This window comes from Hippoglossus stenolepis, chromosome 2, assembly GCF_022539355.2.
Source record: "Hippoglossus stenolepis isolate QCI-W04-F060 chromosome 2, HSTE1.2, whole genome shotgun sequence".
NCBI lineage: Eukaryota > Metazoa > Chordata > Actinopteri > Pleuronectiformes > Pleuronectidae > Hippoglossus > Hippoglossus stenolepis.
Genome location: NC_061484.1, coordinates 30159800 through 30231888, shown reverse-complemented (window position 1 = coordinate 30231888; position 72089 = coordinate 30159800). Strand labels below are relative to the sequence as shown.

At 42.4% G+C, this 72089-nt stretch overlaps 3 long non-coding RNA genes across 3 annotated transcripts; all 3 read right to left on the bottom strand.

Moving 5' to 3' along the window:
• Window positions 1-17192: 17192 nt before the first annotated feature.
• On the bottom strand, window positions 17193-18627 carry LOC118099734. The gene is made up of 4 exons (XR_004694357.2): window positions 18239-18627; window positions 17985-18063; window positions 17431-17535; window positions 17193-17314 (listed from the first exon to the last, which is right to left on the bottom strand). It is a non-coding gene; the product is annotated as an uncharacterized LOC118099734 (long non-coding RNA).
• Window positions 18628-48406: 29779 nt separating this feature from the next.
• On the bottom strand, window positions 48407-56558 carry LOC124852663. Its single transcript, XR_007033090.1, has 3 exons — window positions 56499-56558; window positions 56141-56362; window positions 48407-48517 (listed from the first exon to the last, which is right to left on the bottom strand). It is a non-coding gene; the product is annotated as an uncharacterized LOC124852663 (long non-coding RNA).
• A 5599-nt stretch (window positions 56559-62157) lies between these two features.
• On the bottom strand, window positions 62158-62932 carry LOC124852684. The gene is made up of 3 exons (XR_007033111.1): window positions 62893-62932; window positions 62330-62414; window positions 62158-62198 (listed from the first exon to the last, which is right to left on the bottom strand). It is a non-coding gene; the product is annotated as an uncharacterized LOC124852684 (long non-coding RNA).
• Between the last annotated feature and the right edge of the window lie 9157 nt (window positions 62933-72089).

Below are 72089 nucleotides of genomic sequence, written 5' to 3'. Positions count from 1 at the left end.
GGCCGCTAACACCCGCATCCCCAACCACAGAGCCACCGGGCACCGGGCCGCTAACATCCACATCCCGACCACAGAGCCACCTGGCACCGGGCCGCTAACACCCACATCCCCGACCACAATAGAACCTTTAACACCCGTGACCACAACTATATTCTCAGTGCTCACTTCCCCTGCTGTGCTCACCTTAGACACCGAGCCGCCGACAGCAGCGGACCGGACCACCGGGCCCCAGGCAGCACCTCCAGCCGGCGCGGAGCCGCCTGCCTCGCTGAGCTCCGGGGGAACAGCCTCCTTTCCCCCGGCAGCCACAGCAGCCACAGCGGGCCCCGCTGCGTGCTGTCTGCGGGGACAGGAGATCCGCTTGTGACCCACATCCCCACACTCAAAACACTTGATGTTCCCCGAGCTCGCATAGACCATGTAGAACCCGTCCTCATGTTTGACCCGGAATGAGACATCCAGAGTCTGGGTGGTAGAGCTCAGGAACATGAACACCTGTCTCCGCAGAGATTGAACATGCCTCAGTTTGTGATCTTTACATCCCAGAGTCACTGGCCTGAACCCACTCGCCATCTTCCCGAGCGCTTCAGCTCCTGCTCCAGCGCCTGGTTGGAGATAAGGGGACCCCGGACACAGTGACCGGGTGGAAGGCACCGCCAGCGGGGACACCTGGACGAGCTGGTCCTGGATCACCAGGCCGCTCTCTACGAGCTGCGCCACAAACTTCTGCTCCTTCAGAAACACGACCACCGCCTTGTTCATGCGAGAGGCGTAGGAGATGTCCCGTGTCCCACCTGCTCTCCTACCGCCAACAACACCTGCTCCACCGGGCTGTCCTGCTGCGGCACCAGCCTCACTCCGTGTCTCAGAGACAGGGACAGCGGCCCAGAGGACGCCATCCCGCCGAGGAAACACGGCTCACCCACCGCCAAACAATCACAGACACACTAACAATACAACAACTAACAACTACACAATCATACAAAAACACAGTTTAGAATATCACTATAGCAATTCTTGAAAATACCACAAACTCCCAGCATGCACTGAGAGAGAGAGAGAGACAGAGCAAGAGAGAGCGAGAGAGAGAGAGAGAGGAAGAAAATAATTAATAATAATCCATAAATGGAATATTAATCGAAGGATTTACAAATATAATATAGTTAATCAGTACATTTTAGAATTCAGTAAATAATTATGGAATAAATTTCATTTCATTTTCAATATTTGTTTAAAAAACCTTTATAAATTATGGATTCACAAATTACATTAAGAACACAGATTTTAATCGGATATTTAAAATGAGAATTACCTTTCTTGTTTACGTTTACATCTGAATGCTGAGATAGTGAAGATTATAATTATAATAATGACGATGTCAGAAATAAACTAACGATAAAAGAAATTTAGAAATAATATTGTCAGAAAAATACTGTAACAGTAAATGAGTGAATGAGACTCAAACAAAACAAATTAAATAAAAAGGAAAAGAGTTTATGAAAACTGTTTTGAAGAATCTATTTAAAGTCATGTTTATTTGTGCAGTGCTCATATAACTCTACAATAATATAGAGTTACAGACATACTGACAATGCAAGTATATGAATAATAACGACAACAACGACAGTCAGAATAAAAAAGATTGAGTAATAATAGAACCAATGATTATAAAATATATCTGTTGATATTTTTATGAATTAAATCGACTGCGTCCCCTCAGACGTGGACATTTCTTTTCATGTCTAGAGATAATAGAAAAACTGTTACCGTCTGTTGCTCGTTCCGAAGTCTGTTATCTGCTTCTGAATTTCTGATATATATACGCACGGCGTTGGACTGAAGCATTGTGGGAAACCTTGAAACTTGAACCGATCTCGTTAAACATTGTTCAATATTTCTGTTTGAGTCCAAGTGACCTTAGATCACATTCAACTTAATCTGCTTTATCGTCATCGTGGTGCACAGACGGAATATCCTCCTCCGTGTTTATTACATTGCAGAGTGCATATTATTATTATACATATGATTGTATAAAGTCATTATAAGAACTTCTTGTTGTGTTCATCTATATTTTGTAGTCGAGTGTCAACAAACACGTTCTCAGAAATGTTGTAATATCACAGACGACCGAGGGTCAGACGATTAAACAAATAAGAGACAGTTCCAGTCAGTGGAAAAAACTAAGAAGAAAACAAACGAAAACTCATGTGTTTTTATATTGGATTGGATTATATTACAATTACAGTAGGTAGTTAGTTAGTTAGTTAGTTAGTTAGGTAGGTAGGTGTGTATGTCGTCCAGTCACAAGTAATAACAGGTTGCACTGGTTGGCCTACATAATAAAAAACTTAAACAGATTATAAAGACAATATTCAACACACACACACACACACACACACACACACACACACACACACTGTAAAGAATTGACTGTAGAATTTACAAAAAGTTGCCAATAAAGTACTGTAAAGTTACTGTTAATTACTGTAAAAACAATTACAGTAAATTACAGGAAACCCTTTACAGGTTTTTGTTGTATATAAATTACAGCAATTTAATTTTTTTACAGAAAACAGAAAATAATTGTAATCTTCAGTTTTATTTGAAGCTTCAAGCTAAGCTACTCTTACCAGCGTCAGTAATTCAGACCATCATTGAAGAAGTTCATGATGTTGCTCAGTTGCATCTGTTTTCAAAACTCAAGAGAAATTGTCTGTGCTAGGGTTGCCTGACATGACTATAACAAATGTAATTGACGAGCTCACAAAAGATGATCTATTAAAAAGGGCAACAACATTTTACGTACAGATCAGGGTTAGGGTTAGCATTTACATCCATGAGAAACAACGACTCAGCCAGGCCCACCACACCACTCTGGTATGGCACGGGCTACGGGTCTCAGACCAGGTCCCCAGGTCCAGTCAGGAGTCTTTGGACGAACTGGAGCCTGAAGGCGGCCCCCTGCTTGCCAAGTGGACAAGTCCATGTCCCCCTCCTCCTTAGGCAGAAAGAGGACACTCTGTGGAACCAGTGCAGACGGTCCCAGAAGAAGTCCACCATCACAGCCTGTATTCTGGCCAGCAGACGTGCTGGGGTCCACACATGCCAGTCGGTGCCATAGCATGGAGGACACCAGGTTGTTAATGATAAGGGTGCAGCCTTTAAAAGACGTGTGTGGGCGAAGCCACTTCCATTTTGTGAGACGTCTTCTACCTTCTCTAAAACATTGTCCCAATTTTTGCTCATGAAGGTTTCATCCCCAAGATAAATGCCCAGATATCTCAGACCTTCTTTATTCCAGGTCAACCCCCCCGGTAACACAAGTTCTCTGCTCAGCTCAGCTCCCACTGCTAAAGCTTCACTTTTGTCCCAGTTAATTTTTGCCGATGATATTTTGCCGAACTGCTCAACAGTTTCAGCCAGTACATCGATGTCATTTTGTTCTTTAACAAGGACCATGACATCGTCAGCATAAGCAGAGACTTTCAAAACTTGTGGACACCCTGGGAGATTCACACCTGACAGCTATACCCTCAGTCTGTGCAGGAGCGGCTCTATGGCTAGAGAGTACAGCATGCCAGAGAGGAGCAGCCCTGTCTGATTCCCCTCTGGACTTTAAAAGGAGAGCTTCAACCACCATTAATCTTAAAACACTCTCAATGTCACTGTACAATGTCCGGATCATGGCTATGAGACCAGGGCTGAACCCAAACACCTGCAGCGTCTGCCACAAGTATCTGTGCTCCAACCGGTCAAAACTTTTCTTGATCTATAGAAATAAGACCAAGTTCACAGCCCGATGAACCAGAGAGGTCCAAAATATCACGAATCAGAGTAATGTTATCAGATATCAGCCTGCTGGGCACACAATAGGTCTGGTCTACATGAATGACATGCTCCATCACTTTCCTCAGCCTCGTGGCCAACACTTTGGACAACATCTTCATCTCCTGGAGATCTCCTTTTTGGGGAGAAGGGTGAGGACCGCTCTCCTGCAGCTCAAAGGTAGCTGTCCTTTGTTAAAACTGTCTCTGAGGACCAACAGCAGATCTCCTCCAATCACCGGCCAGAAAACCTTGTAGAAATCCAGGGAAGTCCGTCGATGCCTGGAGCCTTCCCGTTCTTTATCCTCTGCAGCGCAGCATGTAGTTCTGTAGTTGTGTAGCTCTGCACTGACCTCTGCAGGAACCTTGGGTAGACCCTCAAAGAATGTCTGTGCCACCTCTGGTCTCTCTTGGAACTCCATCTTGAAGAGTTCCTCATAGAAACTGACAGCATATCTGCGAATCTCTGCAGACTCCTGCAGCAGCTGCCCTGTGTTGGACCGCAGGGAGTTCATGAGTCTCTTTGTCCTTTCTACGTTCGAGGCCAAAGAAGAAGTGAGAGGAGCATCCATCTTGGCAACGTGCTGGAACCTTGAGCAGAAAAACCCAACAGGTCTGACAGAGCTGACTTTTTGTTTTGAGAACTTTAATGTGTTCTCCGTCTCGGTGGATTCTGCTAGATCTTGCAGATCCACTATTTCTGTCTCCAGAGCTTTCATAGACCTGGTCATGTCCCTTGTGACATTGAGAGTGTACTGTAGGCACAGATGCTTCATTTGACCCTTTCCTATATCCCACCACTGCTGTAATGAGGTGTAGTCAGATTTAGTTTTTGAATAGTTGTTCCAAAACAAACTGAAAGCATTTTCGAAAACATTATCTGAAAGCAGGGCTACATTGAAATGCCAGTAACTACTGCTGCATTTTATATTTTTAATAGAAACTGAAACCTGAACAAGTGAATGGTCTGAAATGCCAACTGGGTGTATGGAGCAACTCTGAAGAGCATTGGCCTGATGTTTGAAGCAGTAGAATCTGTCCAGCCGAGCCATAGATAGAGTGTTGTCTCTAGTATACAAGTGTACTGACGCTGAGTGTGATGAAGGAGCCTCCAGGTGTCACATAGATCATTTTGTTCAATCAGTTTGATAAGACACCTCCTGGAGGCTCCATGAGGTTCTGCATGGTTCCTGTCCAGAGTTGCATCAGCTGTGCAGTTAAAGTCACCACCCATGAACATGTGCCCTTCACCACTACACAAGTTAACAACAGAGTTTAGAGTGTTTAGCAGAGTTACTCTTTCTGTGCCTACAGTCGGAGCATAAACATTAATGAAGGTCATCTTTACGTTTTCAAACACAGCCTGTATTTTTAACAAGCGACCTTCTACAATTTCCTCTGTAGTAGAGGAAACAGGAAGAAAGTCTCTGGAAAATAAAATGGCCACTCCACCACTGTTGCTGCTCTTATGGCTGAAGAACACCTCCCCATCCCACTCCTTCCTCCAGGCAGCTTCACTCTCAGCTGTGCTGTGTGTTTCCTGGAGAAAGACAACATTTAGCTTCCTGATCCTACACAGGCTGAACAGAGCAGCTCTCTTCACATCTCCTCTGGCACCATTTATGTTTAAAGAGCCCAGCTTTATGTCACACATGTTTATAGATAAGGTTGAAATTAAAACAAACGTAGAGGATCACACAGACGGAGGAGAACAGACAGGGTTTAACCATCAAATGGCCATTTGGGCTCAGACTTTGGACATTAGTTTCTTGAGGCGGAAAACTTCCTGATCAGTGAAGGTCGCTTTGTCGGTACCGTCAATGTTTCTCATGAAAACTCTCACCGAGTTGAGGAACAGTTTTAGATCTGGGAAGAAGTCCTCTACTCTAACCAGTCTTGTGCCCTTAGTGTTGTGTAGAAAGGTCCGGATTCTGGTGAAGGAGTAAAGACTCTCTTCGTCCACCTGCAGGTTCTCCTGTGTGTTTATTAAACTGTCCTCTGACTGAGAGGAAGAACACGGTGGGTTTATCTTTGACACTTTTTGCTTTGTTCGCTGTTTGTTTTGTTTTCTGGGTTTTTCTTTTGGTTGACAGTTTGAGAAGATCTTCCTCCATCAAAAATCTTCTTCATCAGTGAGCACTGACTCCGCCTCTCTAGTGGCTGTGTGATTATCTCTCACCTCGTTCTCCTGATGGTTGTCCTCACTGTTCTCCTCCTGTGAACCTTGTGTGTCGCTCTGTGGCTCCATCGGAACAGAGGCCTCAGCACCACCCGAGGCAGGCGGGCCCTCCCGGAGGCAGCCGACCGGCTCTCACCGGCTCTTTCTGGGCACAAGTGGATCAGATGTCCCTCTTTCCCACAGCCAAAACACTTCATTTTACCTGATGTAACATGCACCGTGTAATTAAATTCCTCAATTTTAAACCTGAAGACCAAGTTTAATTCTTCCTCACTCTTTTTAGCACCATGAACACGTGTCTCCTGAAAGACACGACATGTTTGAGATGTGGAGATTTGCAGTAGATGGGGATCATCTTTATCGGGGACATTAACTGTCCATGTCTCCCCAGCTCTTTCTCTAAGAGCTCATTCTTCAGAAACGGGGGCACATTAGAGATGAGGACCTTTTTGACAGGATTAGCCAGGGACCACACAGGTGTGAAGGAGCCCTGAATCACAACTCCACTCTCCAGGAGCTGGTTAGCTTCGTCTGTACTGTCTAGAAAAACCACCACAGCGCTGTTCATTCGTGAGGCAGACTTCACACTATCATATCCAACAACCTCACCTACAGCCAGACTGACCTCTTCGACCGAGCAGTCCACAGCCGGACACAGTTTGATGCCGTGTCGGAGCGTCAGTTTGTGGAGGCCGAAGCCTCCACCTGCAGCAGCCATGCTGCACAAACACACCGGCAGCTACCAACTAAACTGCTGCTACACACACTACGACTCACACAGAAACACACTTCTACTATGAGTAAGAAGAGCGCAAAGAAAAGGTAGAAAAATCAAACAGACTGAACACACTTTCCAGGTCACTCACCACACTCACTCCCAGCATGCACTCTGACAGAGAGGGAGAGGAAGAGAGAGAGAGAGAGAGAGAAGAGAGAGAGAGAGAGAGAGAAGAGAGAGAGAGAGAGAGAGAGACAGAGAGAGAGAGAGAGAGAGAGAAGAGAGAGAGAGAGAGAGAGAGAAGAGAGAGAGAGAGAAGAGAGAGAAGAGAGAGAGAGAGAGAGAGAGAGACAGAGAGAGACAGAGAGAGAGAGAGAGAGAAGAGAGAGAAGAGAGAGAGAGAGAGAGAGAGAGAGAGAAGAGAGAGAGAGAGAGAGAGAGAGAGAGAGAGACAGAGAGACAGAGAGACAGAAGAGAGAGAGAGAAGAGAGAGAGAGAGAGAGAGAGAGACAGAGAGAGAGAGAGAAGAGAGAGAGAGAGAGAGAGAGAGAGAGAGAGAGAGAGAGAGAGAGAGAGAGAGAGAGAGAAGAGAGAGAGAGAGAGAGAGAGACAGAGAGAGAGAGAGAAGAGAGAAGAGGAGAGAGAGAGAAGAGAGAGAGAGAGAGAGAGAGAGAGACAGAGAGAGAGAGAGAGAGAGAGAGAGAGAGAAGAGAGAGAGAGAGAGAGAGAAGAGAGAGAGAGAGAGAGAGAGAGAGAGAAGAGAGAGAGAGAGAGAGAGAGAAGAGAGAGAGAGAGAGAGAGAGAGAGAAGAGAGAGAGAGAGAGAGAGAAGAGAGAGAGAGAGAGAGAGGAGAGAGAGAAGAGAGAGAGAGAGAGAGAGAGAGAGAGAGAGAGAGAGAGAGAGAGAGAGAGAGAGAAGAGAGAGAGAGAGAAGAGAGAGAGAGAGAGAGAGAGAGAGAAGAGAGAAGAGAGAGAGAGAGAGAGAGAGAGAGAGAAGAGAGAGAGAGAGAGAGAGAGAGGCAGAATCACACATTAGGTCATAGTTCAAGTAGCAATAACAACTCAAATACGCAGAATAACACGACTTCCATCATCACCACAGCCTAAATAAGAGTTTGGATGTGGACATCTCGACTTCCTTCCACTATCGAGAAATGAATGCAAAGTATCTTGGATATTGATAATGCTGCCATCTTGTGGGGAGGACATCATGGAGCAGCTATCCTGCTGCAGATGCTCGACCAATCACGAGTCAGTCTCAGCTGTCAATCATGACGTCTCAGCCCCTTTTCATATCATCAAATAACGAATTCAAACCAAACTGATCAGAAACATGAACACTTGAACATCAGTGTGATTATTCCAGTAGAGAAATACTTTTATTATGTATTAGTATTAGGAGTAGCAGTAGTATTATTAGTATTATTACAATATAATACACATATAATGCTAAAATAATATAGAATTACAGACACAGTGAAAATACCCTTAATACTACCCAAGATGATGACCATTGTATCAATAATATAAATCACAGAAACAGCAATAATCTTTCATGATAAAATACATTTATAATAAAAAAAGAATTAAGTAATATAGAAGAAAATATAAATTCCAGTTCGTGAGGATATTTTTACAAACTGAAGTAAATCTACTGCGTCACATGTCGAACATTCCATCACGTTAAGTTTATACAACAGCAGATTCACCTTCTACAATTAAAATGATCCAGTATGTGAATTCTAACACTGTCGGAGAAATGGTTTATTTTACTAAAGAATAAATCTGCATTAGTACATTCAATAGTTTCTGATTTTAATAGAAAAACATCACTTACAGTCAGTTGCCTGTTGTGAAGTCTGTAGATTTTGCTGCTGACGTCCTGATATATATACAGTGTCTCAAAGCCTTGGACTGAAGCATTGTGGGAAACCTTGGACCGTCTGCCCTCGTCAAACACTGGTCAATGTCTCTGTTTGATTCATTTAACTTCACTGTCATGTGAACCAGGTCTTCACTGTGCAAAGCAATGAAGCTTTTAACAGAAAATAAATAGAATTTAATTAAACCCTTGATCACTGACAGTAATAATAACATGAGTAAGTTCTGCAGTTTCTGCTATTTACACAGAGTCAAAGATGTTTATTGTTGAACTCCCCTGAAAGATACAGAGTCTTACACACACATTTAGATATGCATCTATATGTAGACTGTATATGACTATTGACAGGGACGTGATATTATAATTTAAAAACAGTTATATTCCATGTTCATGTGTAAACAGACAGAACGTGCACAGCTACAAGCTTTGGGCTGCAGATGTTTTCACGTGCACATCACTGCTGACCCCGTTTCTGAGTCTGATCAGAGAGCAGAGGCCAAATTCCATATTTGATCAGCGACTCTTCCCGTCAGCCTGAGCTCGATATTCAGCTGTAAATCATCCAACAAGCACACAGGTAGTTTTTAAATCAGTTGTGAGGCATATTATAGTTACTGCATTATTTCATTTAACAGAGGAAAATAAATCAGGTTTATTAACATGGTATCTGAACTCAGATCAGGTTTATTAAAAGTATCTGAACTCAGATCAGGACTTTTCGTAGATTTCAACTTAAATTTCTTCTAATTTATGGATTCAGATGATAAATAATCATATTCAGTGGACGGATCTTTCCAATAACTGATATTTGTAAGTTAGAGCAGATCCACATGTGGTTTCAATGGAGACACTTTGATGCATCGTGTAAATAGTTTTCACCTAAAAAAATCTCAAAACCTAATTGTGGTTTGTGTGAAACTATAGATTTGTCTTGTTATAAAGAAAGTGTGTTATAGAGAATAATACAGTACGTACAGTTTGTATATACGATGTATGGAACTGGAATAGCTCAATGGTTTCTCCACATCAGAGTAAGATGGACGATCTCTGACTACAACTGCAGCTCCACCCATTCACCCATTAGCCAATAAGAGTCTTCAGACGTATTCCTCCTTTATGTCGCCGATATGAAAACGTACTTTACACAATAAACAATAAGCATCTTATCTGAAAGGGTTTTTCTTAATTCAAGTTCTATATATTTGGTTGTATATGTGTTTTCTTTTTATTTAGTTATTTTTTATTTAAGTTAATTGTTAAACTGTAAAAAATAAATAATCAAACCTCAGTTACATATATTTGTCACAAAGGCTCGATAACGACATCTCAGGAATCACTGACGATATATTTTTGATCATCAGAATTTTTTTTACTCCCTAATATCGGCATCAGCCCCAAACATCGTGTGATCAGGGCTGTATAGAATAAATACAGTTCATAGTAATTGTAGCTTTGGCTGCTCTTTGCTTCCATACTTCAGACCTGGCTTCTGAAAAAACATTCATCAAAATCAAACCTTTGACAATGTGTCAGATAAGAGACGCCACTCAAGGCTCAATATAACTGAAGTTTCCTTTAGAGTGAAATGAGCTGAAGTGTATTTACCTCCTTTGTTGGAGAAGCTGTCAGACGTTGCTGTTGAGTTCTCTTCAGACGGACGAGTCAGTGAACGATGTCAGAAGGAGAGAAGATTGTTAGACCTCGACCAGGAGTCGCCCTCAGATCGGTGCTGTGACCTTATTTGAACATATTCCTCACAAATAAGGAAGAAGATCACAAACATTTAGCAGTTTGAAATCAGGAACTTCAGATACTATGGGAGGTCTTTTCTTGTCTTTCACACGTCTCTTGTTTTGTGTTGTCACTTCATGAAGCTGTGAACGATTTCAGATACAAAGGTATTTACAAGATGAGCGAGAGAAGGAAGGAGAGCAGCTGAGCACTGAGGGGCCTCGTCCCATTACTGAATCAATTAGAAGAATTAACCCTGGAGCTGAAATGAACAGTTCATTAATGACAGAAGCAACTGAGAAAACCAAATGTTCTTTTATAGTCAAATCGGTTTCAGGTCAATCAAATTGAAACAAATCGACTTTGCTGAAGTGATGAGAACATGAGAAGGAAAAGAAAAACAAGTCTGTTGAAACCAGTTTTGGACCAAGTTCAAATCTGAATGCTGAGAATTATGTTTCTGTGGTAAACAGATCGATCAAAGCTTCCCCTTTCTTCTGTCTCCATCGAGGATCTGCACGTCAGAGTGAGACGACGGTTTCAACACGATGAACGCTCTGATGTGCAGATTGAAGATGGAGATAAAGAAAAGGAGAAGGAACCTCGACACTTCTGCTGTGAGAACCAGAGCAGAGACGTGTTCACAGCACAAACATTCACTTTGACGTTTTCTGGTTAAAACATGAGCCGTGGAAGAAAGAAGTTAGTTTAGAAAATAAAGAGTCAGAAAGTGATGCTTAGATTCCAGCTTTGAGTCGAGCTGCAGGTTTATACTTTCGTCAAGTCAACGTCGGAGTTGGTTGCTCCTTCCAGGTTGGTTCTCCCACGCCTCAACGCTGTGAACTCTGGGTAATTCCCTTTGCAAAGTCTTACGGAAACTGTGCATCAAGTCCACAATGTCCCAGCAGGACAAACCTGAGGCCTCACTGACGGACGAGTTCTTCAGGGCGGACGTTGGAACTGAGAACATCCAGGATACAGGCGCAGGAGTCAGGGTCAGCTGTCAATCATCACGTCTCAGCCCGTTCTTATATCATCAAATAACTGATGAAAACCAAACTGATCAGAAACACTTGAACAAACATCAGTGAGATAAGAACGACCTGAAATGACAGAAACATCTTCACAAACATTTATTAAACAGCTACTTTGATTTCTTTTTAGTTCCATGTCCCATCTGCTAACATGGAGGAGGGTTTGACCTACACTGCAGCTGGCCACCAGGGGGCGATCAGCTGTCATGTCCATCTTTACACATTTATCTATTATCTAAATTCATCTATTTACATTCAATGAACCGTAATAAAATTCTAAATAAGGTAATAAATTGAATTGCTCATTTGTTAGCTACACAGCTAACATGCTAATGGTGAACAGAGTAGACCTCATGTCATTGTCATGTGATGATGTCAGAATGTTCATGTGGTTAAACTCACAGCTTAAACAGACGGAGCCTGTCGGTCAGTAAAGTTCATTTGTTTGCTTCTCAAAACTCTGTTTCCCAACCTGGGCTTCACTATCGGGAGCCGACATCACGTCAAAGTGTCAGAAAACAATTCAAACGTTACTTACACTCTCAGGTCTTACGATCATTTCTCTTCCTGTTCGTCTCCGCTGCAGAAACCAACCTGAAAGAATCCACTTCAACACAGGAAAGAAAAAGCCTCACAGCTCCAGACGAGTTTCAGGTCACAATTCTTCTTATTAAAACCGTTTTATTAATTTATTCTCTATTAAAATAAAATCAGGAGAATCAGAACACAGCAGAAGAAGCCAAAATAAACAATAGATTATGGAATGTACTTCAGTAAAGAAAATAAAAACTCCAGCTGGTCCAACATGGCGGCTTTATTTCAACCACAGTCAAATAAAGCACCGCTTTTATATACTCATATATATATAAAGATATATATCCTCTGAGAGGGGCGGAGCCAAGCTGCTGCTGGTCTTGGCGGCCATCTCTTTCTCCTCCTTCACTTCCTCTGAGGGATTGGGGGAGGAGTCCAGGTTTCCAGGGGCAGGGTCAGGGGAGGGCGGGTCCTGCTCAGTACCCGGGTCGATCAGCGAGGAGGAGTCTCGGGTCTCCGTGTCCGAGGTGCTGGTTTATAGAGACTAGTCTAATCTCCCCACCTGATATTTAGATGTTTTATTATATTTCAATATCTTTGTTTGACAGGGAAGCTGTGCGCAAACAGGAATATAATATTCATGTATTTAAAAAAGGGCACTTTCTCTGGAGGAAGGAAAAGGGCAGTGGCTCATGCCCCCTTTGGTGTCTATGTGTGCACATGCCAGCCTCCATCAATTCAATCTCCCTCAATTCAATCGAGCTGCAGCAGAGTTCAATCACTCATAGAAACCAGTCCTCTAAATAATCCTGACTGTTTTCATCAGTCTCACAATTATAAAGAAAGTGATACAAACAGGCTCCTGGCTCCGCCCCTTTATCAGGATTCATGCCCAAATTCAATGAGTTAATGGAAAAATCTGTTTTTAGTTTTCTGGTGTAATTCTGCTGAAAAACAAACAAACAAATAGATAAGGAGTGAAAACAAAAGACCAAAAACCTTTATTTAAGAAAGAATCATAAAATCACGATACATAATAATTCATTATCCATGTAATAACCACATTAATATCATGTATAAGACACGAGATGAGTCACGTGGTGTTACCACAGCCTCAAAGGCTCATCACCAAGACGTCCAACATAGTTCAGAGGGTAACAGCAAAAAGAAAATCTATTTATTGCAGAAAAGACAACAACTTCAACAACAGGCCGGCAAAATGGACAAAAGAAGGAAACCCCAACACACCAACCCACAAAGGGTCGTAGGACCTGAGAATCTTCCTTCAACCTAAACCAACATCAGAACTAAAGCTCACAGAAATAAAGCTGCGGAAACTGGACGACTGGACCCATCAGAAAAGAAAAAGAAAAGAAACAACACAACAATACTCTTGCTCTAAAGGTCATGCTGCACAAACTGCTGCTGCTGCAACCGGGGATGGAAAGATAGATACTTCCTGTTTCCTCTCACATACTTTCATCAACCAATCACAGTGCACCTGAGGAGATAAGAAAACATGAAACCATGAGTAGAAAGGAAATGTACGGGTGTTTTCCTCTTTATTCAAAAGCATGGTCTTTTAGTTTGAGAGCTGGACTTGCACGTTCAGATTTCGTGGGTGTTTTACTCAAAACCCTGCGCTTGCACTCACACAGCTCCTGCTGGTGCTTAGATTTGCTCTGCTTGTGCTCAAACTCTGCGCTTGCACTCAGATATTTTGTTGCTTGGACAGATTTCCTGTATTTAATAACTACACACTATGGTTTCTGTAAAACTCTCTTGTACGGATGTACTCTGAAGTCGTCCATCTTGGTTGTGTTTGTCACAGTGGCTCTGACCTGAGGCTTCACACCAGGTCTTCCTGCTCTTCTGTGTCTTCTGTCTGTGCTGCAGCAGACGCGTTTGTCATACTCAGGACAGTTGTGTGACTGATGGGGGAGAGATGAGAAAATATTAAACCTCACTGGACTTTATTCATGAAACCTGCATATAATCACAGTTCATTCAAAATAGTTTGAACGTTGTTGCGCCCCCTGTCCATTCGTTTGTTTGTTCATCAGCAGGATTACACAAAAACTGATAAACTGATTTACACAAACTTTCATGGAAGGATGGGACATGGGCCAAGAAAGAAGTGTCAACGTGACGTCACCCATTGGTTTGTGAGCTGCCATTTTGAATCCTCCATTTTTGACATGTTGTCCAGCGCCATCTTGGTTTTTTGAAACCAGAAGTAACCATATTTGGAGGAGAGGGGGTGGAGCCTGACTCAGGGCCCAAGGACACTGCCCGCCCACCTAAACCTGCGACCTGCACCCAGTACTAGCTGTCAATCACACGGTATCCATGCCCCAATGCCTGCGGTGCTTTATGGTCTGTTTGACTCTAAGTGGATCATTCACTTCACTTTCTAGACCCAGAGTCTACGTCCATTTTAATATACGGTCAATGGAAAGAACCTTTTACATTTTGGGGCAGATTCAGACAAAGTAGCTGATCCAAGAAATGTTTTATCTCTTTCTCTCACATTGTGAGATGAAAACAGTGATATGGAGTCATTCTTTTGGCCTCACTGTCTCTCACCTCTATCATCTCCACAGCTTCATTCGCTTCTGATTTCAAGCTCAGAGTTTTCTTCATCCTGGATCGAAAACAACAACAAACACAACATTTGACAAAATGAACTTCATAACACTGAAACTAGTGTTTGAAGACATTTGAAGAAGACAGTAAAAGAGCAGAGGGTGAACTGATGGATTTGTATTGTTTTACCTCGTCCACAGAGTCCAGACCAGCACTGGAACCAGCACGACCAGCAGAGTGTACCTGAGGATATTCATGATTATCACTGACTTCCCTAGACAACAGACAGGAGACATTAGCAGTGTGGTTAGACTGATGACTCAGTTTGCCAGGTGATGCTGTTGGTCAGTCAGTATTGTTCATGTGCAATATGATGGGCTTGATATGAGTATTGATGGTTTAAGGTTCTGGAGCAATGAAAAGGAGGGGGGGGGTGTAGGCTGTAAAAGTCAGAGTGCTAAAATCACCTGCTGCAACAGTCAGATGTAAGGTGGCGTTACTACGTCCTCGTGTGTTCTGGACCTCACACTGATATTTTCCACCATGTTCAGCTGTGATATTAGTGATGGTGAAGATTTGTCCTGATGCTTTTGGTGAGTCCTCGTCCTCCTTGTACCAGGTGTAGATAGCTGCTGGGTTAGCATCACTGCTGCAGGTCAGAGTCACCGAGCTGCCCTCCATGATCTCACCAGAGGGACTCACTGACACAGAGGAGGCTTGGAGCGTCTGGTGTAAAACATGCAAGATCATGAAATCAACTCAGAAATATTCATTAACCAAAGTGAAGAACTTTTCAATCTCTGGTTTTCTTAAGTGCTTAAGAAAAGTGCTTAAGTGCTTCTTAAATATAGATGATCATTATTAACCGGGCGCCAGCACAGACAGAAGCAGGTACTGAGGGTTTTGTTTTCAGCCCGTGTGTGTGAATGTACAAAATAACTCAACACATGAACCAAACCTACTGAATATTATAGTGAATATTAACTTTTGCAGCTGATCGGTCAAAGGTCAGAGGTCAAGATGAGCAAAGATTTGACCCAAAAGACACATTTTCCAAGATATTTCCACAAATAGCAGAGAGACTAAATCATATACTGATCAGAACATTATTCCCCATCGTATAATGGAAAGATGAGTTATAAGTAATGTCACAAAGAAGTTAGAGATTTACATCATGCATCCTTAAAACTGCCAATCTGCTGTATTCCTGCCTCTAATAGGACTATAGAGACGACCTGAAGCTTATAGACACTGAAAAATAATCTATGATCATATGGTGGGAATGTCGTCACTATGAGTTTAGAGAATGACGTCATATAGTGTAGCTATGCAACAACAGATGTTTTCACCCAAGTCCGTTTATTTGTTGCTTGTTGATTTTAAGCAAGATTACACAAAAACTACTGAGTCGATTAGCATGAAACTTGAAGGTAGGATGAGGTACGGGTCAGGGAAGAACTCAGGAAAGTTTGGTGTGAATCCAGATAAGGGGGCGGACCCAGGAACTTTCTATAAGATTGCGAGACAGTGCTGGGTTTCATGGATATGTGGATGTTTTCTACTCACACTGGACGTCTAAGTGTAGAGACGTGGAGTTGATCCGTCCGTACTGATTCTCAGACTTGCAGGAGTAGACCCCGCTGTCCCCAGAGCTGATGGAGGAGAGACGATAAACGCCCTCTGGTCCTTGAAGCAGAGTTCGGTTCTCCTTGTACCAGGTGTAATTAGCTGCTGGGTTAGCATCACTGCTGCAGGTCAGAGTCACCGAGCTGCCCTCCATGATCTCACCAGAGGGACTCACTGACACAGAGGGAGGCTTTGGAGCGTCTGTATGTGTGAAAACAGAATGATGATAACAGATGACAGACATTGTGTTTAACATTTGGGGACATATATGATATGATGTGTTAAAGTCAAAGGTTCTCAGGTGAGTGGAGGCACTGAGTTACAACAGCAAGGTTGTTAAACTGACACAGGTAAATTCTCCTTGTTGTTAAGTGAGAGGTTTTTCTCAATGATTTCCTGTTGCACTACTGTTTCCAGACTCCCCTGAATGTCCACAGATTTCCAAACCAGAGTCCAGTTTGTAACGTGGACTTAAACGTGACATATTATGACCCTTTTCCACAATTAGACAGAGTTTCTTCCTAATGAAACGTGTGAAGAGCCCTGTTCAGAGTGGCCTGTTTGTGGGCGTGTCTCTTAAAATGTTTCTGAGCCACTGCTCCCCCTGCTGGGAGGTGTATGTGTGACGTGTGCACAGGAGCAGGGTTTTGTTTTCACCACTGTCTGTCTGCTGAGAGCTGTTTGCTCGTCACGTGAATGTGCACAGTGAAGGAAATATCTTTCAAGTTTACTGAGGATGGTGAAAGCTTTATGGATGTTTTAACAGACGCTGGGTGGATTCCTCTTTGTGCTGCTGATGGTCTGACTGTGAATATTTATGGGGCAGAAGTCAAACGACCCATATCTGCACATTTAAAATGTAAAGGACAAAGAATGGGACAGATTCAATATCTCTTCACTTAATAACCTGTGTTTCACTCACATGTCACAGTAATAACGATGTTTGCTGAACTCCTTCCCAGCTCATTCTCAGCTGTGCAGTAATACTCTCCAGAGTCTGACGACCGGATGGAGCTGAGGACAAATTGTGTCTCTTCACTGGGAGGTTGAACTCTTTTATCTCCACTTCTCTTGTACCAGGTGTATTTAGCTGCTGGGTTAGCATCACTGCTGCAGGTCAGAGTCACTGAGCTGCCCTCCATGATCTCACCAGAGGGACTCACTGACACAGTGGGAACCTTTGGAGCATCTGAAGGATAGTCTATATTAACACACAGGATGAGAATACAATCAAAACACTGTCTGTATTATTTGTTAAAAGTTTAAATTTAAATTATTTCCAGATTATTGTAGCTTCATGAGGAGGCGTAAACTCACACAATGTAGGAGAAGTGAAACGCTCATGTCCTTCTGACACTTCTGGCTTAATGTCTGCCATATGTGTGAAGCCACGATCCAACACTTCATTCTCACACTGTACCACTGTAACACAGAGAATCAGATTCATAACGACACCAGAGAACACTTAGTTTACTTTTTACTTTCTGTAGAAAAGAAACACATTTCCATGAGCAGCATTCCATAGCATTTCAACTGATGACTCCACACACTGATGACAATTCCTGCATCGAGAGGAGAGGAACTCAGTCATGATGATGATAATAATAATAATAATAATAATAATAATAATAACATGTTTCAGCCTCTGTAATATTTTGAGCTCTAGACGATAGAAACTTCTAAAAAAAGATACAAATTAATACTGATGATAATTCATTCATATATTTTCTTTCTGCATCACTTTACAGGTGGTGATCTGAAAATGAATGAATGGTTCATTTATATTTTTACTTTCTTTCTCAAACTGACTTCAGGTGAATCAGAAGTCTGAGTGTAAAATAGAGTGAAACATGAATGTAGACGTACAGTACCTGTCACAGTGAGAAGAAGGACAACAAATCCACTGGCTGCTGCAGTTACACTCATAGTAGCTGCTGCTCTCGTCTGTGACTTCAAACAATAAAAACATCCACAGATAAATAATGTGCACAAGATGAAACTCAGTCACATCACAGACACGTCTACCTCCAACACAGAAGAGTCTGAGAATAAAGACAGATTCTGTAAGAGAAAGATCAATTTAAACTGATAAACACCCCCCCCCTTCCTTCCTCTTTACACTTACATGCTTGCTGAGCCCGATGGTGTTAGATTAAACTGTGGTTTGTACAAACTGTGAATTTCTTCATTTAACAGAGTGTTAGAAACGACTTTAGTGGCTGTTCACACCAAACCTGAATCATCCTCAACTGAAGCTGTAAGCAGCGTTGAACAGGCCTGCCCCCCCTCGATCCAGCCAGTGGACGCAGCGGTTTACTTTTCTCAACCGTCCGACACTGCACGATTGAGAAAGATGCTAATTCCGGCGTGGAGTGTGCAGCTGTGTACATGCTTCCTGTGTCCGAAGGGTAATTAACACAAGGGTTACTTCCAGTGACCAGTAGGTGGCACAATGACTGTGACTGAATATGAATGATTTAAAAAAATGAACACTTGACGATGCACCAAGAGTGACAGGCACCATCTTTGAGACAAAGGTATTTGATTTGTATACAGAGATTTTTTTGTTTGGTCAATGTCCCATCCACTGACATGGAAGAGGCCGGGTATATGACAAATACTGCAGCCAGCCACCAGGGGGTGACAGATATCATTTGGCTTCACTTTGGGGGTAGCTGTCATGTTGTCCATCTTTATATTCAGTATCAAACGTGAAGTTTAGTGAAGATTAGACGTTGTAAATTTCAGTTAAAACAATTTCCTGTTTCATGGTGAAACATCAAAGTTCGACATGTCACCATGGAAACGTGAATATATAACATGAAGCTTTTTTGTGTTCCTGGATGAGCGGGTGTCACTTCTGCAACAATCTCCTGTTAAATCTTCAAAATGTACTGATGTACTTTAATCGTCCAGAAACATTATTAGCAATAAACTTGTTGACCTAGTTTTTATGTCAAGTGCTTCATGATTCTCAGCTGACGACCTCAATAGTCCTTTAAATATTATTATGGAACAATTCTTCATTAGATTTATAAATAGGACAAGACCTATATATTTGTTGACTTGTGTACTTACATTATCCAAAATATTGTTGTTGAAACCCCTCCAGAAAATGATTATTGGTCACTCCCATTGATTGATATAAAATCTTTTAGCTGTTCTAATATTAGTTACAACTAATTACAATTTGTAATATTTAGAAGTTAATATTATTGTTATTTGTAACATTTTGACAGTAACATACATTACGGTTAGCGTTAGCCTAACCTGAGGCTAACTCTACACCTGGTTGAGTCTGGGAAATTTTTCAATTGTGGGAGAAGAAGAACAACTTTCTGACCTTTACCTTCGTGGCTTCCAAAGTGAGAAGTGAGAGAATTTGTAATCTGGGTTAACCAACCCATCAAGAAAGAAAACAAACCTTTACAAACACTGCACATGTCTATATGTTTTATTTCTTCTGGTTCCGTGAGGCTGTAAAATCCATAAACAACAGATTCATGTTGTGTTTCTTCAGTGTTTGGTGACTGTGCTGTACACTGCAGATGAATCGTCCCCCTCTTCTTCACGTCTTGTTCTGTGAAGGGCAGAATAAACCACTCACACCCACAGTTTTTAACCTCAATAAGTGTAGTGATGAAAATGTTCACGTGTGGAGCTGCTCACCCTGTTGCACTGTCAAATCGAACAGCGCTGTATTCAGCCTCCTCCTCGTCTTCCTCAGTATTTCTCTGGGGTTGAACTCAAGCTATGTTGGAGTAGATGGCATCTGCCCGGTTCTGGGTGAAGCAGACGCTGGCGTAGTGGACGTCATGGAGAGAGAGAGAGAGAGAGAGACTAACCCTAACACTATCATGATCGAGAGGCCAAAAACATGTTTTGTGAGGCCACTGCGACCTTGACCTTCAACCACCAAAAGCTCATCAGTTCATCTTTGAGTCCAAGTGATGAACATTTGTACCAAATTTGAAGAAACTCCCTCAAAGGGATCTTGAGATATTGCGTTCACAAGAATCAGACAACGAGACAACCTGAAAACAAGATGCCTGAGGTCACTGGGTGTCACCGGCACTGAGGCATAACAATATCTAGAAACTCAGAATAACATCACCTCTACGCAGAGCAGAGACTAAAGTGACACCTTCACAATAACTGTTTTGTCCAATCAATGATCCAAACTTCACAATTACTCAAAGTAATTTAAGAGAAATGCAGGAAAACCCCAAACATTAAGAAGCTGGAACCACGAGAAAGACTGGAACAATTATTCAAACACTTTTCATCCAAACACGATATAACACAAAGTGCTTTCCTGTAAATGTAGATGTACCTGACACAGAAAGAAGGAAGATGACAAAGCAACTCGCTGCTTCTCTCAAACCCATCGTTGCTTCACACGTCTCTGTGGTGCAGCCACATCAGCAGCTAGATTCCACCCTTGAGAAACGATGTTTGTCAGCCAGTCACGATGACAGATAGAAATCATAGATCAGTTAAGACCTTGGCTTCCTTCCTCTTTACATCATTAACATGCACGAACGGACAAACACCAGTAAATCCCCTCGTTAAAATGAAGAAATGTTCTTTTGTTTTGGAAATGATGCATGAACTTATTAAAATATATTTCATGCAAATAACAGTGAGAGTAGTTTTGCAGCCTGACAGTGAATCTAACACTTTCTTTACTTTCTTGAGACTGGACTTAAAAATCATGTTGAATTATTCTTTCTTTTAACCTCATGTTAGAAGTCAGTTCCTGTTTATTTACACCTCCAGTCCATATGAAGACTGGGTCATAACAATACATTGTAAAAGGTCATAATTATGTAAACTTACATTACTTTAGTGTTCTTTACTCATTTCTCACGAGGATTCAACTCATGTGAGTCAAACTTGTTTTGTCTGATACACGTGTAAAACTGTTCACTTGTGTAGACTGGACTTCATGAGCTCATGCACAGGTGCACGTGAGCAGTAGAGCGACACAGGAACCATCGACTGTTGGGTTAGATGGGCGGAGCCTCCCACTGTGCTCTGGTTGTGCGTTAACGTGGAGTCGGAATAATCAGAAGAATTAGTTCTGGGATTAGTAGACTGGGAAATTCACATGAACTCCACCTCAACTCTGGACCTCCCAAGACATTCATGGTCTGACCCTTCTCATCAAATCACAATGATGCAGAACTCCACCGGTTAATGAGGCAGCCTTGAAGAGTGGAGATCAAGTGCTTTGAAATGAAACTCTTCATTTACCTGCGCTCTGTCTTCTGGTCTCTCACCGCACTCACGCTGTTGTGTGAAGGACTTGTTTCTTCTAGATGGGAGGAAAGAAATAAACAGTTGGATGAACTAGAAAACTCCTCCAGAGAACTTTGAGAGAGAGAGAGGGGGAGAGAGAAAATTAGAATTTTGAAAACTTTTTGTGTATTTACGTCATGTGTTCATGTGTTCAACCCGGTCAAAAGCCTTTTCCTGGTCTATGGAAATAAGACCAGTCTCTATTGCCAATGAACTGGAGAGGTCCAAAACATCTGGAATCAAAGTGACATTGTCACTTATGAGCCTGCCGGGCACACAGTAAGTCTGGTCAGGGGTGGATGACGGACGCCATTACCTCCCTCAGTCTGAGGGCCAGAGCTTTGGACAGGATTTTGTAATCTGTGCACAAAGAGAGACCGGCCTCAGTTCTTCAACTCTTGTAGGTCTCCCTTCTTCGGCAGCAGGGTGATGACGGCCCTCCTGCAGCTCAGAGGTAGCCTTCCATTCTGCAGACTGTCATTGACTACCTCGAGCAGATCCTGTCCTAAGATGTTCCAGAAGGACTTAAAGAAATCAGCAGGAAGGCCGTCTATCCCTGGAGCTTTGCTGCTCTGCAGGCTCATGGTGGCTCTGTGCAGCTCTTCCTTTGTAATGTCTGCGGCTAGCTCCGTGTTGTTGCTCCTGCTTACCTGAGGAGACCATCCAGAAAGCTGCTGTGCACATCTAGATTACTTGACCACTCACTCTTAAAGAGGTCTCTATAGAAACCGGTAGCACACTTCCTGATCTCAGCGAGTCGGAGACTTCAGAGCCGCTACCTGTTCGTAAACAGTGAATGGTCTTCCTTTGTCCATGTTTCTGCTCCAACCCAAAGAAGAACTGGGAGGGGCATCCATCTGTGAGATGTTCATAAACCTGACCAGAGCTCCTCTGTGCTGAGACGCCCAGCAGGTTGGCTATAGCCGACTGTTTGGACTTGAGGAGTCTAAATGCCCTGGATTTCCTGTAGAAGCTGCTAAAGACTGCAATTCTTCTACCTGTCTCTCCAGATCCCTCATTGTCCAGGTTAAATCTCTGCTGACATTGCGAGTGAACTGCTGGCAAAGTTGTTTGATTTGTGTTTTTCCGATATCCCACCAATCACGAGTCAGTCTCAGCTGTCAATCATGAACGGGATCTTTCATTTCAGCTCTGTGCTGCAGAGAGAGCGAGAGACGAGAGAGAGAGAGAGAGAGAGAGAGAGAGAGAGAGAGACAGAGACAGACAGAAAAGAGAGAGAGACAGAAAGAGAGAGAGAGAGAACAGAGAGAGAGAGAGAGAGAGAGAGAGAGAGAGAGAGAGAGAGAGAGAGAGAGAGAGAGAGAGAGAGAGAGAGAGAGAGAGAGAGAGAGAGAGGCAGAATCACACATTAGGTCATAGTTCAAGTAGCAATAACAACTCAAATACGCAGAATAACACGACTTCCATCATCACCACAGCCTAAATAAGAGTTTGGATGTGGACATCTCGACTTCCTTCCACTATCGAGAAATGAATGCAAAGTATCTTGGATATTGATAATGCTGCCATCTTGTGGGGAGGACGTCATGGAGCAGCTATCCTGCTGCAGACGCTCGACCAATCACGAGTCAGTCTCAGCTGTCAATCATGACGTCTCTGCCCCTTTTCATATCATCAAATAACGAATTCAAACCAAACTGATCAGAAACATGAACACTTGAACATCAGTGTGATTATTCCAGTAGAGAAATACTTTTATTATGTATTAGTATTAGGATTAGCAGTAGTATTATTAGTATTATTACAATATAATACACATATAATGCTAAAATAATATAGAATTACAGACACAGTGAAAATACCCTTAATACTACCCAAGATGATGACCATTGTATCAAAAATATAAATCACAGAAACAGCAATAATCACTCATGACAAAATACATTTATAATAAAAAAAAGAATTAAAGTAATATAGAAGAAAATATAAATTCCAGTTCGTGAGATATTTTACACAAACTGAAGTAAATCTACTGCGTCACATATGAACATTCCATCACATTAAGTTTATACAACAGCAGAGTCACCTTCTGCAATTAAAATGATCCAGTATGCTTAATTCCCTAACACACTGGCGGCGGAGAAATGGTTTATTTTTACTAAAAAGAATAAATCTGCATTAGTACATTCAATAGTTTCTGATTTTAATAAAGCGTCACTTACAGTCAATTCAAGTGTTGTATTACGAAGTCTACCATGGAATTTTGCTGCTGACGTCCTGATATATATACAGTGTCTCAAGGCACTTGGACTGAGAAGCAGTGGCAGGAAACCTTGGACCGTCTGCCCTGCGTCAAACACTGGTCCCAATGTCTCTGTTTGATTCATTTAACTTCTGTCATGTGAACCAGGTCTTCACTGTGCAAAGCAATGAAGCTTTTAACAGAAAATAAATAGAATTTAATTAAACCCTTGATCACTGACAGTAATAATAGCATGATAAGTTCTGCGTTTCTGCTATTTACACAGAGTCAAAAGATGTTTATTGTTGAACTCCCCTGAAAGATACAGAGTCTTACACACACACATTTGGAGAAGTATGCATCTATGTAGACTGTATATGACTATTGACAGGGGCGTGATATTATAATTTAAAAACAGTTATATTCCATTCAAGTGACCTTAGATCACATTCAACTTAATCTGCTTTATCTCGTCATCATGAATTGCACAGACAAGATATATTCCTCCGTGTTTATTACATTGCATTATATTCCAACTAAAAAAACCACCGCGATATCGTCTCAGGATGTTCCGATGCCAAACAATGAGAGGAGGGGATATGTATTTCTATTTACTTTCTTATTTTTACATAGCCAATGATTAGAGTAAATCAGTCCCAACATCTTTAGTGACAATTCTTTTCAGTACCTAAAAAGGAGTAATGTTTTATGTCCCTTTTATTTCCATGTGAATATGTTGTATGTCAGTATTCCGGTCTGTGAACCCCCTGTCGCTGTGGTACGTGCCGCTCAGGAACCTGTCTCTGTCTGGGAGCTGGAAGAGAGACAGGTATGTTCCACAGACTGTTATTCCTTCTAGTGTCAGTCAACGTTTTAGTGCATGTTGCTGTGACTGCTTTCTGAAGAGCAACAACAGACAGCTGTAATTAATGTAAAGCCCAAGTCTGTCCTGTGAGTGTTCAGAGTTATTTCAAAGTTAGCGCTGCATTGTTTTCTGCTGTTTTCGCTTTGAAGTGCCGCCGACTCGCGCCGCAGCACCCGCGGCATTATGGGAGATGTAGTTTTCTCATTAGGGATTTGTATAGGAGCATTGTGAAGTGCATTGTTTCTTTTCAATGTTGTTTGTGAACCCCACATTAAGTCATTGTGTTTACTCTGTGATGGAGTTGAGACATGTGAGGCAGGGCATATTTATGTTTATTTTGTCCTTTGGTTTCATTATTATTTCATGCATCCTTTACAGTAGTCTAAAGAAGAGGATGTGAACTGACGCCAGTCCCTGTCACATGTTCTATCATCACAGTAAAAAGAATCAAAGAGAGCTGTGGTGTCGGAGTGATTTTGTGGTGTGTCGCAGACTCGCTACATTTAGTTGAGAAAACTTTTTAGTTTGCAGTGATCTTTGTTTTCAGGGAGATACACAAGTTCTCACAGTTTGCGACAGCTGGTTTCCAGACCTGCCCTGGTGGAGGCAGTATTCCAGCGCGGTTATCACCACTACAGACTCTGTAAATCTTATTATATATTATTATTATACATATGATTGTATAAAGTCATTATAAGAACTTCTTGTCGTGTTCATCTATATTTTGTGATGAGTGACAACAAATACGTTCTCGGAAATGTTGTAATATCACAGGCGACCGAGATCAGCGGAAGCGATTAAACAGATAAAGAGACAGTTCCAGTCAGTGGAAAAAAACTAAGAAAACAAACCAAAACTCATGTGTTTTTTATATTGGATTGGATTATATTACAATTACAGTAGGTAGGTAGAGTGTATGTCGTCCAGTAACAAGTAATAACAGGTTGCACTGGTTGGCCAACATAATAAAACCCAAGCAGATTATAAAGACAATATTCAACACACACACACACACACACACACAGAAGAGACCAGAGTGGATTCTGAGCAAAGCTTTAATAAGAAAAACAGAACATCATGAAATCAGTGATGCATTTGCATAGATTTGATTATATGATTACATAAGTAGGTTGTCGTGGATTTTGGTTCATCACTGCTGACCCCGTTTCTGAGTCTGATCAGGGGCAGAGGCCAAATTCTATATTTGATCAGCGACTCTTCCCGTCAGCCTGAGCTCGATATTCAGCTGTAAATCATCAACAAGCACACAGAGTAGTTTTTAAATCAGTTGTGAGCATATTATAGTTACTGCATTATTTCATTTAACAGAGGAAAATAAACATCAGACTCATTATCAGCACTAAAGCAAAAAAACACATTATAAGACTCCTCCACTCGAATCTGTGGAAAGCTCTTTGTGAACATTGCTTAGCGTTTCCAGTCAGAGATTCTTTGAAGATGTTAGTCGCAGCTGTAAAAGTACACAACATCCTCATTGGCTTGTGCTGTTTTTCTGTCGGGCCAATTACCGTGGATATGAAACATGTTTCATGTCAGGAATGACCTGCGATGGTCAAAGGTGAAAACTGGGTCTGAAGTGTGTATGGCCTTAGCGAGCTTGCTTGCGATCGAAGGGGCAGAGAGAACATCACTTGTTTATGCAGGAGACACAGGAGGTTCAGGAGTGAAGTGACCGGAAATATGACAGCATGTGAGTTCCAAAATAAACGAGGCAACATGCAGAATAAAAAATTCGTTAAATAGCGGAGATGTGACATTGATTTGTTTTGATGTAGAACACTTGTGTCAATCAGTAGAGAACTACACAACCGCCGCAGTGAGCGCGAGAGGTCGGCCCGATGAAGCCAACAGAACCTTCATCCATAGAAAGCACTAAGAGAAGACAAATAATAAAAACTCATTCTCTAGAAGTTGGCGATTATTGATAAAGACTGATTGAAAACCGATTAAGACACAACGTTTGCTAACTGAGAGAGCTTCACTCCTCATTCTGCCTCTGACATGAGGCAGTTAACGTGTGCGCTGTCACAATCATCAGCTACACACGTTTGAGTGACCTTAATATTTACGTCGTTTTAACACGTCTGGTTGTTGCTTGTGGAGGTGGATGCTTCCTGAGCTTCAACACCACACTGACCTGGCGCTGTAAACTCCCTGAAGAGCCCAAACGCATGTATTCAGCTGACGTGTCATCAGGAACTATGATATGTGCCACAGTGGTGCTTCCTCCAGGCCGTGTTGTCCGTTGAGCTGGATTGCAGGTTGTAACACAACTGATCGTTCTGTTGCACTGTCCTGGTTCTCCAATGTGAAGATTGCTCCGACCTAATCAAAGTGGACCTGGACTGGTCAGTCAAGCGCTGGTTGTTCCATCGGTTAATTAATTCTAAAAAGGAAGCCCCGTTGCGTAACTTTTTGTTGGTTTGAGCGATGGTAGAATCTCCTTCTTCTGTGAAACGTGGTCACTCTCTGGTGTTGTCTTCTTCCGTGGTAGATACTCTTGGATTATTGGGTTGTCGTTTGGCGCGGGATGTCTGGGGAAAACACACACTCTCCAGGACCGATCACTCCACAGTAATCCCAGTCGTTGTCGAATGTTGTGTAGCACCAGAGTGTAGCTCTTACCATAGCTTCGCACTTGTGATCTGGGCGACAAGGCTCATTCTTGTAGGTGTGGTCTTGTAGAGGTGAGCAGTACTTTCTTAGCAATGTCCATCATGGCACCTGAAGTAATCCATTAAAATAAGAATCATAATACTGACAGCTGTCAACATTGTCTATGATACCTGGTGTGATAAATCATTGCCTGGCCAACATAATAAAAAACTTAAGCAGATTATAAAAGACAATGGTAACCACACCTTGCCTTGCGTGCATATGGAATACATAAGTAGGTTGTATCGTGGATTTTTGGTTCATCACTGCTGACCCAGTTTCTGAGTCTGATCAGAGAGCAGAGGCCAAATTCAATATTTGATAAAAGCGACTCTTCCGTCAGCCTGAGCTCGATATTCAGCTGTAAATCATCCAACAAGCACACAGGTAGTTAATTAGACGAGACTTCAGAAGGAAAAACAAACATGGGTGTTCTGTTTTGCAGCAAAAAACAGAAAGAGAGAGAGAGAGAGAGACTTTTGACTTTTTGACTTTTAAGATAACTTTTATTTAGATCATTTCATGATCTCTCCAATAATAGCATCAGCAAATTATAAATAACACTTCAATCAGATCATATTTTACAAAAGAAAAAACTACATGTCACACACACACACACACGGAGTTTAAATGAGACCAGTGAACCGTCCTCCTCTGCTGAACATAGAACCTGTCTGATCCCCACTGAGGCGTGAAAGCTTCCAGGTTACTGGTCGGGCTGTAGAAGGCGTGTTCTGCTCTCAGGGCGAGTTGCTGCAAACCTTGAAGCACTTCTCCACATCTGTCAACCCCCCACCCAACATCTGGTTCTTCCTGCTCTTCCAGTGTTGGGGATCGGGTCCAGACAAAGAATGCTGAGGCCACACGAGGGCCTTTCCAGAGCCTGCCTCGAGTTGTTTCCTGTGAGGCAGGAGGCCCCCAAGTCCTTTTGGGGCATCCATGTTTACGACCGCCGCCGAGTCAAACTCGGGCCTTCCATTGGCTGAGCCAACAGACCCCACGGCCCCCTGGAGGAGAGGAGGCCGGACACTTCTCAGGTAATAAATACATTATCCCTTCAATTCATTGCTTTTTCCACGTCACGCTGAAGATAAAACCACAACCTCTCCCGGTTCCTCCAGATGATCAGACACTTAAAAGGAGCAACCAATCCAAACGTTTGTATTTTTATTTTTAACTTAAGTTCATTCTTTTATTTTGTGAACTTCCCTTTTTTATCTGAGCTTTATTTTGGAAAGCGACCGCGGCAAAGTCTTCCACTCTGGGCCGAGTCCACCAACTTTCTGGATCCACAACTACAGCTGCTCCTCAGCTGTTCCTTGCCTGCAGAAGGGCAAGAACCATTGCCACAAAGGGCGAACACATTACGCCATGAAGGGCAGAACCATTAAGCCACGAAGGAGCAGAACACGTCGCCACGAAGGGCAGGACACATTCTCGCCAAGGAGGAAGCGAGGCGAATTCTCTCTATCGGCTCAGCTCAATCCCGCTGCCACCGCGCGCGAATCAGCTGTTCTGGGGCCACCGAACACAATTCACTTGTCTTCCCGGAGCATGCTCGCACATCCAGCCGAACCGTGGACCAGCAGCTTGGTAAAGAGGCTTATGTCTGGGCAGAGATTAGTTTAAACATTAGCGTGTTATTACTTGAGTGTATATTTCTCTAGGACACATGACTCCCTTTGTTTCTGCCAGCGTGTCGTGACGAATCTGCATTTCGGCCACGCTGCCGTACTGTGTGATCGTCCAGACCTATTTTAACTGAGAGATTTTAACCCACTAAAAAGATCGGTACACAGCTGGACGGATCTTAGTTACGTCCGCTTAGGTACCAGAGTGGTATAGTCTTACATAAAGGAAACTGTCTCTGGCAGTGTTTTGAGATCTCCTCTGATCACTCTTTGCATGTTCCCTTTTCTCTCTCTCTCTCTCTTTTCTCTAAACCACGCCTGCACACACGTTCCGACCTGCATCACATATTCGCGTGTTATACCGTTCGGGGGACTTAGAGAGAGGATAAGCAAATCTCGACGCCATTCGGCGCTTTGAACCACGAGATAGACCAAAGCCTCCCTTTGTTCTCCATTTCCTGTTGGTCAAACACGAGTTTATACCGACATCTTGAATTGTGAACCTACGTCAAATCCGTGGATTGCTAGACCGCCATCTTGAATTCAGTAACCACGACACCGCAGCAGTTTGACGCCATCTTGAATTCAGTAACCGCGATACCGCAGCGGTTAGACCATCTTGAATTCAATGTCTGACATCATCCCCACGTGACTTCGTACGCCATGCGGCTCCCTCTCTCTCTCTCACACACACACACACACACACACACACACACACACACACACACACAGAGACCAGAGTGGATGCTGAGCAAAAGCTTTAATAAGAAAAAACAGAACATCATGAAAATCAGTGATGCATTTTACATAGATTTGATTGTTGTTGGGACATGGTTTTGTGAGACCAAGTTAAGCCTATATATGTCAAAAGCCTGAAACACTTATGTCCCTTTGTTCGGAGAAAACCAGACCCTCCGAACTCCGTCTCAGGGGCCGTAGCGTCACACAAGTGTAGAAGCCCCAGGGACACAAGTTTTCAACTCATATTGGTCACTCTGGAGAAGCACATGACCTGTGAGTCACCGGGCCAATATAAGGCCTGTTCCCCTATCTTCTATCTCTTTCTGCAATCCTTCGAGAGGACGCAAGCTTCTCAGCTCACATATCTCTTTCCTGCAGCTTCATGGAGAGAGTTGCAGCTTCCAGCTCATCTCACCAAGGAAACCTCCTCGCAATCAAGCTCTACCAGCCTCCTAGCAGCGGCGCGATGTCCCCTGCAGGAAAACTTCAACCAGCAGCTGAGCTGCACAGCTCAACAGAACCCCACGAGCAGGAGCCACACAACCAGCCAGACGAGCGTCACAGAACTGCGAACTTCTTTTTCCCTTTTCACGGAATGGAGGTAACACAGCTGGGCTTAATAATTATGCTAGGCTAAGGCAAGACTGTTTATTCGATTCTGTGTGATGTTTATAAGTTTGATTTGTGGTGTTGTGATATTTTTGGTTATAAGTTATTTGAAAGTAATGTTAGTTTGTTATGCTCTTCACAGTCTTTCTTTGCATTTCACTCTCCACTCTTTCTCTAACTTAGCGCTAACACACAGACACATAACTCTTCACCTAATTAGCTCTGACCGCTACAGGTCGTAAGCAATTTCCAATAAGGAGTTGAAGGGTTATCTTCAAGTGTGTATGCATTTTGGAAGCACGCTGACTCACAGACACACACACACATATGCCCATGCCTATCTTTGTTTAGTAAGTACACCGTTAGTAATTTGTATTTTTTATATGCTTTTTATTATGTTAATAATAAATGTTTTTCTTTCACAACTGTTTTCATTAATGTTGCTAAGTGCATTTTGCCAACCTCTACACTGTCCAAGAACTCCCATATCCTTCAACAGCTAACTATCTATATGGTAATTTTGATTATAGTTATTAATTTAATTGTTAATCAGAGTTCCAAATTTGTAGTTATTAATACCTTTATGAACTTAATCAATAAATTGTGGCTATCTTTCCGCTTCCTTTGAAGGGTGGTACCCCGAGTAACGTTAATCGAAATTAAAGTTATGATTTCATATTAATATTTTTCAATATTAAGATTCAATATTTTATTTGATAATGATTTATTGAATGCCGAAAGGCACACCCATTTATGTCATGTTTAATGCATTATTGCAAACATTATATAGATTACATAAGTAGGTTGTCGTGCAGATTTTGGTTCAGGCAGATCGACTGTAATAAAGATTAACTTGACGCAGCTTCACTTCCTGCCTCTGTCCACAAAATGAAGCCCAAATATCGTGGACGTCTCGTTTTATATCAAATAACTAATTCAAACCAAACTGATCAGGAAAACTTGAACCAACATCAGTGAGATAAGAACGACCGCAAATGACTGAAATCTTTAAGAACATTTGTTAATATTTTATTCAGTTTTTTTATCTGCTAACATGGAGGAGGAGAGGAGTTTGTGACCTATGCAGCCAGCCTCAGGAAGGCGATCAAGGCGCGTTAGTTTCACTTTTGGTGGCTGTCATGTATAGTCCATCTTTATACATTTGTATCTTTTAATATTATCGAAGTTTATCTATTAACAGACAATCAGGAACCGTAATACAATTCTAAAGTAATACATTTAATTCCTTCAAAGCTCAAAGCCTCATTGGTTAGCTGCACAGCTAATAACTAATCGTACATTATCGTGTGATCATGTGAAAAGCTAATTGCGTTAAACTCAGACTCAGTCCTGTCATTCCAGAAAAGGTTCATTTGTTTACTTCTCTCAAAAAATCTGTGACAAAAATCCACTCTGGTCCAAACCCGTCTTCTGCTCCTCCCCCTAGCCTGCTCCCTTTCCCTTTCCCTCCTTTCCCTCTTCTCCCCTTTCCTTTCTCTTCCCTCTTCTCCCTTTTCCTTTCCCTCCTTTCCCTCTTCTCCCCTTTCCTTTCCCTCCTTTCCCTCTTCTCCCTTTTCCTTTCCCTCCCCTTTCCCACTTCTCCTTTTCCTTTCCTCCGCCTCCCTCTTCTCCCTTTTCCTTTCCCTCCTTTCCCTCTTCCTCCCTTTTCCTTTCCCTCCTTTCCCTTCTCCCTTTTCCTTTCCCTCCTTTCCCTCTTCTCCCTTTCCTTTCCCTCCTTTCTCTTCTCCCTTTTCCTTTCCTCCCTTTCCCTCTTCTCCCTTTTCCTTTACCTCCCTTTACCCTTACTCACTTTTCCTTTGCCTCTGCTCACTTTTCCATTTCCATCTCCAGAATCAACCCGATTTGTGGGGGCAATCACGTCCTCTGCTGTCCTTAAATCACGCTTCCATTGCCATCATCAGAACCCGTTGGTGACAGAGAGACACTTTCACCTGTGGTGGATGGCGGCAACTTCACCAATCACAACATCACTTCCATTCCATCAGCTGAGGCGTCTCAACCCTTGTTTGCTCTAGAGATATCTTGAGAAGCTGTCACCTGTGTTTGACTGTGTCCTTCTTACCTCTGACCTGTAAATCCCGAGTAGCAATGCGCCCAATCAGATTCACCCTGAGCACCCCCTGTGAGGAAGGCCACCTCTACCTAGCTGAGACAGAAATGTTTGTGGAAGCAGAGGCGGATCGTCCCTGACACACATTCCTGTGCCCACATGGCCGTTACTACTTGAGGCAGCTGACACACTGCATCTGTTGTTTTTTCATCTTTTCTGTCACAGCGGAAGATGTTTTCTAGACCAATTGGACCTCGTCCACCCTCATACGTCTGAGACCCGTGCCTTCGCCGAGTCGCTTAAGGGCTTCAATGCGCTCTTTGTGTGTGTTCCCGGACCGTTTCTTTCAGGCTTGAATATTTTAGAAAACACAACTGCGTAACTTTTCCAACGCAGTCGATTTATCTTCTCAAGGATGTTTTTCTTTTTGTGATCATAACTTGTAAATTTTTTCCAACACATGGGGAGGCATAAACATAGAAAAAGCAACCAATCGCCGTTATTGACGACCAATTGGTCAATTTGTCACACAACGCGTGACTGCCATGATCAGCACCATTTTTCCGCTTCAGAACCGTAGCTGCAACCATCCTGCTGCCAGCATTACCCACTTCACCCATGTTGATCTTGTTCTTCCGCGTTTCTAGCAGGGTCACTATTGAGACTTCCTGGATGATTTGGTCAGCGTCCTGGTTCTGGTTCTTTGTGTTGGTTCTGGTTCTGGTCCTGGATTTCTGGTTCGGCGGGATACTCACAGCCAAGCTGAACATATCTTTACCGTACCTGCAAAAAGGGGTCAAATGAGGTCAGCAGGTTAAACATGTATGTTACCATGTACACAACACAGTGACCTGTAGGTCGTGTCCCAACTTAATGACCATCGACTGTAAATAAAAAGATGGGCGACATGTCAGCCCATGCTAAAGCTCTTTATGCGCCCCTGGTGACTGCCTGTACTATAGGTCATAAACATCATTGTCATGTAAACATCGTCGGGTCAGGTTTCAGAAGTTGACTCACGCCCTCAAAACAAATTCAAATCAGTATAAAACACACCTGAACACACGCACACATGAACTAAACACACCAGACACACACGCACACACACACAGCGCACACGCAGACACACCTGCCTTGCCCTTTCACACACACACGCACCCACACACACCACCTTACCCACACACTCACTCACACAAACAAAAACCCCAACAGAACAAAACCTTTTTTTTGCCCTTTGAAATCAATGTGCTATAGCTTGAACGGCTTTTCTTCTTTTTGTCAACGAGGGCTCGGCTGCGAAGTGGGACGTTAGCGGAGCGGGCGAGAGGAGGAGCCACTGAAGCTGGAAAAAACCCGCGACTGAACATCAGCTGAAGGCAACGAACAGCAGCACACAAACAGCAGAAGAAGAAGAAAGAAACAGAAAAACAGGAAAAGGTTGTTTCTCCTCGGAGATAATTCAGATTTTTTTTTAAAGAGAGAAAAAGAAGAAGTTTTCGTTCAGATCTCATGGCGGCTGTGAGTTAGTGATGTCATGAAAGAGAGGGCCTTCACGGACAGTTTGGTAACTATGGCGATGTCGTGGCTACCACGTCCTATACAGCATGTCCCAGCATGTCGGGTGGGGGGCCGAGCGCTTAGGGGAAACACCTGGGGTGTGGCCACTGCAGCCCTCTGACCCTCCCCCACCAACCCAGAGGCAGATGGGAAGGTGGCGTCCTCTGAGGCCAAGCTGCTCTGGTCTTGGCGGCCATCTCTTTCTCCTCCTTCACTTCCTCTGAGATAGGCGTCCATCAACTCACCCCTTCCCCTCCTCCCGCGGCCCCTCCCCATCGCCACACATGCAGCGGCTCAGGTTCTTCTCCTGAACAAACGCCTCCTGCAGCAGGGAGGAGGAGGAGGAGGCTGAGGAGGAGGATGACGATGAAAAGCCTCCATCTTCTCCTCCTTGGGGGAGAGAGTCCAGGAGTCTCCAGGGGCAGGGTCAGGGACGGCGGGTCCTGCTCAGTACCGGGTCGATCAGCGAGGAGTCTCGGGTCTCCGTGTCCCGAGGTGCTGGTGAGGTAACAGGCTTGTTTATAGAGACTAGTTCACCTGATATTTAGATTTTTATTATGTTTCCAATATATTTGTTTGACAGGAAGCTGTGCAAACAGGGAATATAATATTCATGTCTTTAAAAAGGGGCACTTTCTCTGGAGGAAAAAGGGCAGTGGCTCAAGCTGTTGTCTGTGTGTGCTGTGCAGCCTCCATCAATTCAATCCTCAATTCAATCGAGCTTGCAGCAGGATTCAATCACTCATAGAAACCAGTCCTCCTAAATAGTCTGGCTGTTTTCATCAGTCTCACAATTATAAAAGAAAGTGACACAAACAGGCTCCTGGCTCCACTCCCTTTATCAAGGATTCTGCCCCAAATTCAATGAGTTAATGGAAAAATCTGTTTTAGTTTTCTGGTGTAATTCTGCTGAAAAACAAACAACCAAATAAATAAGGAGTGAAAACAAAAGACCAAAAAACCTTTATTTAAAGAAAGAATCATAAAATCACGATACATAATAATTCATTATCCATACTTAATAACCACATTAATATCATGTATAAGACATGAGATGAGTCACGTGGTGTTACCACCACAGCCTCAAAGGCTCATCACCAAGACGTCCAACATAGTTCAGAGGTAACAGCAAAAAGAAAAAAGTCAATTTATTGCGAAGAACCAACTTCAACAACAGGCGGCAAAATGGACAAAAAGAAGAAACCCCAACACACCCTACAAAGGAGTCATTAGGACCTGAGAATCTTCCTTCAACTAAACCAGCATCAGAACTAAAGCTAAATAAACTTACGGAAACTGGACATTTGGACCCATCAGAAAAGAAAAGAAAAACAACACAACAATATCTTGCTCTAAAGGTCATGCTGTACAAGCTGCTGCTGCAACAAGGATGGAAAGGAATACTTCCTGTTTCACTCTCACATGCTTTCGTAAACCAATCACAGTGCCTGGGAAATAAAGCAGAGCCATAAGGTAGAAAGGAAGTGTGGGTGTTTTCCTCTTTATTCAAAAGCATGGTCTTTTAGTTTGAGAGCTGGACTTGCACGTTCAGATTTCGTGGTGTTTTTACTCAAGGCATCCCTGTAACCTCACCACAGCTCCTGCTGGTGCCGGAATTTGCTCTGCTTGTTATCCAAACTCTGCGCTTGCACTCAGATATTTTGTTGCTTGGACAGTTTCTGTATTTATCAACTACACACTATGGTTCTGTAAAACTCGCATGCGGATGTACTCTGAAGTGATCACTCTTGGTTGTGTTTGTCACAGTGGCTCTGACCTGAGGCTTCACGCAGGTCTTCCCTGCTCCTCTGTGTCTTCTGTCTGTGCTGCGGCAGCGCGTCGTCATACTCAGGACAGTTGTGTGACCTTTGTTTGGGGGAGAGATGAGAAAATATTAAGCCTCACTGGACTTTATTCATAAGAAACCTGCATATAATCACAGTTCATTCCAAAATAGTTTGAGCCGTTATTTCGCCCCCTGTCCATTCGTTTGTTTGTTCATCAGCAAGTTTACACAAAACTGATAAACTGATTTCCACAAAACTTGGTGGAAGGATAGGACATGGGTAGAAATTAATCGCGTGACGTCACCCATTGGTTTGTGAGCTGCCATTTGAATCCTCCATTTTTACATGTTGTCCAGCGCCATCTTGGTTTTGAAACCAGAAGTAACCATATTTGGAGGAGAGGGTGGAGGCCTGACTCAGGGCCCAAGGACACTGCCCGCCCCACCTAGGCCTGCGACCTGCCCAGTACTGGCTGTCAATCTGCGGTATCCATGCCCCAATGCCCTGCGGTGCTTTATGGTCTGTTTGACTCTAAGTGGATCATTCCTTCACTTTCTAGACAGTCTCACGTCCATTTTTAATATACGGTCAATGGAAAGAACCTTTTACATTTTGGGGCAGATTCAGACAAAAGTAGCTGATCCAGAAATGTTTATCTCTTTTCTCTGACATTGTGAGATGAAAACAGTGATATGGAGTCATTCTTTTGGCCTCTGTCTCTCCTCTATCATCTCACAGCTTCATTTTACTTCTGATTTCAAGCTCAGAGTTTTCTTCATCCTGGATCGAAAACCACAACAAACACAACATTTGACAAATGAACTTCCATAACACCACTAAACAGTGTTTAGACATTTAAGAAAGAACAATAAGCAGAGAGTGAACTGATGGATTTGTATTGTTTTACCTCGTCCACAGAGTCCAGACCAGCACTGGAACCAGCCTTGCGACCACCGGAAGTCAGCCTGAGGATATTCGATCGCTACTGACACCTGAACCCAACAGACGGGAGACATTAGCAGTGTGGTTAGACTGATGACTCAATTTGCCAGAGTGATACTGTTAGTGGTCAGTATTGTTCATATGCAATATGATGAAGCATTGTATTTCTTAATGACACATCTGGAAATCAAGTATTGATTTAAGGTTCTGGTGCAATGAAAGGAGAAATTGTAGGCTCTAAAAGTCAGAGAGCTAAAATCTTTCTTAACAGTCAGATGTAGGTGGCCTTACTGTCCTGCGTGTGTTCTGGACCTCACACTGATACTTTCCACCATGTTCAGCTGTGATATTAGTGATGAGTGAAAGATTTGTCTGATGCTTTTGGTGAGTCCTCGTCCTCCTTGGACCAGGTGTAGATAGCTGCTGGGTTAGCATCACTGCTGCAGGTCAGAGTCACCCGAGCTGCCTCCATGATCTCACCAGAGGACTCACCAGCCTGAGGAGGCGCCCGGAGCGTCTGTATGTGAAACAGAATGATTAACAGATGACAGACATTGTGTTTTAACATTTGGGGACATATGTGATATGATGTGTGCAAGTCGAAGGTTCTCAGGTGAGTGGGAGGCACTGAGTTACAACAGCAAGGTTGTTAAACTGACACAGGTAAATTCTTCTTGTTATTAGAGAGTGAGAGGGTTTTTCTCAATGATTTCCTGTTGCACTACTGCATTTCCAGACTCCCCTGAATGTCACAGATTTACAAACCAGAGTCCCGGTTTGTAGCATGTAAGACTTAAATATGTGTGACCACTTTTCCCATGAATTAGACAGAGAGTTTCTTCCTAATGAAGCGTGTAGAGAGCCTGTTCAGAGTGGCTGTTTGTGGGCGTGTCTTAAAATGTGGCTGTGAGCCCATATCCCCTGCTGCAGGAGGTGTGTGTGACGTGTGCACAGGAGCAGAGGTTTGTTTTCACCACTGTCTGTCTAGTGTGAGAGCTGTTTGCTTTCTGCGTCACGTGAATAATGCACAGTGAAGAAATATCCTCAGGTTTACTGAGGATGGTGAAAGCTTTATGGATGTTTTAACTGGCGCTGGGTGGATTCCTCTTTGTGCTGCTGATGGTCTGACTGTGAATATTTATGGGCAAGTCAAAAGCGACCCATATCTGCACATTTAAAATGTAAGGACAAAGATAGGACAGATTCAATATCTCTTCACTTAATAACCTGTGTTTCACTCACATGTCACAGTAATAACGATGTTTGCTGAACTCCTTCCCAGCTCATTCTCAGCTGTGCAGTAATACTTTCTCAGAGTCTAGCTGACCGGATAAGAGCTGAGAAGTTCCTCGTGTGTCTCTTCACTGAGAGGTTGAAGTCTTTTATCTCACTTGTCTTGTACCAGGTGTATTTGTACTGGGTTAGCATCACTGCTGCAGGTCAGAGTCACTGAGCTGCCCTCATGATCTCACCAGAGAGGACTCACTGACTGAGGAACCTTTGGAGCGTCACGAAAAGATAGTCTATATTAACACACAGGAGAGAATACAATCAAAACTGTCTGTATTATTTTGTTAAAAGTTTAAATTTAAATAATTTCCCACGTTATTGCTTCATGAGGAGTAAACTCACCTAATGTAGGAGAAGTGAAACGCTCATGTCCTTCTATAGCACAGTGATAGCTGTCTTCTGGCGATATAGCGTGTTGGAGGTAAAAGTATTTTTGTAATAAGTTTATTGTTATTGTACCAAAACACGGAAGATGATCAGGGCTGACACCTGCTGTGACAGGTCAGCTCTGTCCGGAGGTAGAATATGGATTGGCTGTTGATCTCCTCACATGTACCTGGAGCTGAGGTCTGTGAACAAACATGTGATTTTATTTCAACATACACACCAACATTTCAAGCTGACTCTAATGTAAATATTACCTGTGACATTCAGAGTGACTCCAGCTGAACCAGTTAAACTCCCAGTAGAGTTGGTTTGTTGTGAACCTGAACTTGTACACAGCTGAGTCGCTCTCTCTCAGGTTAAGAGATTCTCAGAAGTGTACTTGTTGTTTTCTGAAGATACTCCCACACGACCTGAATACTCCGGATCAGTCCTTAGATCAACGTAAATCCCATTGCTCTCTTGAATGAACCAGAAAGTTTAGGTGAAAAACTGCTTAGTAACACGGTTATTCAACCAGGATGGTGTGTGTAGGTACAGGTAATGTCCACTGTTGATCCTCTGTGGCACAGATCTCAGTAAGTGTAACTCACATCCCAGCCATTCTGACTCCTTACCACTTGTAACACAGAGCACATCAGAGAATCAGAGATAAACTTATACATTTATAAAACTAACTCCATGTATTTTCTCTGGTAGATCATAGTGGCAGTTTTTCATTTTAAGATGATGACGGTAAGATAGAAACTTAAGTTCACAAAAGCCCAGGGAAGTTCCCTTTAGACTTCCATTAACAGGGAAAACACACACTGTTGGAGGTGAGAACATGAGGGACCTTGTAGAAGTTGCTCTTATAATGGAGCAAACCCCATGGAAATATGGAGAAAAATGATCTGTGTCTTTTATGCAGAGTCGACCAAAGATGGGCAAACACGTCTTCACTTCCTCCACTCTCCAGAAATGAAGCCAAAATATCCCCTGGATACCAACGCTGCCATCTTTCACATTTGGAACCACGATCTGCACAGTAGTGATCTGGAGATGAAATTACAGTATCAGGTCCCTTATACATGAGCTCGACCAATCTGGTCTTCAGCTGTCAATCTATTAAGGATTTAATCTAATTTTCATTCATCCAAATAACAAATTAAGAACCAAACTTATGAGAAACATCAACAATAGAGTGTGATGAAGCGACCTAAAATGACACAAGCCATCTTTGAGAAAAATGTGTTTGACCTTTTAGATTGGTCCATGTCAGCTATAACATGGAGAGGCAGCATGTATGTTCTATACCAGCCAGCCGCAGGAGGCGATCACAATGCTTTAGCTTCACTTCTGGGGAGCAGTCATGTCTTCCATCTTTATTTACACAAGCAGAATACTAGTACTAGTACTACACTAGTTTGTCAGTACTGTGGTAGTATCCCAAAGAGTTCAATGTGCTTACCTTTGAAAAAAGTATTTAGAACACATGAAGTTATGGTGCAATGCATCATCTCAAATACTCCAAGCAGATGGTGCTGTTAGTGAAATACTGTAGATTAAACTTGTACACATTGGCGAATGGGAAATCTCGTGTCCTTTAACAGCACAGAAACTCTTGTCTGCCACGATGAAAAACATCTGTATAAGATGCTCCTTCCTCCATCTTCTGTTGATTCTTGTACCAGACGTAGTTCGAAGGATCAGGAAGACGACAACTCAACTCAGCACCTGAGCTCTGCATACATGTAGTTAGAAGAGTCATCCTTCACTGATGTGCTCACCTCCACATTGCAAATCTGTGTGTGAGAATAAGAATTCATTTTTAGTCCAAACTGACGACACACACATGCATATAAAAGTGCACAGACTTGCTCAAGTGCTGAACCAAACAAGATGTAGGAAATAAATGAATGAATGTTCGAATGTAAATGTTACCTGTGACAGACAGGTGACTCCAGCTAGACAGATTAAACTCCCAGTAGGTTGGTTTGTTGTGAACCTGAACTTGTACACAGCTGAGTCGCTCTCTGTCAGGTTAGAGATTCTCAGAATGCACTTGTTGTTTCCACAGAGATGCTCCACACGACCTGAATACTCCGGATCAGTCCCTTAGATCAACGTGAATCCCATTACTCTCTTGAATGAACCAGAAAGTTTCTGAACTGTAGTATCATGGTTATTAACTGTGGATGGAGTATGTGTAAAATTTACCCAGGTAATGTCCACTGTTGATCCTCTGGCGATCTCAGTAAGTGGCTGTCCAGCCACTCTCACTGTACCACTGTAACACAGAATCAGATTCATAGCGACACCAGAGAACGCTTAGTTACTTTTTACTTTCTGTAAAAAAACACATTTCCATGAAGCAGCATTCCATAGCATTTCAACTGAGTGACTCCACACACTGATGAAGCAATTCCTGCATCGAGAGAGAACTCAGTTACATGATCATAATAATAATAATAATAATAAGTGAAACATGAATGTAGACATTACAGTACCTGTCACAGTGAGAAGAAGGACAACAAATCCGCACAACTACTGCAGTTACACTCGCCAATACAGCTGCTGCTCGTCTGTGACTTCAAACAATAAAAACGTCCACAGATAAAATAGCTAATGCGAGATGAAGGAAACTCAGTCACATCACAGACACGTCACCTCAACACAGAAGAGTCTGAGAATAAGGAGCAGATTCTGTCAGAGAAAGATCAATTTAATGATAAACACCCCCTTCCTTCCTCTCTACACTTTATGCATCCCTGGGCCAGTGGTGGAAGATTAAACTGTGGTTTGTACAAACTGTGAATTTCTTCATTTAACAGAGTGTTAGAAACGACTTTAGTGGCTGTTCACAAGCCTGAATCATCCTCAACTGGCTGTAAGCAGCGTTGAGCAGGCCTGCCCCCTCGATCCAGCCAGTGGGCGCAGCGGTTTTACTTTTCTCCAGCCGTCCGACCGGCACGATTGAAAAGAAGTTACAACTAATTACAATTTATAATAATCTTATTGTTTGTAACATTTTGACAGTAGCATACATTACAGTTAGCGTTAGCCTAACCTGAGGCTAACTCTACACCTGGATTGAGTCTGGGGAAATGGCCACGCAATTATAGGAGAAAGACCTTTCTGACCTTTGCCTTTCGTGACTTCCAAAGTGAAGTAGAGAGGAATTTGTAATCTGGGTTAACCAGCCCATCAAGAAAGAAAACAAACCTTTACAAACACTGCACATGTCTATGTTTTATTTCTTCTGGTTACGTGAGCTGTAAATCCGAAACAACAGATTCATGTTATTGTTTCTTCAGTGTTTGGTGACTGTGCTGTACACTGCAGATGAATCGTCCCCCTCTTCTTACGTCTTGTTCTGTGAAGAGGCAGAGACCATAAACCACTCACACCTGACGTTTTAACCTCAATAAAGTGTAGTGATGAAAATGTTCACGTGGAGCTGCTCACCCCTGTTGCACTGTCAAATTGAACAGCGCTGTATTCAGCCTCCTCCCATAAATCTTCCTCAGTTTCTCTCTGGGGTTGAACTTCGACCTATGTTGGAGTAGATAAGCATCTGCCGGTTCAGGGTGAAGCAGGCTGAGGCGTAGTGGGCGTCATGGAGAGAGAGAGGGAGAGGAAAGAGAGAGAGAGAGAGAGAGAGAGAGAGAGAGAGAGAGAGAGAAAGAGAGTGAGAGACAGCCTAACCTATCATGATCGAGAGGCCAAAAACATGTTTTGTGAGGCCACTGTGACCTTGACCTTCAACCTGAAACCTCATCAGTTCATCTTTGAGGTCAAGTGATGAACATTTTGTGCCTAAATGTAGATGTGCCTGACTGAGAAAGAAGGAAGATGACAAAGCAACTCGCTGCTTCTCTCCAAACCCATCGTTGCTTCACACGTCTCTGTGGTGCAGCCACATCAACAGCTAGATTCCACCCTTGAAAGCGATGTTTGTCAGCCAGTCACGATGACAGATAGAAATCATAGATCAATTTAAGACCTTGGCTTCCTTCCTCTTTACATTATTAGCATGCGAAACGGACAAACACCAGTAAATCCCCTCGTTAAAATGAAGAAATGTTCTTTTATTTTGCAAAATGATGCGTGAACTTGTTAAAATATATTTCATGCAAATAACAGTGAGAGTAGTTTTGCAGCCTGACAGTGAATCTAACACTTTCTTTACTTTCTTGAGACTGGACTTAAAAAACATGTTGAATTATTCTTTCTTTTCACCTCATGTTAAGAAGTCAGTTCCTGTTTATTTACACCTCCAGCCCATATGAACACTGGGTCATAACAATACATCGTAAAGGTCATAATTATACAAACTTACATTGCTTTAGTGTTCTTTACTCATTTCTCACGAGATTCAACTCATGTAGGTCAAACACATTTTGTCTGCTACAGTAAACTGTTCACTTGTGTAGACTGGACTTCATGAGCTCATGCACAGGTGCACGTGAGCAGTAGAGCCGACACAGGAACCATCGACTGTTGGGATGGCTATCTCAGGACACACTCGCTAAATTTCACTGCTGTGCGGATGACACCCAGTTATACTTGTCAATAAAACCTGAACAAATTAATCAAATAACTAAACTCCAAGCATGTCTCAAGGACATAAAAACCTGGATGACCACGCAATTTTCTCTTATTAAACTCAGATAAAACAGAGGTTCTAATACTTAACACCTTAGCGATACATTGTATCTAATGATGAAGCTGCACTAGACAACATCGTCTTTGCTTCCAGAGGAAGTGAAACAGTCAGGAACCTGGGAGTGATCTTCGATCCTGATTTATCCTTTAATTCACACTTAAAACAAATTTCTAGGACCGCCTTTTTCCACTTGCGTAATATCTCCAAAATCAGACATGTCCTTTCTCAAAAGGGTGAAAAACGAGTCCAGGCCTTTGTTTGTCCCAGACTGGATTATTGTAATTCCTTATTCTCAGGCTCCAGCAGTAAAAGTGATTAAGGCTGCAGCTTGTCCAAATCCGCAGCACGTGTCCTGACAAGAACCAAGAAAAGAGAGCACACATGTCTCAGTATTGGCTTAGCTACACTGACTTCAGTTAAATCTAGAATAAATTTAAAAATTCTCCTCTCACCTTCAAGGCCCTTAACAATATGGCACCGTATATCTTAAAGAGCTGTTAGTGCCCATCAGCCCACTGGCGCTGCGGCTCCCAGGAATTCAGGCTGTCGTCCCTAAAGTCTCTAAAAGTAGAGGAGGAGCCAGAGCTGGCATGGCTCACTCTCCTGTGGAATCATCTCCCACTTTCAGTTCGGGAGGGCAGACACCATCTGTGGAATTTAGGTAGGCTTAAAACCTTCCTTTTTGATAAAGCTTGATTAGAGCCGGTCAGGCTTGTCCTGAATATAACTCTTAGTTGAAGCTGCTATGAGTCTAGAAAGGTCGGGGGGACACACATGACACCGCAGGAGCTTCTCTTTCCAGCTTCTCACCTCTTCTCAATCGTTATCACATCAAAAGTAATTCATCATCCCATCAGCCCATGTTGTTGCAGCTGGACTTCTTCCCAGTCCCTTTGCCTTATCGCTCGCCAGATCCAGGGCACGGCTGTGGCCACATCATGGATTAGGATCTGTGGATCAAGTATCAGGAGTCGTAATGGTGGATCCAGTATGGCGGATTCTGCATCGTGCTGGCTGATCGTGATAATAAGCGGATCCTTTATCGGTATTCCCAGCATCCAGATACTGGTGGTGGGCCCGCGACCCGAGGGTGGCAGCTGATGATGGATCTAATGGCGGCAGTGTAATGACTGTGGACTATGGTGGCATCCGATCTTGATGGTGGATCATGATCGTGCTGGCTGCTGACCACAGACTGTGATTGCAGCAGGACTGCTCGATACATAGTATTTCTCCTCAGACACTCGACCATGTGGCTTGTTAATCCACCAGTTCACTGACCTTCAGTTATGTACTCAAAATGTTTACCCTTATCAATGCTGCTAAAACCTTTATCTTGATGTTCTCTTAATCTATTTTGCCTCTTTGTCCAGTCCTGGACGGATCTCCATGGTGATCTCATCAGGGTTCTTATTTATTAAGGGTTTTTGTGGGTTTGTCTCTGTTTACATGAGATTGAGAAGCTGCAGAGATATCTTTTTATTGTTAAACCTATAAGTCAATTGCAGTTTGTGAATTATGGCATACAAATGAAATTTGATTGATTGATTGATTGATTGATGCAAACGGGCTTTGAGGAAAAATCTGTTTTTAGTTTTCTGGTGTAATTCTGCTGAAAAACAAACAAACAAATAGATAAGGGTAAAACAAAAGACCAAAAACATTTATTTAAGAAAGAATCATAAATCACAATACATAATAATTCATTATCCATGTAATAACCACATTAATATCATGTATAAGACACGAGATGAGTCACGTGGTGTTGCCACAGCCTCAGGCTCATCACCAAGGCGTCAACATAGTTCCAGAAGGGTAACAGCAAAAAGAAAATCTATTTATTGCAGAAAAAGACAACAACTCAACAACAGGCCGGCAAAATGGACAAAAGAAGAAACCAACACACCAACCACAAAGGAGTCGTAGGACCTGAGAATCTTCCCTTCAACCTAAACCAACATCAGAACTAAACTCACAGAAATAAAGCTGCGGAAACTGGGCTGACTGGACCCATCCCAGAAAAAGAAAAAGAAAAACAACACAACAATACTCTTGCTCACAAAGGTCATGCTGTACAAACTGCTGCTGCTGCAACTGGGCATGGAAAGAGATACTTCTGTTTCCTCTCACATATTTCAACCAATCACAGTGCACCTGAGGAGATAAAGAAAACGAGGAAACCATGGTAGAAAGGAAATGTGTGGGTGTTTTCCTCTTTATTCAAGCATGATCTTTCAGTTTGAGGCTGGACTTGCACGTTCAGATTTCGTGGTGTTTTTTACTCAAAGCCCTGCGCTTGCACTCACACAGCTCACTGCTGAGGCCTTGGTGCTCTGCTTGTGCTCAAACTCTGCGCTTACCCAGATATTTTGTGGCTTGGACAGATTTCCTGTATTTAATAACTACACACTATGGTTTCTGTAAAACTCTCTTGTACGGATGTACTCTGAAGTCGTCCCATCTTGGTTGTGTTTGTCACAGTGGCTCCTGACCTGAGCTTCACCAGGTCTTCCTGCCTCTGTGTCTTCCTGTCTGTGCTGCAGCGGCGGCGTGCGTCATACTCCAGGACAGTTGTGTGACTGATGGGGAGAGATGAAAATATTAAGCCTCACTGGACTTTATTCATGAAACCTGCATATAATCACAGTTCATTCAAAATAGTTTGAAGGTTGTGCGCCCCCTGTCCCATTCGTTTGTTTGTTCATCAGCAGGATTACACAAAGCTGATAAACTGATTTCCACAAAACTTGGTGGAAGGATGGGACATGGGCCAGAAAGAAGTGTCAACGTGGCGTCACCCATTGGTTTGTGAGCTGCCATTTTGAATCCTCCATTTTTTGACATGTTGTCCAGCGCCATCTTGGTTTTGAAACCAGAAGTAACCATATTTGGAGAAGAGGGTGGAGCCTGACTCAGGGGCCAAGGACACAGCCACGCCCACCTAAACCTCACGACCTGCACCCAGTACTAGCTATCCAATCATGGTATCATGCCCCAATGCCTGCAGTGCTTTATGGTCTGTTTATTTCTAAGTGGATCATTCACTTCACTTTCTAGACAGAGTCTACGTCCATTTTTTTAATATCACAGGGTCAATGGAAAAGAACCTTTTTACATTTTAGGAGCAGATTCAGACAAAGTAGCTGATCAAGAAATGTTTTATCTCTTTCTCTAACATTTGTGAGGATGAAAACAGTGATATGGAGTCATTCTTTTAGCCCTCACTGTCTCTCACCTCTATCATCTCACAACTTCATTAAACTGATTTCAAGCTCCAGAGTTTTCTTCATCCTGGATCGAGAAACCACAACAAACACAACATTTGACAAATGAACTTCATAACACTGAAACTAGTGTTTGAAGACATTTGAAGACGATAAAGGCAGAGGGTGAGCTGATGGATTTGTATTGTTTTGCCTCGTCACAGGGAGTCCAGACCAGCACTGGAACCAGCACGACCACCAGAGTCAGCCTGAGGATATTCATGATCATCACTGACTTCCCTGGACAACAGACAGGAGACATTAGCAGTGTGGTTAGACCCCGAGTGACTCGGTTGCCAGAGGTGATGCTGTTGAGGTCGGTCAGTATTGTTCATGTGCAATATGATGGGCGATATACAGCTGTGACACATCTAAATCAGAGTATTGATGGTTTAAGGTTCTGGTGCAATGAAAAGGAGGGGGGTGTGGGCTCTAAAAGTCAGAGAGCTAAAATCACCTGCTCCAACAGTCAGATGTAGGTGGCCTTACTACGTCTCGTGTGTTCTGGACCTGACACTGATAATTTCCACCATGTTCAGCTGTGATATTAGTGATGGTGAAGATTTGTCCTGATGCTTTTGGTGAGTCTCGTCCTCCTTGGACCAGGTGTGAATGCTGCTGGGTTGTCACTGCTGCAGGTCAGAGTCACCGGCTGCCTCCATGATCTCACCAGAGGACTCACTGACACAGAGGGAAACCGGGCGTCTGTATGTGTGAAAACAGAATGATGATAACAGATGACAGACATTGTGTTTAACATTTGGGGACATATATGTGCCCGATGTGATAAAGTCAAGGTTCTCAGGTGAGTGGAGGCACTGAGTTACAACAGCAAGGTTTTAAACTGACACAGGTAAATTCTCATGTTGTTAAGTAGAGAGGGATTTTTCTCAGTGATTTTCCTGTTGCACTACTGTTCCAGACTCCCTGAATGTCCACAGATTTACAAACCCAGAGTCCAGTTTATGCGTGGACTTAAACGTGACATATTATGACCCTTTTCACAATTAGACAAGTTTCTTCCTATTAAACGTGTGAAAGAGCCCTGTTCAGAGTGGCCTGTTTGTGGGCGTGTCTCTTAAATGTTAATGAGCCACTGCTCCCCCTGCTGGGAGGTGTATGTGTGACGTGTGCACAGGAGCAGGGTTTTGTTTTCACCACTGTCTGTCTGCTGAGAGCTGTTTGCTCGTCACGTGAATGTGCACAGTGAAGAGGAAATATCTTTCAAGTTTACTGAGGATGTGGCTTTATGGATGTTTTAACAGACGCTGGGTGATTCCTCTTTGTGCTGCTGATGGTCTGACTGTGAATATTTATGGGGCAAAAGTCAAGCGACCCCATATCTGCACATTTAAAATGTAAAGGACAAAGAATGTGACAGATTCAATATCTCTTCTTCCATAACCTGTGTTTCACTCACATGTCACAGTAATAAGTGTTATAGACTCCTTCCAGCTCATTCTCAGCTGTGCAGTAATACTCTCCAGAGTCTGGCCTTGACCGGATGGAGCTGAGGACAAATTGTGTCTCTCCACTGAGAGAGTTGAACTTTTATCTCACTTCTCTTGTACAGGTGTAATTAGCTGCTGGAGTTAGCATCACTGCTGCAGGTCAGATTCACTGAGCTGCCCTCCATGATCTCTGCAGAGGAACTCACTGACACAGAGGAACCTTTGGAGCATCTGAAGGATAGTTTATATTAACACACAGGATGAGAATACAATCAAAACACTGTCTGTATTATTTGTTAAAAGTTTAAATTACAAATTATTTCCACATTATTGTAGCTTCATGAGGAGGGTAAACTCACACAATGTGGAGAAGGGAAACGCTCATGTCCTTCTATAGCACAGTGATAGCTGTCTTCCAGCATTGCGTGTTGGAGGTGAAAGTATTTTTGTCCAACAAGTTTATTGTTATTGTACCAAACGTAGGAAAGATGATCGAGGAGCTGACACCTGCTGTGACAAGGTCAGCTCTGTCCAAGGTAAGAATATGGATTGGCTGTTGATCTCCTCACATGTACCTGGAGCTGAGGGACTGTGAACAAACATGTGATTTTATTTCAACATACACACCAACATTTCAAACTGACTCTAATGTAAATGTTACCTGTGACAGACAGAGTGACTGGAGCATTGAACATGAACATGTACACAGCTGAGTCGCTCTCTGTCAGGTTAGAGATTCTCAGAGTGTACTTGTTGTTTTCAGAGAGATACTCCACACGACCTGAATACTCCGGATCAGACCTTAGTTCAACGTGCAGCCAATTACTCTCTTGAATAGAACAGGAAATGTTCTGAACTGTAGTATCATGGTAATTCAACATGGATGGGTATGTGTGAGTACAGGTAATGTCCACTGTTGATCCTCTGATGGCACAGATCTCAGTAGAAGTGCAACTCACACCCCAGTCAATCTGACTCCTTACCACTGTAACACAGAGCACATCAGAGAATCAGAAGATGAACTTATACATTTATAAAACTGTTGGGCCATGGTTCTTTAGACTTCAGAGTGAGGGAGAAACACACTGTTGGAGGTGAGGAACATGAGGGACCTTGTAGAAGTTGCTCTTATAAAGGGGTGTGGTGGCAGTTTCTGTTTAATAATGATACTCTATTGTATAATAATACACACATAACATTGTCTCTAGGAAAGTTCAATTCTAACACCTGCAGGTGGGCTCACCCCACACAGCCACCTAGTGTGACGTGTATAGAATGAGCACAGAGCACAGGAGAATCACTTCACTTATACAATCAGAAGCCCCTCCCGCGAGAGCCAAAGGTATACTTCAGTCTCTTGATGTCTGACCAGGTTGGGCAGAGTTCCTGTCTCAGATCTCCGTCCCTAACCCCTGGTGTGCCTCTCTGGTGTGAGACAATCTGTCTCGAGATCCCTATCTAGATCTACAACATCAAAAGACCCCAGTCCTGTATACAATGCAGAGTTCCCTCACCCATCTCTATCAGACACACTAAGTAACCCCTGCAGTGAAGCATTTGCTAAGACACACATGTGGGGGCCATAAACACTTATAGTCCCCTCTGCAACTTTTGTAAGTCACAGAAACACATTTGTTATCTACTTCTTCTAAATACATATCTGTTCTTCTATTAAACATTACACAAATGCAAAATCTGCCATTACAATTCCCCTTTGAGCCTAAAAGGCTCAATATCCTTTATACATCTTTATACCATCTCATCATCCTGGAAGGAAACATCCCGGATAGATGAGTTTCAGGAAGTTGAACATATTGTCCAATCATAGACTTGATTAAGGAAATAACCATAGTCTTAAACTCAAAAGACAATACAACAGTTCAACAACACTAGTACACACATGAAAATCCAAATAGGTTTCAACAAACTTCAATAACATATTTTGCAATCATTCAAAAGTAGGCGTGACCATCAATTCCGCCCTTCAGGAATCTGAGTGTCCTTGTTCTTTCTCTGGACAATAGGTCATTTAAAATTTGAAACGATATGCATCATATTGTCAAAAATGTTCACTGTGTATGTGCCACAATTCGTCCTGATTATGTGACAAACACCTTCTTGGCTAGCATCTTTTCTCAAAGCCATCCTGTGATGCAGAGTCATTCCTGACCCTAGACAGTGGGAGAAAGAGTTGGAAACCCAGCCCCCCTCTAAAGATGTTAATCTTCCATATCCAGAGCAAACTCATCTGTTTGTGTGTGTTCTTCACAGTGCTCCCCCGGGGCAAGTCCTCCAAAACCTTTCATCTGGAGACACTCACACTGTGGAACTCTCATCTCTTGATTACACACAATGAGTTGAATCTGTAAATGAGCTTGGGTCTCTGATGTTTTCATGGTCTCAAACCATGCATTCTCCAGGCTTTGTCAGTTCATCAGGGAAGTTGAACATGAGTTCTCCTTTTGTCCTGACTTTGATGCTCAGGTTATATTTCGTGTTTTTCTTCCTGCCAAGGTTTCACATGCCACATTATTGGTGGCAGGACGACGATGACGGTGTTCATGAACAGGAAACCATCTTTTCCTCGAACTGCATCCCAGTCGTCCCATCAGGTGTCGTTGTTTTCCCCTCGGCGCTATTGTATCAGCAGTGCCCTCGCCAACCCCTCTTCAAAGTGTTGCCTCTTCTTGAGATTAGAGACGTGTGGCCCTAATCATTTCCACACCTCTCCCTTGCAAACACAAAACAATTGAAGGCTGAAGGCTCGCACACTGACACAACGCACACCCCGTCCTGTAGAATCCACTCGTGGCTCCGGAAATCCTCCTTCAATGGCTTGCATGTCTCCAGGTTGACCTTCACTTCCGTCTGTGTGGTGAGAGGCACTTGGTTTGCACTCGTTCCATCGACGTGCTCTCCTGGTTTCCTTCTCACGTCCTTCACCACAATCCTGTCTCCTGGTCTCAGATCATGCAGTTCCCTGTCTATGGATTTCGGTAGGGAGTCCATCACCTGCCTGTGGATTTTAAAGAGTACAGGGGACGGATTTATACAATATCTACCCGTTCGTTTTTCAATGTGCTGTTGTCTCCTTCCACAGTTTGTTTCTTTCCACTGCCCCGCCACTGGCGGGATGATAGGCACAATGTTGCCTCGTGTCGATACCCATACTCACCAGCATCCTCAAAGCTGTGCTTACAAATGGGGTACCATTATCAGTGGACATCTTTTTGGAATTTCCCAACGTGGAATGAGTTCTCCGAGCAGTGTCTGCGCCACTGCTGAAGAATCCTGTTTAGATGTGGGGAAAGCTTCTACTTGCATAGCATACATGTCAACAAGAACAAGACAGTATTTATTTATTTATCTAACTTACTTAATTCAATTTAATCTTTATCAAATTCCTCTATAAATGATCAACTGCTCGTTTGGTGGTGGATTGTTTACTTTGTGGAATCTGGATTTCTTTACCTATTTTCATTGTAATTCAATTACACGACTCAGATAAAAAAGTTTTATTGAGTATTGTTTAGAGTGTTGTTTTGTACACCCAATATATCTATATCTATATTCCTCCCTTTTGACACACTGACTACAGTCATGTGTCAATTCAAACTAATGAAGAAACATACATAGGTTAAACAATATCATCCATGTGACCCACATCATAAGTCTGTCAACCACCAAACAAACTGTTATCCACCAACCAGTTTATTCCTTAAACGTAGTAAATAAAATCTGTATTCTTACAAAATTATTTAATTGCGATTGACCCTTGTTTATAGCTCCTATAACCTACATTAAGTTAATCATTAAAAATCTTTAATACGCTCTCCTCATTTGCAGACTGCATACAGTTTGCATGATAACACAGCATCTATCAGCACACAGATGAGTGTGAAGTGAAATAGGTTCATGAATCTCCTATTCAATCAACTCGGCCAAAATCACATGCCACCCCCATGCAAACCTGCTATTAGTGTTGCTCTTGACACTCTTGTCTCTAGCATATTTGCATTCTTCAGTCAATGCACAATAGTGTGATGGGAGTGGTTTAGCCTCTATTGTATCACACAGTCGTAAACCCACTTGGTTATCTCAGTTGCTGCATCCTTTGATGCTGAACTTATCACCAAACAACTATCACTTCTGCATAATTAGCTGTTTATCCTTTAAATCTAATTCTAAACTAGGAGAAAAAACTTTTTTCTCTTTAGTTAAGAAAAACTGCTACGCAATCATGTGGCTATCCCTACTGATGTAGGGAAGAGAGTCGCATAGTTAAAAACATTGCATCTCTAAATAGTGATGTCTATCATCTAAGGCAATACTGTCCCATATCTGAGCCACCTGGTTGTTAAAAGGTGGGAGGTATTTTGCTCAAGCAAAATCACCCTATCAGCATATTGGCACCAGTAAAGTCATATATCACAGCGTCACATATCACACATCAAATATCACAGCTCTCTCAGCAGTTGTCGAAACTCTAAAACATTGTTTGAAGCTCTGCTTCCTTTGTTTTTCCTTACAGGAAAAAAAGTAGTGTGTTAACAGACAATCTTTACATATTCCATACGAGGATTCAGATATTCTTTTCTATTTGGGTCTTATCCCTTGATCAGACCCAAAACATATTTGTGCCCGGTCCACAAACATGACGGTACCTGTTTCAACTCAGGAATATCATTAATGTTTACACCAAAACTAAAAATCGTAATATATTTTATCAAAAAATTTACCACATTCAGGAATGAGTTCAACACTCCTAATTTCATTTATCACTATGGAAAATCGTTTGCGATTAACCTTTAACCCTCTTTAAAATACCTTATTGGTATTAAATGTCTTTTCCTCCAGTAGTATTTTAATCAAAAGTTGATATTTTAACAAATCTTTTAGCCAATGAGTCTATCAAAACTACTAAGACAACACAGTATTTACTATCTCAATACAACCAACTTACTTTATCCTTTCTTTACTTCACATCCTCTATAACCTTCTTAACTTAATTTGCTCTTACTTAAAAGTCCGCTTCTCTGAGTAAATAACATCTATGTTCACATTTGTCTGAAGTCTCTCTGCCTCTGCCTTTCGCAAGAGGGTGTTACTTCCAGAGAGTAGAAAAGAGTCTAGACCTCCCATTGATATGCTAGTGTCAAATCCCCCTTTCTCTATCAAACAAATGCAGATGTTATTTAGACTCCAGTTACCTCTAATGCCCTGCGGTGTTTAAATTTAACATACCACTCAATGAACACATCAAATCTTTACCCATAAGATTTATCAGGCAGTGTGGTAACAACAAAAATGAATCTTAAACAATCTCCTTCAACCACATGATGAAAAATAGCAATTGTACAGTGCATCTCTCTATCACTGTTGATAGACCTGTTGCTCCAATCATTATGAGATATCCAACATTCATTTTAGGAGTAAGATCACACTCTTCACATTTATTAACTGATTCCGGTTCCTGAATCTACAAATATATGTGATGTTTCTACCACTCACTGTGATTTGTGTGTTCGGGCATTAGTTTATACACATCATTGTGAAAATATTTAGCATAAAGTACAGTAGGCCTCTCTCTACTGATCTTCTAATCAAGCTCACAATGGTCAATAGCAATCTTAATCATCTGTTCTATGTCTAACATTAATTCACATGGTGTGTGTGTAACCGTGTTCTTACTTTAGTGACGTGCTTGAAACTCTCTCTCTCCATCTCAGTGTCCTCACCAGATGAATTCCTTCACTGTCCCCAGCTCACCGCTAATCAATCGCACTGTTTCTATTTCCCAGGGCATTCTCTTGCCCACCTCTTGGTGGAGCTGAGTCCAGATCAGAATCTAGTCGGAAACACTGAGACTGGAGATTATTTCAGTTCCTGCATATTCACTTCAGTTAAACAACATCCATACACTCTTCAATCCAGCACAAATATCCCTACTTTCATTTTCCTTTTTCTTTGTCCTCTCTACTTCGTTCTTATTCTTTTTATTTCTCTCTTTTCACACGCAGTTTAGTTTTTAGTTACCAAAGATAATTTAAACTCAAACTTCCCATGCTCGGAAAAGACATCCTCTCTATTTTTAAACCTATTTTCTCAAATAGGTTGTCTCAGCAATTGTGAACCCGACTCTTATTTTATAAATTTAAACTCTGGTTTGTTCAGCAGAATACGAAATTTGGAAAATAAAGTTCTGCTTATATGGGAAAAGAACTTAAAAGTCTCTTAATTTAATTTTTTAACCAAATCGTTTCTATCTCTTAAAAAAATTATTTTAAGATTTATTATGAGGTTTTTTTATTTTTCCTTTTACTATTAGCTTTTAAAACCCAATTATACCCCAAATATATTTAAACATATACTCACCTTTTTCTCCAGTTCGAGGATTCTCAGATTCCTCTCTTTTTCTTTTCTCCTCTTTCTCAGCTGAAATCCTCAGCTTAAATACTCAGTTTAGTTTCATCAAATTCTACATGTTTCTTCTTTCACAGTCACACATATCCATCAACAAAATTTGTTAAGTTTAGTTTATTAGTGTTTTAGTGTTAGTAACCTTAAACCTTCAACCAACACCAAAATGCTTTTAACCTTCAACCCAACCTTCAAAAAATGCTTTTGTAAGGAACAATAAAAAACCATCTCCAATATAATGTTGTCAATTGTAATTACCTCTTGTAATTCCTGATCACTTGGCAAATTTCTCCATTATTGTTCCTACGTTTTGATTCCTTAATACATTTAAAATACTCTGCCTGATATAATGCCTTAGAGAAATCTCATATTCACACTTCTCTTTAGCACCTCACATGCAGGTATAAAATGTACTGGAATTATCAGATTTTCAACAGATTGCTGTACTGAGACGATCCGGACCTGGCCTTGGTCCTTCCGTCCCAGCTACACCTCTATTCCAAATAATAATAATATTACTATATATTAATAATAACTACTAGTCATGAGCCCGACATCAGAGCCCAATCTTATCTATAATATTTGACCTTTTCCTAAAGATCGAAACCGAAGCTTCATGGATCCTACACCGATTTCCAAAACCTTGCCATGCAGACACGTCTGTCCCTCAATACAATGAATGAGTGAATCTCTTTTCCTGGATCTTTTCCTAATAGATCATAACATTTTAATTTTACTTACCTAGAGACAATGCTTGTTTTCCAGACCAGGTCCGTTGGATCACCTCAGTGAGTGCACTCCTGGCTCTCAAGCTTTCGGCCCTCATTTTGTTGAGAGTATGAGTCCCAGACTTTCCTCAGCGTTGAGATCCAGAGTGTCTGCTCACACGAGTGATCCTGCCGACAACGCCAAAATTGTGGTGGCAGCAGTTTCTGTTTAATAATGATACTCTATTGTATAATAATACACACATAACATTGTCTCTAGGAAAGTTCAATTCTAACACCTGCAGGTGGGCTCACCCCACACAGCCACCTAGTGTGACGTGTATAGAATGAGCACAGAGCACAGGAGAATCACTTCACTTATACAATCAGAAGCCCCTCCTGCGAGGAGCAAGGTATTCTTCAGTCTCTTGATGTCTGACCAGGTTGGGCAGAGTTCCTGTCTCAGATCTCCGTCTCACCCCCCTGGTGTGCCTTTCTGGTGTGAGACAATCTGTCTCCGAGATCCCCTATCTAGATTTACAACATCAAAAGACCCCAGTCCTGTATACAATGCAGAGTTCCCCTCACCCATCTCTATCAGACACACTAAGTAACCCCTGCAGTGAAGCATTTGCTAAGACACACATGTGGGGGCCATAAACACTTATAGTCCCCTCTGCAACTTTTGTAAGTCACAGAAACACATTTGTTATCTACTTCTTCTAAATACATATCTGTTCTTCTATTAAACATTACACAAATGCAAAATCTGCCATTACAGGAGCAAACTGGCAAATATGGAGGAAATGATCTGTGTCTTTTATGCAGAGTCGACCAAAGATGGACGACACGTCTCCACTTCCTCCCACTCTCCAGAAATGAAGCCAAAATATCCTGGATACCAACGCTGCCATCTTTCACATTTGGAACCACAGTCTGCACAGTAGTGATCTGGAGATGGAGCCACAGTATCAAGGTCCCGCCCATACATGAGCTCGACCAATCCTGAGTCAGCCTCAGCTGTCAATCATGAAGTTTAATCTAATTTTCATTTGATCAAATAACTAATTAAAACCAAACTTATGAGAAACATCAACAATAGAATGTGATAAGAATGACCTAAAATGACAGAAACCATCTTTGAGAAAAATGTATTTGACCTTTTAGATTGGTCCATGTCCTTCCCACTAACATGGAGGAGACAGCATGTATGTTCTATACTGCAGCCAGCCACCAGGGGGCGATCACAATGCTTTGGCTTCACTTCTGGGGAGCAGTCATGTCTTCCATCTTTATTTACAGAAGCAGAATACTAGTACTAGTACTACACTAGTTTGTCAGTACTGACAGTAGTATCCCAAGAGTTCAATGTGCCCATGCAGAAAAAAGTATTTAAAGACACATGAAGTTATGGTACAATGCATCATCTCAAATACTCCAGCAGATGGTGCTGTTAGTGAAATACTGTAGATTAAACTCACACATTGACGGAGAGCGGAAATCCTCGTGTCCTTTAACAGCACAGGAAACTCTGTCTGTATGATAAAATGTATCTGTATAAGATGCTCCTTCCTTCATCTGCTGTTGATTCTTGTACCAGACGTAGTTCAGAGGATCAGGAAGACGACAACTGCTCTGACACCTGAGCTCTGCCCGGTTATAAGAGTCACCCTTCACTGATGTGCTCACCTGCACATGCAAATCTGTGTGTGAGAATAAGGAATACATTTAAGTCCAAACTGACAACACACACATGCATATAAAAGTGCACAGACACACTCAAGTGAACCAAACAAGATGTAGGAAATAAATGAATCAATGTTCAGATGTAAATGTTACCTGTGACAGACAGAGTGACTCCAGCTGAACCAGTTAAACTCCCAGTAGGTTGGTTAGTTGTGAACCTGAACTTGTACACAGCTGAGTCGCTCTCTGTCAGGTTAGAGATTCTCAGAATGCATGTGTTGTTTCCACAGAGATACTCCACACGACCTGAATACTCCGGATCAGTCCTTAGATCAACGTGAATCCCATTACTCTCTTGAATGAACCAGAAAGTTTCCTGAACTGTAGTATCATGGTTATTAAATGTGGATGGGTATGTGTAGGTACAGGTAATGTCCACTGTTGATCCTCTGACGGCACAGATCTCAGTAGAAGTGTAACTCACATCCCAGCCATTCTCACACTGTACCACTGTAACACAGAGAATCAGATTCATAACGACACCAGAGAACACTTAGTTTACTTTTTACTTTCTGTAGAAAAGAAACACATTTCCATGAGCAGCATTCCATAGCATTTCAACTGATGACTCCACACACTGATGACAATTCTCTCGAGAGGAGAGGAACTCAGTTATGATGATAATAATAATAATAATAATAATAATAATAATAAATAATAATAATAATAATAATAACATGTTTCAGCCTCTGTAATACTTTGAGCTGTAGACGATAGAAACTTCTAAACAAAGGTACAAAATAATACTGATGATAATTCCTTCATATATTTTCTTTCTGCATCACTTTACAGGTGGTGATCTGAAAATGAATGAATGGTTCATTTATATTTTTACTTTCTTTCTCAAACTCACTTCAGGTGAATCAGAAGTCCAGTGTAAATAGAGTGAAACATGAATGTAGGTACAGTACCTGTCACAGTGAGAAGAAGGACAACAAATCCACTGGCTGCTGCAGTTACACTCATAGTAGCTGCTGCTCTCGTCTGTGACTTCAAACAATAAAAACATCCACAGATAAATAATGTGCACAAGATGAAACTCAGTCACATCACAGACACGTCTACCTCCAACACAGAAGAGTCTGAGAATAAAGACAGATTCTGTAAGAGAAAGATCAATTTAAACTGATAAACACCCCCCCCCTTCCTTCCTCTCTACACTTACATGCTTCCTGAGCCCGATGGTGGAAGATTAAACTGTGGTTTGTACAAACTGTGAATTTCTTCATTTAACAGAGTGTTAGAAACGACTTTAGTGGCTGTTCACACCAAACCTGAATCATCCTCAACTGAAGCTGTAAGCAGCGTTGAACAGGCCTGCCCCCCCTCGATCCAGCCAGTGGACGCAGCGGTTTACTTTTCTCAACCGTCCGACACGGCACGATTGAGAAAGAGTTACAACTAATTACAATTTATAATAATCTTATTGTTATTTGTAACATTTTGACAGTAACATACATTACGGTTAGCGTTAGCCTAACCTGAGGCTAACTCTACACCTGGTTGAGTCTGGGAAATATTTTCAATTGTGGGAGAAGAAGAACAACTTTCTTACCTTTACCTTTCGTGGCTTCCAAAGAGAGAAGTGAGAGAATTTGTAATCTGGGTTAACCAACCCATCAAGAAAGAAAACAAACCTTTACAAACACTGCACATGTCTATATGTTTTATTTCTTCTGGTTCCGTGAGGCTGTAAAATCCATAAACAACAGATTCATGTTGTGTTTCTTCAGTGTTTGGTGACTGTGCTGTACACTGCAGATGAATCGTCCCCCTCTTCTTCACGTCTTGTTCTGTGAAGGGCAGAATAAACCACTCACACCCACAGTTTTTAACCTCAATAAGTGTAGTGATGAAAATGTTCACGTGTGGAGCTGCTCACCCTGTTGCACTGTCAAATCGAACAGCGCTGTATTCAGCCTCCTCCTCGTCTTCCTCAGTTTCTCTCTGGGATTCAACTCGACCTATGTTGGAGTAGATGGCATCTGCCCGGTTCTGGGTGAAGCAGACGCTGGCGTAGTGGACGTCATGGAGAGAGAGAGGGAGAGGGAGAGAGAGAGAGAGAGAGAGAGAGAGAGAGAGAGAGAGAGAGAGAGAGAGAGAGAGAGAGAGAGAGAGAGAGAGAGAGAGAGTCACCCTAACCCTAACACTATCATGATCGTCGAGGCCAAAAACATGTTTTGTGAGGCCACTGTGACCTTGACCTTCAACCACCAAAACCTCATCAGTTCATCTTTGAGTCCAAGTGATGAACATTTGTACCTAAATGTAGATGTACCTGACACAGAAAGAAGGAAGATGACAAAGCAACTCGCTGCTTCTCTCAAACCCATCGTTGCTTCACACGTCTCTGTGGTGCAGCCACATCAGCAGCTAGATTCCACCCTTGAGAAACGATGTTTGTCAGCCAGTCACGATGACAGATAGAAATCATAGATCAGTTAAGACCTTGGCTTCCTTCCTCTTTACATCATTAACATGCACGAACGGACAAACACCAGTAAATCCCCTCGTTAAAATGAAGAAATGTTCTTTTGTTTTGGAAATGATGCGTGAACTTATTAAAATATATTTCATGCAAATAACAGTGAGAGTAGTTTTGCAGCCTGACAGTGAATCTAACACTTTCTTTACTTTCTTGAGACTGGACTTAAAAAACATGTTGAATTATTCTTTCTTTTAACCTCATGTTAGAAGTCAGTTCCTGTTTATTTACAGCTCCAGTCCATATGAAGACTGGGTCATAACAATACATTGTAAAAGGTCATAATTATGTAAACTTACATTACTTTAGTGTTCTTTACTCATTTCTCACGAGGATTCAACTCATGTGAGTCAAACTTGTTTTGTCTGATACACGTGTAAAACTGTTCACTTGTGTAGACTGGACTTCATGAGCTCATGCACAGGTGCACGTGAGCAGTAGAGCGACACAGGAACCATCGACTGTTGGGTTAGATGGGCGGAGCCTCCCACTGTGCTCTGGTTGTGCGTTAACGTGGAGTCGGAATAATCAGAAGAATTAGTTCCCGACTGTGAAATTCACATGAACTCCACCTCAACTCTGGAGCTGATTGTTCTGATTAGTCTGATTCTACATTAAAGCACAAGCAGAACGTGGAGAGAGATCGTTTTGGTTTAGAAACGCAGTTATATGGTTGTAGCCTGAGTAAACACAACTATTCAGTTAAATCAGACTAGCTGGTTTTACTTTGAGAGTTAACTTCACCTGCCGTTTTTAAGTTGGAACAATCTGACAAAATTTAGTGAATTCAGTTTTTTAATTAAATTAATAAGTAAATATGAAGTAAATTAATTTATTTACCTTTTCAACTTGGATCAACTTTGTGGTCTGGGTGTATTGTGAAAACTAAAAGTCAAAGTGTTCCACATCCACAATGTCCATGGCTGCTTTTTCATCAGTTAATAAAATCAGTCAGACAAATGTGAAATCTGTTTTTATTTAGAAAGTGATTTAATATTATAGACTGTTACTGATATTACAGTTGTGCTGTAACTTACAAAATAAGGTTTTCAATTACAACAGTCAGTCTATGACAGTGGTCAGTGCTGTGATGGAAATTCATCTTGAGATTTGAAATAATGAAATTCTCAGACTGGAGTTGCCTTTGAGTCTTTTTAATAGTAAGCTCTGCAGAGGTTACACAACAAGCTGGTTGCTCAAAGTGGAACTGGCCGCAAGTTCACAAAAGCCAGAACTTATACAAAGAGGCGTTTCATAAAACATAATATGAAAAAAGACATGAAAGACATGAGATCATCATCTGTGTCTGTCCATCCGCTGTAGCAGTTGGAAGAAAACATCACCAAATAAGGGTTCCATCCTGTCAGGGAGACAGTATCACAGCAGTGAGACACCTGGTCAGGGGGATTTCCAATACCTTAGACACTGGTCAGTTGAATTTTCCACTACAGTGCTCTCCACACTGATTGGACATTCATTCAGTTTAGACTTGTGTCCTGCACCTAAAGCTTAAAAGGACAAACTCTGATTATTGCCTTTACTGTATCAAGGTGGCCCCTCCTGGCCCCACCTGGCCCCCCTTAGCAGCTCCACTGCACTGAGGCCATTACTCCGCAGGTCAACAAGTGACTTTGATCCTCTGATCTTTTCTAATCATCACATTTGAAATCTGTTTTTAGTTTTCTGGTGTAATTCTGCTGAAAAACAAACAAACAAATAGATAAGGAGCGAAAACAAAAGACCAAAAACATTTATTTAAGAAAGAATCATAACATCACGATACATAATAATTCATTATCCATGTAATAACCACATTAATATCATGTATAAGACACGAGATGAGTCACGTGGTGTTACCACAGCCTCAAAGGCTCATCACCAAGACGTCCAACATAGTTCAGAGGGTAACAGCAAAAAGAAAATCTATTTATTGCAGAAAAGACAACAACTTCAACAACAGGCCGGCAAAATGGACAAAAGAAGGAAACCCCAACACACCAACCCACAAAGGGTCGTAGGACCTGAGAATCTTCCTTCAACCTAAACCAACATCAGAACTAAAGCTCACAGAAATAAAGCTGCGGAAACTGGACGACTGGACCCATCAGAAAAGAAAAGAAAAGAAACAACACAACAATACTCTTGCTCTAAAGGTCATGCTGTACAAACTGCTGCTGCTGCAACCGGGGATGGAAAGAGAGATACTTCCTGTTTCCTCTCACATACTTTCATCAACCAATCACAGTGCACCTGAGGAGAAAAGAAAACAGGAAACCATGAGTAGAAAGGAAATGTTTTCCTTTTTATTCAAAAGCATGGTCTTTCAGTTTGAGAGCTGGACTTGCACGTTCAGATTTCGTGGTGTTTTTACTCAAAACCCTGCGCTTGCACTCACACAGCTCCTGCTGGTGCTTAGATTTGCTCTGCTTGTGCTCAAACTCTGCGCTTGCACTCAGATATTTTGTTGCTTGGACAGATTTCCTGTATTTATTAACTACACACTATGGTTTCTGTAAAACTCGCTTGTACGGATGTACTCTGAAGTAATCCATCTTGGTTGTGTTTGTCACAGTGGCTCTGACCTGAGGCTTCACACCAGGTCTTCCTGCTCCTCTGTGTCTTCTGTCTGTGCTGCAGCAGCGGCGTCGTCATACTCAGGACAGTTGTGTGACTGATGGGGAGAGATGAGAAAATATTAAGCCTCACTGGACTTTATTCATGAAACCTGCATATAATCACAGTTCATTCAAAATAGTTTGAACGTAGTTGCCCCCTGTCCATTCGTTTGTTTGTTCATCAGCAGGATTACACAAAAACACCCATTGGTTTGTGAGCTGCCATTTTGAAGCCTCCATTTTTGACATGTTGTCCAGCGCCATCTTGGTTTTTTGAAACCAGAAGTAACCATATTTGGAGGAGAGGGGGTGGAGCCTGACTCAGGGCCCAAGGACACTGCCCGCCCACCTAAACCTGCGACCTGCACCCAGTACTAGCTGTCAATCACACGGTATCCATGCCCCAATGCCTGCAGTGCTTTATGGTCTGTTTGACTCTAAGTGGATCATTCACTTCACTTTCTAGACCCAGAGTCTACGTCCATTTTAATATACGGTCAATGGAAAGAACCTTTTACATTTTGGGGCAGATTCAGACAAAGTAGCTGATCCAAGAAATGTTTTATCTCTTTCTCTGACATAGTGAGATGAAAACAGTGATATGGAGTCATTCTTTTGGCCTCACTGTCTCTCACCTCTATCATCTCCACAGCTTCATTCGCTTCTGATTTCAAGCTCAGAGTTTTCTTCATCCTGGATCGAAAACCACAACAAACACAACATTTGACAAAATGAACTTCATAACACTGAAACTAGTGTTTGAAGACATTTGAAGAAGACAGTAAAAGAGCAGAGGGTGAACTGATGGATTTGTATTGTTTTACCTCGTCCACAGAGTCCAGACCAGCACTGGAACCAGCACGACCACCAGAGTCAGCCTGAGGATATTCATGATCATCACTGACTTCACTAGACAACAGACAGGAGACATTAGCAGTGTGGTTAGACTGATGACTCAGTTTGCCAGGTGATGCTGTTGGTCGGTCAGTATTGTTCATGTGCAATATGATGGGCTTGATATGAGTATTGATGGTTTAAGGTTCTGGTGCAATGAAAAGGAGGGGGGGGGGTGTAGGCTGTAAAAGTCAGAGAGCTAAAATCACCTGCTCCAACAGTCAGATGTAAGGTGGCCTTACTACGTCCTCGTGTGTTCTGGGCCTCACACTGATAATTTCCACCATGTTCAGCTGTGATATTAGTGATGGTGAAAGCTTTATGGATGTTTTAACAGACGCTGGGTGGATTCCTCTTTGTGCTGCTGATGGTCTGACTGTGAATATTTATGGGGCAGAAGTCAAACGACCCATATCTGCACATTTAAAATGTAAAGGACAAAGAATGGGACAGATTCAATATCTCTTCACTTAATAACCTGTGTTTCACTCACATGTCACAGTAATAGAGATGTTTGCTGAACTCCTTCCCAGCTCATTCTCAGCTGTGCAGTAATACTCTCCAGAGTCTGACGACCGGATGGAGCTGAGGACAAATTGTGTCTCTTCACTGAGAGGTTGAACTCTTTTATCTCTTCTTCTCTTGTACCAGGTGTAATTAGCTGCTGGGTTAGCATCACTGCTGCAGGTCAGAGTCACTGAGCTGCCCTCCATGATCTCACCAGAGGAACTCACTGACACAGAGGGAACCTTTGGAGCATCTGAAGGATAGTTTATATTAACACACAGGATGAGAATACAATCAAAACACTGTCTGTATTATTTGTTAAAAGTTTAAATTTAAATTATTTCCACATTATTGTAGCTTCATGAGGAGGAGTAAACTCACCCAATGTAGGAGAAGGGAAACGCTCATGTCCTTCTATAGCACAGTGATAGCTGTCTTCAGCATTAACGTGTTGGAGGTGAAAGTATTTTTTTTGTCCAACAAGATTATTGTTATTGTACCAAACGTAGGAAAGATGATCAGGGAGCTGACACCTGCTGTGACAGGTCAGCTCTGTCCAGGTAGGATATGGATTGGCTGTTGATCTCCTCACATGTACCTGGAGCTGAGGGTCTGTGAACAAACATGTTATTTTATTTCAACATACACACTAACATTTCAAACTGACTCTAATGTAAATGTTACCTGTGACAGACAGAGTGACTCCAGCTGAACCAGTAAAACTCCCAGTAGGTTGGTTTGTTGTGAACCTGAACTTGTACACAGCTGAGTCGCTCTCTCTCAGGTTAGAGATTCTCAGAGTGCACGTGTTGTTTTCACGGAGATACTCCACACGACCTGAATACTCCGGATCAGTCTTTAGATCAACGTGAATCCCATTACTCTCTTTAATGAACCAGAAAGTTGTCTGATCTATAGTATCAAGGTAATTCAACATGGATGGGTATGTGTAGGTACAGCTAATGTCCACTGTTGATCCTCTGATGGCACAGATCTCAGTAGAAGTGCAACTCACATCCCAGCCATTGTGACCCCATACCACTGTAACACAGAGCACATCAGAGAATCAGAAGATGAACTTATACATTTATAAAACTAACTCCATGTATTTTCTCTGGTGAATCACCAGTCGGCAGGTTTTCATTTTAAGATGATGACGATGCCAAGATGAGGAAACTTTCAGTTCACAAAAAACCCAGGGAAGTTCCCTTTAGACTTCAGAGTGAGGGAGAAACACACTGTTGGAGGTGAGGAACATGAGGGACCTTGTAGAAGTTGCTCTTATAATGGAGCAAACTGGCCAATATGGAGGAAATGATCTGTGTCTTTTATGCAGAGTCGACCAAAGATGGACGACACGTCTCCACTTCCTCCCACTCTCCAGAAATGAAGCCAAAATATCCTGGATACCAACGTTGCCATCTTTCACATTTGGAACCACAGTCTGCACAGTAGTGATCTGGAGATGGAGCCACAGTATCAAGGTCCCGCCCATACATGAGCTCGACCAATCCTGAGTCAGCCTCAGCTGTCAATCATGAAGTTTAATCTAATTTTCATTTGATCAAATAACTAATTAAAACCAAACTTATGAGAAACATAAACAATAGAGTCTGAAAAGAACGACCTAAAATGACACAAACCATCTTTGAGAGAAAGGTATTTGACTTTTTAGATTGGTCCATGTCCTTCCCACTAACATGGAGGAGACAGCATGTATGTTCTATACTGCAGCCAGTCACCAGGGGGCGATCACAATGCTTTGGCTTCACTTCTGGGGAGCAGTCATGTCTTCAATCTTTATTTACACAAGCAGAATACTAGTACTAGTACTACACTAGTTTGTCAGTACTGACAGTAGTATCCCAAGAGTTCAATGTGCCCATGCAGAAAAAAGTATTTAACCCTTGTGTTGTTCCTGGGTCGGATTGACCCAAAGTGTGTGTGTGTGTCTGTATGTGTGTGTGTGCGTGCGTGCATACATGCGTGTGATCATCCGCAAGCCCTGGCCGGTCAGGGTTAGGGTGACCCAAGGATTGTCATTATCCAATTCTCCTGGGGGGTCATTTAGACCCACACCTGATTCCAATTGTAATCTAGGGGGGTACATTAGACCCACAAAGAAGCCGGCGCATCATTCTCCATGTGCCACCCTCCTGGACCATGGCACGATGTCACGTCAGGAGCGTTTCACCAGAGAACAGGTTCTCCAACAGCTATTCTCCCTGCAACCATCCTCTGAACCCGAAGACGACGCGAAAGAGCCAGACCGAGAAGCGGACAGAGAGGACGGCGTCGACGAAGACGAAGACAAAGACAAATACAAAGACGAAGACAAAGACAAATACAAAGATGAAGACGAAGACGAAGACGACGACGAAGACGAAGACGAAGACGAAGACCCAGTGGGTGATGCTTCTGCAGATTCGTCATCCTTTGAAGAAGAAGAAGAAGGACAAGACCACGGCAACACCACCGGACTCGTGGAAAGAGAGACCTTCCCGTCAAGAAACGGGGAAATAACATGGTCCTCGAGGGCGTATGGCCGAGAGGAGGGCCGCTGCTCCTCCTCCTCCTCCTCCTCTTCCTACTCCTCTGCTGCGGCTCAAAGCGGGGTCCCCCCGGGCCCCACGCTCCACGCGACGTCCCGCACCGGTGACCTAGCCTCGACGTTCCACCTGTTCATCACGCCGACGGTAGAGAACATCATCCTGGAGATGCCGAATCGGGAGGGTCAACGAAAATACGGCGACGAATGGAAAGGGATGGACGAGACCGACCTGCGCGTCTACGTAGGGCTGCTGATCTTAGCGGGCGTGTACAGGTCCCGGGGCGAGGCCGCCGCCAGCCTGTGGGACGCCGAGAGCGGCCGGGCGATATTTCGTGCCACGATGCCCCTAAAACTCTTCCACACGTACTCCAGACTGCTGCGCTTCGACGACCGCGAGACGAGATGGTGATCTAGACAAGGTGATCGGAACGTACAGCTGCAGGAGGATGACCGCGCTGGCCCCTGGTCGTCTTTCACAACATTCTCGACGTCTCTTCCTACAACGCCTTCGTGATATGGAGAGAGATCAACCCAGACTGGATGCCGGGCAAGTGGAACAAGCGGAGGGTGTTCCTAGAGCAGCTGGGAAAGGCTCTTGTGACTCTGTTCATCGCACGAAGGGAGCGCTTCCCCCGCACGGAAGCGTCCGCCGCGGTTGTGAAGGCTGTAAAAGCCGCCGCCGCACAGAGAGATCTTGACCACGACGACTACGATGCTCGACCCGAGTGTCCGGCCTCCTCCATAGCCCTAGCAGCAGCCCCGCTCGGGGCGAGTAATAGGAAGAGGTGTCAGATATGCCCCAGGAAGAAGGACTGTAAAACTCACACCGTGTGCCGCGGGTGTAACAAATACATCTGCAAGGGCTGCTCACTTGTCTATTGTCCTACGTGTGCGTCCTAATATGGGGTGGGCTATGTGAGGGGGCCAACAGCCGGGGGAAGCAGGGACAACACAAGGGTTATAGACACATGAAGTTATGGTGCAATGCATTATCTCAAATACTCCAGCAGATGGTGCTGTTAGTGAAATACTGTAGATTAAACTCACAGATTGATTTAGAGCGGAAATCCTCGTGTCCTTTAACAGCACAGGAAACTCTGTCTGTATAATAAAAAGTATCTGAATAAGATGCTCCTTCCTCCATCTTCTGTTGATTCTTGTACCAGACGTAGTTCAGATGATCAGGAAGACGACAACTGCTCTGACAGCTGAGCTCTGCCCGGTTAGAAGAGTCACCCTTCACTGATGTGCTCACCTGCACATGCAAATCTGTGTGTGAGAATAAGGAATTCATTTTAGTCCAAACTGACAACACACACATGCATATAAAAGTGCACAGACACACTCAAGTGAACCAAACAAGATGTAGGAAATAAATGAATGAATGTTCAGATGTAAATGTTACCTGTGACAGACAGAGTGACTCCAGCTGAACCAGTTAAACTCCCAGTAGGTTGGTTTGTTATGAACCTGAACTTGTACACAGCTGAGTCGCTCTCTCTCAGGTTAGAGATTCTCAGAGTGCACTTGTTGTTTCCACAGAGATACTCCACACGACCTGAATACTCCGGATCAGTCCTTAGATCAACGTGAATCCCATTACTCTCTTGAATGAACCAGAAAGTTTCCTGAACTGTAGTATCATGGTTATTAAATGTGGATGGGTATGTGTAGGTACAGGTAATGTCCACTGTTGATCCTCTGAAGGCACAGATCTCAGTAGAAGTGTAACTCACATCCCAGCCACTCTCACACTGTACCACTGTAACACAGAGAATCAGATTCATAACGACACCAGAGAACACTTAGTTTACTTTTTACTTTCTGTAGAAAAGAAACACATTTCCATGAGCAGCATTCCATAGCATTTCAACTGATGACTCCACACACTGATGACAATTCCTGCATCGAGAGGAGAGGAACTCAGTCATGATGATAATAATAATAATAATAATAATAATAATAATAATAATAATAATAATAATAATAATAATAATAATAATAATAATAATAATAACATGTTTCAGCCTCTGTAATACTTTGAGCTCTAGACGATAGAAACTTCTAAACAAAGGTACAAAATAATACTGATGATAATTCATTCATATATTTTCTTTCTGCATCACTTTACAGGTGGTGATCTGAAAATGAATGAATGGTTCATTTATATTTTTACTTTCTTTCTCAAACTGACTTCAGGTGAATCAGAAGTCCGAGTGTAAAATAGAGTGAAACATGAATGTAGACGTACAGTACCTGTCACAGTGAGAAGAAGGACAACAAATCCACTGGCTGCTGCAGTTACACTCATAGTAGCTGCTGCTCTCGTCTGTGACTTCAAACAATAAAAACATCCACAGATAAATAATGTGCACAAGATGAAACTCAGTCACATCACAGACACGTCTACCTCCAACACAGAAGAGTCTGAGAATAAAGACAGATTCTGTAAGAGAAAGATCAATTTAAACTGATAAACACCCCCCCCCCCACCCCCACCCCACCCACCCCTTCCTTCCTCTCTACACTTACATGCATCCTGAGCCCGATGGTGGAAGATTAAACTGTGGTTTGTACAAACTGTGAATTTCTTCATGTAACAGAGTGTTAGAAACGACTTTAGTGGCTGTTCACACCAAACCTGAATCATCCTCAACTGAAGCTGTAAGCAGCGTTGAACAGGCCTGCCCCCCCTCGATCCAGCCAGTGGACGCAGCGGTTTACTTTTCTCAACCGTCCGACACGGCACGATTGAGAAAGAGTTACAACTAATTACAATTTATAATAATCTTATTGTTATTTGTAACATTTTGACAGTAACATACATTACGGTTAGCGTTAGCCTAACCTGAGGCTAACTCTACACCTGGTTGAGTCTGGGAAATATTTTCAATTGTGGGAGAAGAAGAACAACTTTCTTACCTTTACCTTTCGTGACTTCCAAAGTGAGAAGTGAGAGAATTTGTAATCTGGGTTAACCAACCCATCAAGAAAGAAAACAAACCTTTACAAACACTGCACATGTCTATATGTTTTATTTCTTCTGGTTCCGTGAGGCTGTAAAATCCATAAACAACAGATTCATGTTGTGTTTCTTCAGTGTTTGGTGACTGTGCTGTACACTGCAGATGAATCGTCCCCCTCTTCTTCACGTCTTGTTCTGTGAAGGGCAGAATAAACCACTCACACCCACAGTTTTTAACCTCAATAAGTGTAGTGATGAAAATGTTCACGTGTGGAGCTGCTCACCCTGTTGCACTGTCAAATCGAACAGCGCTGTATTCAGCCTCCTCCTCGTCTTCCTCAGTTTCTCTCTGGGGTTGAACTCGACCTATGTTGGAGTAGATGGCATCTGCCCGGTTCTGGGTGAAGCAGACGCTGGCGTAGTGGACGTCATGGAGAGAGAGAGAGAGAGAGAGAGAGAGAGAGAGAGAGAGAGAGAGAGAGAGAGAGACAACCCCTAACCCTATCATGATCGAGAGGCCAAAAACATGTTTTGTGAGGCCACTGTGACCTTGACCTTCAACCACCAAAACCTCATCAGTTCATCTTTGAGTCCAAGTGATGAACATTTGTACCTAAATGTAGATGTACCTGACACAGAAAGAAGGAAGATGACAAAGCAACTCGCTGCTTCTCTCAAACCCATCGTTGCTTCACACGTCTCTGTGGTGCAGCCACATCAGCAGCTAGATTCCACCCTTGAGAAACGATGTTTGTCAGCCAGTCACGATGACAGATAGAAATCATAGATCAGTTAAGACCTTGGCTTCCTTCCTCTTTACATTATTAACATGCACGAACGGACAAACACCAGTAAATCCCCTCGTTAAAATGAAGAAATGTTCTTTTGTTTTGGAAATGATGCGTGAACTTATTAAAATATATTTCATGCAAATAACAGTGAGAGTAGTTTTGCAGCCTGACAGTGAATCTAACACTTTCTTTACTTTCTTGAGACTGGACTTAAAAAACATGTTGAATTATTCTTTCTTTTCACCTCATGTTAGAAGTCAGTTCCTGTTTATTTACAGCTCCAGTCCATATGAACACTGGATCATAACAATACATTGTAAAAGGTCATAATTATGCAAACTTACATTACTTTAGTGTTCTTTACTCATTTCTCACGAGGATTCAACTCATGTGAGTCAAACTTGTTTTGTCTGATACACGTGTAAAACTGTTCACTTGTGTAGACTGGACTTCATGAGCTCATGCACAGGTGCACGTGAGCAGCAGAGCGACACAGGAACCATCGACTGTTGGGTTAGATGGGCGGAGCCTCCCACTGTGCTCTGGTTGTGCGTTAACGTGGAGTCGGAATAATCAGAAGAATTAGGTCCCGACTAATTCTGATTAGTCTGATTCTACATTAAAGCACAAGCAGAACGTGGAGAGAGATCGTTTTGGTTTAGAAACGCAGTTATATGGTTGTAGCCTGAGTAAACACAACTATTCAGTTAAATCAGACGAGCTAGTTTTACTTTGAGAGTTAACTTCACCTGCCGTTTTTTAAGTTGGAACAATCTGACAAAATTTAGTGAATTCAGTTTTTTAATTAAATTAATAAGTAAATATGAAGTAAATTAATTTATTTACCTTTTTCAACTTGGATCAACTTTGTGGTCTGGGTGTATTGTGAAAACTAAAAGTCAAAGTGTTCCACATCCACAATGACCCATGGCTGCTTTTTCATCAGTTAATAAAATCAGTCAGACAAATGTGAAATCCGTTTTTATTTAGAAAGTGATTTAAAAAGTATTATAGACTGTTACTGATATTACAGTTGTGCTGTAACTTACAAAATAAGGTTTTCAATTACAACAGTCAGTCTGTGACAGTGGTCAGTGCTGTGATGGAAATTCATCTTGAGATTTGAAATAATGAAATTCTCAGACTGGAGTTGCCTTTGAGTCTTTTTAATAGTAAGCTCTGCAGAGGTTACACAACAAGCTGGTTGCTCAAAGTGGAACTGGCCGCAAGTTCACAAAAGCCAGAACTTATACAAAGAGGCGTTTCATAAAACATAATATGAAAAAAGACATGAAAGACATGAGATCATCTGTGTCTGTCCATCCGCTGTAGCAGTTGGAAGAAAACATCACCAAATAAGGGTTCCATCCTGTCAGGGAGACAGTATCACAGCAGTGAGACACCTGGTCAGGGGGATTTCCACTACACTTCCCCTTTTGATCATCAATAAAAATATGATCACAAACGAAAAATAATCAAGAAACATCATAATCAACATCATAATCATAGAAGAATATCGACGAGTCTTCAACACATCCACCATGGAGAGGTTCTAGAACATCGATGCATGGCAGGGAGGTGCAATAGGTAGCCGCTGCTGTTTTTGTGGAAAGAAAAAAGTTATTTTCCTGTAACTGAGCAAGCATTTAAAATGAAAATGGAAGGAAATCAGGTCAAACAACATCATCTCATTAACCATTATCAAAATTTAACACTGTATTGATTGGCAAAAGTAACTCATATTAAATTGTAATAAAACGTTAAATGTCAACATACAGTATATCTAAGGTTGAAAATATGCAGTAAAATCTTTTTAAATTCTTGCTAGGAAGTAAAAATTGATTAAGTATGTACAAACTTCATAAAGTAACTCACATCAACCTTAAAAATTCATTTTTTTTAACCCTAAACCTTAAAGATTTAAATTAAGGCATCATAAAATATGAAGTTGAAAGGATAATTGCAGTAGCTGTTTTTCAGAAACACATAAGCAATCTGGGGGAGAAAATAACATTAAAAAACCTAAAATTGAGTATCGTCATCAGAACCATCTGTGCTGTCAGTGTCCAGGTAGGGAGGGATGGGGAATAAGTTACGGATCAAGGGGACCTGAATCACTTCTCTTGTGTCTCGTCAAATATACATGTCCTGGATGGTTCTGAGAGGACACTGTAGGAAAAGAGGAGTTCGTTAGATCATCAGAGACTTTTACAGGAGTGCATCTAGACAGAATAATGTGCAAAACAATAATAGAGGAGATCATGAGTAACACGTATAGCGAGCCTCTCAGGCCACACAACCCTGGATGTCGAAATGGATGCCATGGCCTGTCCATGGTCTCAGTTGTCAGGCAGATTTCTTCTGTGTTGTGGCAGAACGCTCGTGTGGTTAATCATACAACACTCTCAGTGCTTCTCAACCTGTGGAAGTATCAGTGTGTGTGCTTTGAGTTGAAGGCGTCAGCTGGTCAGATGGAGCTGGTACTCATTTGCAGTGGCTGGCGTGGATCCAGGTGGCTCTTTCAGCAACTTTCACTGCTGTGTGGGTTGTGAGCAGAACCTGGTAGGGCTCTTGCCACCTGTCTCCTGATGTCTGAAAGAGAAGAAGTCAGAGCAATAGGACAACATATCATGATCACACAAGTCTGTGGATGGAAGCAGAGAAGAAGGAGGATCCACACCAACGTGGGGAGGAGTTGCAAAAAGAATCTCATAAGGTGAAAGATTAGACCTGGTTCGTTTTCTCATCCTCATGTACATCAGCACCAGAGGCAGGACTTTTGTCCATGCAAGACCTGTGTCTTCACAGCACTTTGCAAGTTTAGTTTTGAGTGTGCCGTTCTCTCGTTCCACAGCTCCACCACTGGCTGGATGATA